Source organism: Triturus cristatus, chromosome 8 (assembly GCF_964204655.1).
Source record: "Triturus cristatus chromosome 8, aTriCri1.1, whole genome shotgun sequence".
In the NCBI taxonomy this organism is placed as follows: Eukaryota; Metazoa; Chordata; class Amphibia; order Caudata; family Salamandridae; genus Triturus; species Triturus cristatus.
Window position 1 is genome coordinate 517186826 of NC_140591.1, and position 72089 is coordinate 517258914.

Genomic DNA, 72089 nt, shown 5'->3' on the forward strand with positions numbered 1-72089 from the left:
TTTGGCAGCATTCTCCCATTTTTTAGGTGGAAAGCCCGTGCATAAAATTGTAAGTTTGGAAGTGTCAGACCTCCCGTTCTCTCCTTCTCCGAAGTTTCTCCCATGCCATTTATACTACCCTTGAGGCCCAGTTAAAACTAATAATACCACCCTGCAGTCTGTCTAAACATTCCTTCTTAAAACCCAAAAGGACTGTTTTAAATAGGAAAGTGAATCTGGGCAGGATACTCATCTTGGCCAAGTTAGTTCTTCCAATTATGGTGTGTGGTAAATTAGAACAACTATGAGTCTCATACAATTGAAGACCTTGACAACGGGGATAAAGGTGATGCTAGAAATTAGTGAAGCTGTGGATTCGAGTATGCATATGTGTATGTATGCATAGGAGTGAAAATTCCCATCATCAACCTCAAGAGGTTAGCTTCATCATCTGGGAATGGAGGACTTGAAAGAGTACCATCTTCTACTTGGCAATTTGTAGATCTTGGTCTCTTATATGTCCCAACCAGTGGCTGATGTATTAGTTGTTGTTGGATGATGGGAAAGTATGATGGTTGCAGTGCTCGTGAAATGTGATAGTGTGAGGGTGCTCGATAAAAATTGTCTAACAAGGCACTAAGCGCATTTTATTAGATCGCTACCTTGTTGGCAATGTATAAAAACAGTGCTATAACAGTTTTAATAATATAATAACTGTGATGGAAAAAAAGGGGGTCTACATGTTTCTGCTAACGGGTGGAATTCACCCAAGCATTCGTCAGGACCAATTTAGCTACTGCAAAGGTAAAACAGTGCTCAAGTGAGCAGTAAAGTGAATAATACAACCTGGACCCAATCGAAGGGCCTAGAGACTCTGTAGGAAGTAATTTTACTCCGTTAACCTACAGAGATAAAAACACAAAAAAAAGAGAAAACACAGCATGGCACAAACCTTTTAAAAAGTGATATTTTCAAGGTCAACGTTTTAGCATTCAGTACATTTATCTGGTATGCAAATACTCTTAAATGTATCAAGACTGTAATAAGTCTGTATAAAGGTGAAATGGGTAGAATTTATGGCACTTACCCAATATGTTGTGGGTGTGCACCTCACCTCACCTGGCTACTGCTCAGGTTACGGGAGGCCCCGCTCTGTAGAAAAATCAGAGGGTTCACAAGTGTTATTGCTCAGAATTTGGGCATGTTTAAACCGCTAACGCTCGCTCCACGAAATGCCAAGAAACATCTAAACTCACATGATGTCAATCGTGTGCTACATAATGATAAAAAATCCCTACGGACTAGGCTAAGTGGTCGCCATGGTAACAATTAAAGCGAGAAGCTCCGTCTGTAGCGGTATAGTAAAACAAAGCTTTGCCTCTGCCAAAGTGCCCAGAGAGCACGATCAGAGGCAGCGATATGCTCGCTTTGTAACAGTAAACAAAGTAAAAAGAGATTTCTACTCACCTAACCGTCGGTACCTCAAAACGGGACTGAGCTCGTAGGGGAGGCAACCAGCGGGGTGGAAGCACACAGCTAAAGTAAAGAAAGCCGGTGTTTGTTGTCAAGGCAACCGAGTGAGTGCGACTCTTGTGGATTGCGTCATCACGTCACGTCAAGAGAGCCTGGGAAATGTAGTTTTATAAGAAAGCGCTACAGGTAGAGGGCTGAGGAACAGAATCTCATCCGTATCGCTTGGTCAAATAGAAGGGCCATGAAGTCGATCTCTATTGTTGTCCATGAGATTCTGGAAGAGTATCAAATATATGGAGAAGGCAGCCGCTAGGGTGGGTGTAACCAAACACGAGCCTGAGTGATTTGATGGTGTGAAGGCACATGATATTCAGGTCATATCGACCCGAGCCAGCTGTTCAGTAGGATCCAAATATATATCACAGCCTAGAGTGACGCCCAAGGAATGTCATCATTGAGCCCATCCTGATCACTATGAAGTCTAAACACCCATTTCTGTTCTTTTTGAAAAAGGTAGTTCGTGACATCTGTGATGTGTGATGGAATGAATGGTTGTTCCAGGACGAGCCATTGCATGTCTTCTGGTTTGTGGTTCGATGACAGGAAGTGTGTAGTCATTTTAGTTGCCTGCTTCTTACGCCTGATTGTGCTCTTGTGCTCACTTATTCTTACTTTAATTTTTCGAGTGGTCATCCCTACATATTTCAGTGAGCAAGGGCAGGTAATCAGATAGATAACTTTCTCTGAGTTACAATTTGTATGTTTGTGAAGCACCCATGGTCTTGAGGTACCAATATCTACTGATTTAGTGTGTGTTGTCTGTGGGCACACTGAACAGTTACCACAAGGATAGTGACCTTGTACAGGTGGCAGGTCCCAGAGTGTTGGTGTAGAGGGGTTCCTCATAGTTTTGGGTCGTGTATGTACAAGACTGTCTTTTAAACTCGTCCCTCTCTTGAATGAGAAGAGGGGGGGAGGTATAGCTTCATTGTTCAGATTCAAGATGCGCCAATGTTTCCGCACTACTTTCTGCACATGGTTGGACAGTGTGCTGAAAGTGTTGACAAAGGTCAATCTCGTCAGTGGAGGTTTAGGTATTGAGGGAGCAATGAGGGCGTCTCTGTTGTTATTCGACGCTCTTTTTTTAGCTTGTCTTACCAAGAAAGGAGGGTAATCTTTAATTCTAAGTTGTTTGGACAAGTCAGCAGCGTGTTTATCAAAAGTCTCCTTGGTGGAACAGTTCCTGCGTATCCGCAGGAATTGTCCAACAGGCAGGTTCTGTTTAAGAGACTTGGGATGGTGACTTTGAAAATTCAGTAGGGAGTTTTTCGCTTGGGGTTTTCTGTACAATTCACTCCCCAGAGTACCTTCTGTTGGATAGATGACAATATCTAAAAAAGGCAGCCTTGTTTTATCATGTGTCACTGTAAAATTCAGAAAATTGTTTTGTGCATTGAGCCATGTATGGAAATCAAGCAAAGTGGTCACATTGCCACGCCATATAACCAAAATATCATCAATATATCTCTTCCAAACGACAATCCTGTCGTGGAAAGGATTGATGTTATTCAGCACTTTGTCTTGTTCAAAAAGATGAACGTAGAGGTTCGCCAGGCTGGGCGCAAAAATGCTGCCCATCGATGTTCCTGAGGTCTGGAGGTAGATGGTTTCCTCAAATTTAAAAAAGTTTTCTTTCATTGCTAGCCTGGCGCACTCCATGATGAAATTGATAGGCGTGCACGTGTCTAGATCTTTGGTATCAAGTAGACCCCTGATGGATTCCAGTGTTTCATCCTGGGGAATACAGGTGTAAAGGGATTCAACATCGAAACTCACCAAGAGGTCTGTTTCGGTGTCAAAGGTAGTCTCAGGTAACAGTCTCAGGACGTCTTTGGTGTCCTGTAAAAATGTGGGCATCTCTTTGACCAACGGTCGTAGGAAAAAGTCTACGAAGGTGGACAAAGGTTCTAGGAGTGATCCTATCCCCGATATAATGGGGCGTCCTGGTGGTGGTCTAGTGGCTTTGTGTATTTTGGGGAGGACGTAAAACTAGGGTATCACTGGGAATTTCGTGATCAAGAAATCAGACTCTTGTGGTGTAATCCAGCCTGACTCTTTGGCTTCATAGACCAAATCATGTATTTCTTTAGTCAATCTTGCTGTCGGGTCTTCGGACAGAACCCGGTAAGATTTGCCGTCATTCAGCTGTCTAAGACATTCATTTCGGTATGCTGTTGAGTCCATAATGACAATAGCGCCCCCCTTGTCAGCGGGCTTAATGGTGATGGTATTGTCATTGGAAAGTGTCGTTATGGCTTTTCTTTGTGAAAGAGAGAAGTTACAGTATCCTTTCTCACTGGTGGCACAAAGCGTAGTGACATCATTGGTAACAGCTTGTTCAAACACCTTTACATGATCAGGCACCAAATGTACTGGTGGGTTGAAATTGGAGGCTGGTTTGAGTCCCGTATTAGATACTAGAGGTAGATTATCTAGACTCATCATTTCAATTCCTTTGTCTTTATTCTTGAAAAAGAAATGAAGCCGAACCTTGCGAAAAAAATTTCCAAGTTCGCACCTCAGTTGAAAAGGATCACCCACACACGTGGGGACAAAACCTAAACCTTTGTTTAGAACCTCATATTCAATTGGGGTCAGGTTGCGTTGACTCAGATTTACCACTAGTTGGCTGTTGTCATCTATAGTCTTCGCGGTTGTTTGTTCATTGTGTTCTATGGGTTCTGTGGTGGCTGGTCTGTTTGCCAGTATACTTGTTGTGCTTGTCCTCCTCTTCTCCTGCCTCGGTTGCGTCCACGGCCTTGCCCTAAAAAAGGTTGCTGCCCAAAGAAGGTAGGTGCGGGGGGCGGCTGGCAGGGAAAGGGGGGCATGGGTGGATTGAAAGGTGAGGATTGATAACCCCAAGGTACTGGGGGCCACCAAGGACTTGGTTGACCATAGTAATTTTGTGTACCGCGTCTCCTACTGGCGCGAGAACGTTGATAATTTTGTCTTTGCGACGGAGCAGATGTGTTGGAACCCTCTGAGTCTGATGAGGGGGTGTCTGTCCCTGACGAAGAGTAGTTTGATCCGTACCTCTTACCCTTTTTGTTGTATTCTGGTGGGGTATAGGTGTCGCTTGTATATGGGTAGACCTTTTCAAAAGAGAAACGGGCCAGATCTTTTTTGAATTTTTCAATTTTCGTCAGCAAAATGGTGTCTTTATGCTCTTTGTTGTTTTTATTGGTGTCCTCAAGATTCCTTTTGAATAAAGCACTCGTGATTGTTGCTTTGATTTGACCCTCCAAAGTTTGTATTTCTACAAGGATCAAATCAGCTGCCTTCTTGGCCGTACTGATGATTAAAATGAGCCAATCACGGGTGCATCGCCACGCAATAAGCGACCAGTCCTTAAGAAAAGTTTTGTCTGTCAAAAAAAGGCGTGGTGTATTGGTTACTATCAAACCCATGGGAGCGCTGTTACTTCTGAGATACTCCGTCATTATCGCACCATGTATAAAGGTGCGCGAGTGTGATTTCTTCAGGGCAAGTAGGGTTTGCCATTCGTCTACGGTATTGTTAGAGACTGATGGCAAACTGTCTAATATGCTGGGATTAGTATCAAGAATTGATTGTAGTATACTGTCATCGAATGACAGGCCAGTGAGTTCGGCCATCTCAAAACAGGGAACACGGTGCGAGCGGCGGTGTGGATGTACTTATAATCAGCCTGTTGGCGTAAGTATCGAAAAAACAAAAATGACCCGCAGCCAAAGCTGCTCTAAAACTGTCTTATAATATCTCGAAAAAGAGTGGGGGTCAAAGGGAAAAAGTTTACAGACTCTAATAGTTGTGACATCCCCAAATCAACATTATAACATACTAGAACAACTATGAGTCTCATACAATTGAAGACCTTGACAACGGGGATAAAGGTGATGCTAGAAATTAGTGAAGCTGTGGATTCGAGTATGCATATGTGTATGTATGCATAGGAGTGAAAATTCCCATCATCAACCTCAAGAGGTTAGCTTCATCATCTGGGAATGGAGGACTTGAAAGAGTACCATCTTCTACTTGGCAATTTGTAGATCTTGGTCTCTTATATGTCCCAACCAGTGGCTGATGTATTAGTTGTTGTTGGATGATGGGAAAGTATGATGGTTGCAGTGCTCGTGAAATGTGATAGTGTGAGGGTGCTCGATAAAAATTGTCTAACAAGGCACTAAACGCATTTTATTAGATCGCTACCTTGTTGGCAATGTATAAAAACAGTGCTATAACAGTTTTAATAATATAATAACTGTGATGGAAAAAAAGGGGGTCTACATGTTTCTGCTAACGGGTGGAATTCACCCAAGCATTCGTCAGGACCAATTTAGCTACTGCAAAGGTGAAACAGTGCTCAAGTGAGCAGTAAAGTGAATAATACAACCTGGACCCAATCGAAGGGCCTAGAGACTCTGTAGGAAGTAATTTTACTCCGTTAACCTACAGAGATAAAAACACAAAAAAAAAGAGAAAACACAGCATGGCACAAACCTTTTAAAAAGTGATATTTTCAAGGTCAACGTTTTAGCATTCAGTACATTTATCTGGTATGCAAATACTCTTAAATGTATCAAGACTGTAATAAGTCTGTATAAAGGTGAAATGGGTAGAATTTATGGCACTTACCCAATATGTTGTGGGTGTGCACCTCACCTCACCTGGCTACTGCTCAGGTTACGGGAGGCCCCGCTCTGTAGAAAAATCAGAGGGTTCACAAGTGTTATTGCTCAGAATTTGGGCATGTTTAAACCGCTAACGCTCGCTCCGCGAAATGCCAAGAAACATCTAAACTCACATGATGTCAATCGTGTGCTACATAATGATAAAAAATCCCTACGGACTAGGCTAAGTGGTCGCCATGGTAACAATTAAAGCGAGAAGCTCCGTCTGTAGCGGTATAGTAAAACAAAGCTTTGCCTCTGCCAAAGTGCCCAGAGAGCACGATCAGAGGCAGCGATATGCTCGCTTTGTAACAGTAAACAAAGTAAAAAGAGATTTCTACTCACCTAACCGTCGGTACCTCAAAACGGGACTGAGCTCGTAGGGGAGGCAACCAGCGGGGTGGAAGCACACAGCTAAAGTAAAGAAAGCCGGTGTTTGTTGTCAAGGCAACCGAGTGAGTGCGACTCTTGTGGATTGCGTCATCACGTCACGTCAAGAGAGCCTGGGAAATGTAGTTTTATAAGAAAGCGCTACAGGTAGAGGGCTGAGGAACAGATTCTCATCCGTATCGCTTGGTCAAATAGAAGGGCCATGAAGTCGATCTCTATTGTTGTCCATGAGATTCTGGAAGAGTATCAAATATATGGAGAAGGCAGCCGCTAGGGTGGGTGTAACCAAACACGAGCCTGAGTGATTTGATGGTGTGAAGGCACATGATGAGTCCGTAGGGATTTTTTATCATTATGTAGCACACGATTGACATCATGTGAGTTTAGATGTTTCTTGGCATTTCGCGGAGCGAGCGTTAGCGGTTTAAACATGCCCAAATTCTGAGCAATAACACTTGTGAACCCTCTGATTTTTCTACAGAGCGGGGCCTCCCGTAACCTGAGCAGTAGCCAGGTGAGGTGAGGTGCACACCCACAACATATTGGGTAAGTGCCATAAATTCTACCCATTTCACCTTTATACAGACTTATTACAGTCTTGATACATTTAAGAGTATTTGCATACCAGATAAATGTACTGAATGCTAAAACGTTGACCTTGAAAATATCACTTTTTAAAAGGTTTGTGCCATGCTGTGTTTTCTCTTTTTTTTGTGTTTTTATCTCTGTAGGTTAACGGAGTAAAATTACTTCCTACAGAGTCTCTAGGCCCTTCGATTGGGTCCAGGTTGTATTATTCACTTTACTGCTCACTTGAGCACTGTTTCACCTTTGCAGTAGCTAAATTGGTCCTGACGAATGCTTGGGTGAATTCCACCCGTTAGCAGAAACATGTAGACCCCCTTTTTTTCCATCACAGTTATTATATTATTAAAACTGTTATAGCACTGTTTTTATACATTGCCAACAAGGTAGCGATCTAATAAAATGCGTTTAGTGCATTGTTAGACAATTTTTATCGAGCACCCTCACACTATCACATTTCACGAGCACTGCAACCATCATACTTTCCCATCATCCAACAACAACTAATACATCAGCCACTGGTTGGGACATATAAGAGACCAAGATCTACAAATTGCCAAGTAGAAGATGGTACTCTTTCAAGTCCTCCATTCCCAGATGATGAAGCTAACCTCTTGAGGTTGATGATGGGAATTTTCACTCCTATGCATACATACACATATGCATACTCGAATCCACAGCTTCACTAATTTCTAGCATCACCTTTATCCCCGTTGTCAAGGTCTTCAATTGTATGAGACTCATAGTTGTTCTAGTATGTTATAATGTTGATTTGGGGATGTCACAACTATTAGAGTCTGTAAACTTTTTCCCTTTGACCCCCACTCTTTTTCGAGATATTATAAGACAGTTTTAGAGCAGCTTTGGCTGCGGGTCATTTTTGTTTTTTCGGTACTTACGCCAACAGGCTGATTATAAGTACATCCACACCGCCGCTCGCACCGTGTTCCCTGTTTTGAGATGGCCGAACTCACTGGCCTGTCATTCGATGACAGTATGCTACAATCAATTCTTGATACTAATCCCAGCATATTAGACAGTTTGCCATCAGTCTCTAACAATACCGTAGACGAATGGCAAACCCTACTTGCCCTGAAGAAATCACACTCGCGCACCTTTATACATGGTGCGATAATGACGGAGTATCTCAGAAGTAACAGCGCTCCCATGGGTTTGATAGTAACCAATACACCACGCCTTTTTTTGACAGACAAAACTTTTCTTAAGGACTGGTCGCTTATTGCGTGGCGATGCACCCGTGATTGGCTCATTTTAATCATCAGTACGGCCAAGAAGGCAGCTGATTTGATCCTTGTAGAAATACAAACTTTGGAGGGTCAAATCAAAGCAACAATCACGAGTGCTTTATTCAAAAGGAATCTTGAGGACACCAATAAAAACAACAAAGAGCATAAAGACACCATTTTGCTGACGAAAATTGAAAAATTCAAAAAAGATCTGGCCCGTTTCTCTTTTGAAAAGGTCTACCCATATACAAGCGACACCTATACCCCACCAGAATACAACAAAAAGGGTAAGAGGTATGGATCAAACTACTCTTCGTCAGGGACAGACACCCCCTCATCAGACTCAGAGGGTTCCAACACATCTGCTCCGTCGCAAAGACAAAATTATCAACGTTCTCGCGCCAGTAGGAGACGCGGTACACAAAATTACTATGGTCAACCAAGTCCTTGGTGGCCCCCAGTACCTTGGGGTTATCAATCCTCACCTTTCAATCCACCCATGCCCCCCTTTCCCTGCCAGCCGCCCCCCGCACCTACCTTCTTTGGGCAGCAACCTTTTTTAGGGCAAGGCCGTGGACGCAACCGAGGCAGGAGAAGAGGAGGACAAGCACAACAAGTACACTGGCAAACAGACCAGCCACCACAGAACCCATAGAACACAATGAACAAACAACCGCGAAGACTATAGATGACAACAGCCAACTAGTGGTAAATCTGAGTCAACGCAACCTGACCCCAATTGAATATGAGGTTCTAAACAAAGGTTTAGGTTTTGTCCCCACGTGTGTGGGTGATCCTTTTCAACTGAGGTGCGAACTTGGAATTTTTTTTCGCAAGGTTCGGCTTCATTTCTTTTTCAAGAATAAAGACAAAGGAATTGAACTGATGAGTCTAAATAATCTACCTCTAGTATCTAATACGGGACTCAAACCAGCCTCCAATTTCAACCCACCAGTACATTTGGTGCCTGATCATGTAAAGGTGTTTGAACAAGCTGTTACCAATGATGTCACTACGCTTTGTGCCACCAGTGAGAAAGGATACTGTAACTTCTCTCTTTCACAAAGAAAAGCCATAACGACACTTTCCAATGACAATACCATCACCATTAAGCCCGCTGACAAGGGGGGCGCTATTGTCATTATGGACTCAACAGCATACCGAAATGAATGTCTTAGACAGCTGAATGACGGCAAATCTTACCGGGTTCTGTCCGAAGACCCGACAGCAAGATTGACTAAAGAAATACATGATTTGGTCTATGAAGCCAAAGAGTCAGGCTGGATTACACGACAAGAGTCTGATTTCTTGATCACGAAATTTCCAGTGATACCCTATTTTTACGTCCTCCCCAAAATACACAAAGCCACTAGACCACCACCAGGACGCCCCATTATATCGGGGATAGGATCACTCCTAGAACCTTTGTCCACCTTCGTAGACTTTTTCCTACGACCGTTGGTCAAAGAGATGCCCACATTTTTACAGGACACCAAAGACGTCCTGAGACTGTTACCTGAGACTACCTTTGACACCGAAACAGACCTCTTGGTGAGTTTCGATGTTGAATCCCTTTACACCTGTATTCCCCAGGATGAAACACTGGAATCCATAAGGGGTCTACTTGATACCAAAGATCTAGACACGTGCATGCCTATCAATTTCATCATGGAGTGCGCCAGGCTAGCAATGAAAGAAAACTTTTTTAAATTTGAGGAAACCATCTACCTCCAGACCTCAGGAACATCGATGGGCAGCATTTTTGCGCCCAGCCTGGCGAACCTCTACGTTCATCTTTTTGAACAAGACAAAGTGCTGAATAACATCAATCCTTTCCACGACAGGATTGTCGTTTGGAAGAGATATATTGATGATATTTTGGTTATATGGCGTGGCAATGTGACCACTTTGCTTGATTTCCATACATGGCTCAATGCACAAAACAATTTTCTGAATTTTACAGTGACACATGATAAAACAAGGCTGCCTTTTTTAGATATTGTCATCTATCCAACAGAAGGTACTCTGGGGAGTGAATTGTACAGAAAACCCCAAGCGAAAAACTCCCTACTGAATTTTCAAAGTCACCATCCCAAGTCTCTTAAACAGAACCTGCCTGTTGGACAATTCCTGCGGATACGCAGGAACTGTTCCACCAAGGAGACTTTTGATAAACACGCTGCTGACTTGTCCAAACAACTTAGAATTAAAGATTACCCTCCTTTCTTGGTAAGACAAGCTAAAAAAAGAGCGTCGAATAACAACAGAGACGCCCTCATTGCTCCCTCAATACCTAAACCTCCACTGACGAGATTGACCTTTGTCAACACTTTCAGCACACTGTCCAACCATGTGCAGAAAGTAGTGCGGAAACATTGGCGCATCTTGAATCTGAACAATGAAGCTATACCTCCCCCCCTCTTCTCATTCAAGAGAGGGACGAGTTTAAAAGACAGTCTTGTACATACACGACCCAAAACTATGAGGAACCCCTCTACACCAACACTCTGGGACCTGCCACCTGTACAAGGTCACTATCCTTGTGGTAACTGTTCAGTGTGCCCACAGACAACACACACTAAATCAGTAGATATTGGTACCTCAAGACCATGGGTGCTTCACAAACATACAAATTGTAACTCAGAGAAAGTTATCTATCTGATTACCTGCCCTTGCTCACTGAAATATGTAGGGATGACCACTCGAAAAATTAAAGTAAGAATAAGTGAGCACAAGAGCACAATCAGGCGTAAGAAGCAGGCAACTAAAATGACTACACACTTCCTGTCATCGAACCACAAACCAGAAGACATGCAATGGCTCGTCCTGGAACAACCATTCATTCCATCACACATCACAGATGTCACGAACTACCTTTTTCAAAAAGAACAGAAATGGGTGTTTAGACTTCATAGTGATCAGGATGGGCTCAATGATGACATTCCTTGGGCGTCACTCTAGGCTGTGATATATATTTGGATCCTACTGAACAGCTGGCTCGGGTCGATATGACCTGAATATCATGTGCCTTCACACCATCAAATCACTCAGGCTCGTGTTTGGTTACACCCACCCTAGCGGCTGCCTTCTCCATATATTTGATACTCTTCCAGAATCTCATGGACAACAATAGAGATCGACTTCATGGCCCTTCTATTTGACCAAGCGATACGGATGAGATTCTGTTCCTCAGCCCTCTACCTGTAGCGCTTTCTTATAAAACTACATTTCCCAGGCTCTCTTGACGTGACGTGATGACGCAATCCACAAGAGTCGCACTCACTCGGTTGCCTTGACAACAAACACCGGCTTTCTTTACTTTAGCTGTGTGCTTCCACCCCGCTGGTTGCCTCCCCTACGAGCTCAGTCCCGTTTTGAGGTACCGACGGTTAGGTGAGTAGAAATCTCTTTTTACTTTGTTTACTGTTACAAAGCGAGCATATCGCTGCCTCTGATCGTGCTCTCTGGGCACTTTGGCAGAGGCAAAGCTTTGTTTTACTATACCGCTACAGACGGAGCTTCTCGCCTTAATTGTTACCATGGCGACCACTTAGCCTAGTCCGTAGGGATTTTTTATCATTATGTAGCACACGATTGACATCATGTGAGTTTAGATGTTTCTTGGCATTTCGCGGAGCGAGCGTTAGCGGTTTAAACATGCCCAAATTCTGAGCAATAACACTTGTGAACCCTCTGATTTTTCTACAGAGCGGGGCCTCCCGTAACCTGAGCAGTAGCCAGGTGAGGTGAGGTGCACACCCACAACATATTGGGTAAGTGCCATAAATTCTACCCATTTCACCTTTATACAGACTTATTACAGTCTTGATACATTTAAGAGTATTTGCATACCAGATAAATGTACTGAATGCTAAAACGTTGACCTTGAAAATATCACTTTTTAAAAGGTTTGTGCCATGCTGTGTTTTCTCTTTTTTGTGTGTTTTTATCTCTCTAGGTTAACGGAGTAAAATTACTTCCTACAGAGTCTCTAGGCCCTTCGATTGGGTCCAGGTTGTATTATTCACTTTACTGCTCACTTGAGCACTGTTTCACCTTTGCAGTAGCTAAATTGGTCCTGACGAATGCTTGGGTGAATTCCACCCATTAGCAGAAACATGTAGACCCCCTTTTTTTCCATCACAGTTATTATATTATTAAAACTGTTATAGCACTGTTTTTATACATTGCCAACAAGGTAGCGATCTAATAAAATGCGTTTAGTGCCTTGTTAGACAATTTTTATCGAGCAACCTCACACTATCACATTTCACGAGCACTGCAACCATCATACTTTCCCATCATCCAACAACAACTAATACATCAGCCACTGGTTGGGACATATAAGAGACCAAGATCTACAAATTGCCAAGTAGAAGATGGTACTCTTTCAAGTCCTCCATTCCCAGATGATGAAGCTAACCTCTTGAGGTTGATGATGGGAATTTTCACTCCTATGCATACATACACATATGCATACTCGAATCCACAGCTTCACTAATTTCTAGCATCACCTTTATCCCCGTTGTCAAGGTCTTCAATTGTATGAGACTCATAGTTGTTCTAGTATGTTATAATGTTGATTTGGGGATGTCACAACTATTAGAGTCTGTAAACTTTTTCCCTTTGACCCCCACTCTTTTTCGAGATATTATAAGACACGTGTGGTAAATTAGCCCAACCCTTTATCAGTTTACACAACTCTGTAATGACTTTTATAAAGTTGGCTTCGTGAGTTTCCCAATATCATTCATAATTTTTAAGCCTAAATACTTTATTTCATCCTTGATTAGTACATTACTCCTCAGCATGCACCAAACCATAATTTCCGTCTGGGCGTTAGTAACAGAGTATCCCGCTGTTGGACTTGGCCCTTTTTGCAGGGTTATCCCTGAACTTTTTGCCTTCCTCCTAGCCTTTTTTTCTGACATGATGGTGGTGGTTTTAGGACTCTGGGCACTTTAGCACTGCTGTCCAGTGTAAAGTGTGTGTGCTCTCTGTGGTAAACATGGTAAGATTGGTCTACACCTGTTTGGCATATTTAATTTACCTATCAGTCCCTTTTAAAGTGGTATCTCCTATACCCGGGGCCAGTAAATTAAATGCTACTGGTGGGCTTGCAGCGCTGATTGCGCCACCCACCAAAGTAGCTTTTCAAACCTGTCTCAGGCCTCTGCCATTGCAGAGCCTGTGCGCACAGTGTTACTGCCGCTATTACGTGGCACCTAAAGTGTGTGCCATGTCTGTGACCCCCTTTTACTGCATGTCAGTCACCCCTAAGGTAGGCCCTAGCTAGCCCTATGGGCAGGGTGCATTGTAGGTAGAAGGAAAGACATGTACCTTAAGTGTGTGACATGTCCTGGTAGTGACAAACAGCCATTTTGGTTTCTCACTGCTGTGGGGCTGCCCTCCAATAGGAATGCATTCAGTGCTTAATTTGTAAAATATTAAGTGCAGGTGCTCACATATTTTAGGAGGCCACACCCACCTCCCCGGCTCCACCCGCTTCCTCCACTGGCCCCACCCACTTCCTTTAATTGCTCCACCCACATCCACAAGCATCAACACATCAGTTCTTCAAGAAGCTGAAGACCTGGCTCTTCATAAAAGCACCTCTGGGACCTCACACCTACACACCTGCCCAAGCACCTGGATACCCTCTCGGGTTATTAGTGCACTATATAAATCAATATAACATAACATAATATAAAATATGGACAACAACTCAAAAGTGAACTCAAGTTAGAGAATGTGTGTACGTCTCAAATTTTCCAACTAAAGAAAATGTGCTTGTACCGTGCTGTTTAAAAGAAAGGAAGTGTTGAAGGAAAGAAGGAATTCATTAAAGAAGGCAGACACAAATGAAGGCAGGAAAGGGAGTACTGGAGTGAGGAAATTGTTATGGATTAAAAAATGAGAAACTAAGACAAGAATGTGTAAGGAAGAAATGAAGGGATAGAGGGAGAAAGGAAGTGAACGATGTGTGATGGATGAATTGAAAGAAGAAAGGAGGAAGAAAATCAGAAGGAAGGGTTGAGGATATGAAATGAAGAAATTAAAGAAGGGATTAAGGAAGGAGCAGGAAAAAAGAAAGGAATGAACGAATGAAGGAAGACGGAAATAATGCACCAAGGGAGGAAGAATGGGGAAAGAAAGAGGATGTAAGAAAGCAATAATGGAAAGAAGAATGGAGGCATGGCTGGAAGTGCTGAGGAAGAGAAAAAGGAAAGGAAAAAGATGATATGAGGGAAAGAAAGGAGGTCAAGGGAATGGATACAGGTATGAAAGGTACAAGGTCAAAGAGGGACAGAGGGAATAATGACAGTTTAATATTGCAAAGACTTTGATAAACAAAATATTAAAATGCATTTCTTTGTCCTTACCACCCTATGTATGTTGTAAAGCACATATTAACCAGAGAGGGTCGTGACACCACATAAAAAATGTTGTTATCCAACTCAATGGCACTAATCTTAGCGACCTCAGAAAGATGAAAGACTGGGTGGCCACACCGAGATTTAGATTTATGACCCTGAGCTCAAAGTAGAGTTACAAAGGCCCATCATGAACACACATGGTATGCACCTGTCTTTTAAACGTATTGGTCTCCAACCCTCCTTCAGCCTGTGTTCCTCTTAGCCCCATATCCGACCTGTACTGGTCTCCCACCCCTTAGAACCCTTCAGTGGTCTCGCCCCTCCACTGTCTTAGGCCAGGCACTGTCCGCTATCTCCCTTTATACTCCATGCTGCTCTCCCACCCCTCTGGACAATGCAGTATTCTCTCCCCTTCACCACCCTAGACCAGGCAGTGTTTTCTATCCCCTTTAGACCCTGAGCTTATCTTTGCAGCATGCTAGTGTCTGCCCTCAGAGCTCTCTAGGCACCCTGCAGCTCTCTGCCTCTCTCTACTCCTCGCTGCCTTCTTTGCTTCTCTCTGCTGCTCTCTGATCCTGTTTACTTCTCTCTGCCCCTCTGCGCTGCTCTCTGCTCCTCTCTGTCACTCTCTGCTCCTCTCTGTCACTCTTTGCTCCTCTCTGCCGATCTCGGCCCCTCACTTCTCTCTGCCCTCTGTGCCACCATCTCTGCTCTTCTCTACCGCCAGCATTAGTTCCCAGTTTCGTAAATTTCAAAGCTGCGAATGGGCTAAAACAAACCAATCATAATACAAATATTCATAGGCGAGTCACACTGGCAATACTTTTTCTTTTACGTAGCAATCAGTACCACAGTTGAGTGGCAGTGTAAATTATAGTTTTTTAAAATTATTATCCAACTGCAAAAAGCACATTTATCGATCCTAGAAGCATGAAAGGCTGTGCTACCATAACGAGATTCAAACGTGCAACCTTTCGGCTGTCCTCTTCAAGCAGTATAATGTGGTACATAAATAAATCTGTAGATGACTAGCTCAAAGGGTTAAAGTGCCCATTGCAGCAACTGGTTTGTATAAAGCAGGTCTTTGGTCTTCTGGTAAGATAGCTAGGGTGGCTAATGCCCTTCCTAATGCCCTTGCTGCAGAAGAGCAGTGAGTAAGAAAATGCCACGCCCCATCTTCCAAGTATCATAGTTTAGCAAGTTCATGTGCTTGCTGCTGTGATTCATGCATAGCTTTCATAACACAAGACATACAGTTTAATCTTTAAGGTGCTACGTCAAGCTTTCATTGATTTCAATGTGAGTACTAGTGAGCTGGAAACCAAATACCACCAAAAGTGGAAACAATAGTGTGGCCTGAACATCTACTTCTCCAGATGCAGAAATGTGTTCTACTGACCCCGACTAGTAATTAACGTAAACAAAGACAGAAAGCCCATGTTAGAATTAGTAGAGACCTTTTTATATGAACTTTTTCGTAAGTATCCTGTCCAAGCCCTTGCAGAATGTTAAAACATGAAGAGATGATTAGTATTTTTCTCTGTTAAGGTTGGCAACGCAGAGTCAAGAAACATGAAATTAAAAAAATGAGGCCAGCAGGACGGAGTTGTCGCTACTTTGATTTACCTGATTTAAAAGCAGGAAGGCGGAACACAGGCTCTTGCAGCACCTCTGAGTGCAGCGCCGATGAAAAGAGCACCTGAAGGTCAGGCCATATGCTTTACAAGCACAGCACAGCTCGACAGTTTGGAGTGCAGACTGGTACACAGAGCTGTATGTGAAACTAAGTTGTAGCTTCAGTTCATCCACACATTAGGGAGGCCAGGCCACATCCACTCCTGGAAAGAAAAGCCCGGGCCTCCTGCCTCACGATATAGATACATTTCAGTTCCTGAAAAAACAGGATCCAGCCTGGCAGCAGCGGATGCAAATTGTATCATTTTGCCATGCACAATACAGGCTGAAAGGGCCTAGGTGACCTGCCCCCCCGCACTTTGGGGCCTAATGTTGCAATGCTCTCTTCTCTCCCTCGTCAGTGAGCTCGGCCCAATTATGCACAGTGCTGTGACCCGGGCAGCAGAACTTCTCTTTCCCTCTCAATCTCACTGAAGGTAACCACCCATGTTCCGATTCCCTTCCGAGGCAGAGATAATACTGAGGAATGCAAGAGACTGAAAATGGACTATGAAACATACAGTGTACCTAAGCAGCCATCAAGCATTGGCAGTTACAACGTGTCCATAGATTCAATAGACCCGGCCCTGTGAAATAAGTGCCGGTGCTGAGCACCGGAAAGCACCGGCACAAATTAAGCACTGAATGCATTGGGGATTCCCTGATAAGTGTTTCAGTGGCAATTCCTGATATGAGAGGAGCAGCGTGGTCAAGTTTGTATGGTTGGAATAGTAATAATAAATGCTGCGCAATGATGTGCGCAGATTTATTATCACTATTTTTGAAATGCCACTTCTAGAAGTTGGCATTTCTGGGTGCTATGTGTCTGCCTGCCTGATGTGTATTGCATATCTGGTTTTGGAGTGAGAGGAGCTGGCTAGGTGTGTGTGGCTCTAGAGAGGGCAGGGTGAGTCAGCGCTAGGCTGAATGGGAGATCTGCATTTGGAGTAGTGGGAGGAGTAGTCCCCTGACCCTGAATAGGTCTGTGCCTGCCTACGTGAATGCTGTCTCCGCCCCCTGTGGTGTGTCTGATGACAGAGCCCCAGCCTGACAAAGGAGGGTGGGAGCCCTGTAAACAAAGTGCTCCACACCCCCCAGAACCAGTTGAGACATGATTCCCCCAAGCCCTGTGCCAGGGCAGACAAAGAAAATGCTGTATACATATATGTGGGCTGTGACCCCATGTATGGTTGTGCTTTTTGTGCTTCCTGGTGATTTGTTGCTGCTGGCCCCAGGAGGAACCACCAGGAGGGACTGCCTCCCTGCTGGAGGGCCCTGTGAGCTGGCCTGACTGGGCCCAGCCTTTTCCCCTTGACCTTTGGTGGTCCCAGCACCTTGCGAGTGCTGCACCTTTATTTTTAGGCTCCAGGACAAGGGGAGTGTTTTGTTTCAATTTGCAGCGCTGGGCTGTGACATATTTGGAGGGAAACCCGATGTCAGGATTCCCCTGCATTGAGGGCTAGAGGCGGGAGCCCACCCCGCATTTCTGCATTCTGGAGTGACGATTTTGGAGGGAAGCAGGAGCCTACCCCACATTTGTGCCCTTTTAGCAGGAGCCTACCCCGCTGTTTCATGCTTTTAGCGGGAGCCTACCCTGCTGTTTTCTGTCTCTTTGTAGCGGGGGCCCACCCCGCAGTTGTCTGGTGGAGGAGCCGCCGAAACCGGTGGAGAACTCGCTCCGCGATTCACCATGCCTCTGCAGCCGCAGGAAGTCAGGCAAGCTGCCTGGGGGTAGGTGGGGCTGACACAGGAGCCAATTGCTGCCAGGCACCACTGGAAGACAGGCACACCTGTGTCTGATGTGAGGCGGGACTCCCGGTGGGCCGCACTGCCATCATGGAGAAGAGGAGCCAGGCGGGAGCCTACCCTGCACTGGGGAACGCACAACGACAACGGAGACTTTGCTCCGTGAGTGGGGGGGGCACCATGAGGTGAGCTGTGACCCCCGTGTGGGGTCCCGAGCATCTGACTAGAGTCCCCCGGTGGCCAGAGAAGGAGGTCCCAGAAAAAGGGACCGACCGAGGCACATTGCCGGTGCCTTCCCCCATACCCAGAGGAGCTCAGGGGAGGGGGGCTCTGCAAAGTATTGTTGGTGTCGTGAGTGGCACCCGAAGAAGCAGCCCCGGTGAGTGGGGCTGTACGTGAGCCTTTTGTTTCTAGTGCTTGTGCTACACCAGAGGTGCCCCGGTGAAGGGGGTAGTGATTGCTAGAGTCCCGACGTAAGGGACTCGCGGGGCACTAAAGTGTCAAGGTTGAATTCCTTTTTGAGGGCAATTTGGTTATAGGAGTCCCAGAGTGGGGCTCCAGAGGCACCATAGGTGCCAGTGCCCCCTTTTTTTCACCACAGCTGCACCGCGAGAGAGGGGGCAGCTGCAACACGGGGGCATTTTCTTGTTGGTAATAAGAAAGGAGTGAGATACACTCCCCCGCCCCCTAACGCATTGCGCACCTTGGCTTTGCTGCTCTGGCAGCCAGAGGGCTACTTGAGAGACCCACAGATTACGTTCCGACATTTCGGGACAGAGGGCATTTGAGCCCCAAAGGAAGGCCAGTTGGCCAGGGGGGGTCAGTTGTAGGTTGGTAGGGTACAAGGCCCTAATGTGATTTATGCTTGTGATGCCTATGACATAATGTGTTTATGCTTAGGATGTTTATGCATAATGTGTTTATGCCTCCTGAGATTGCATAATGTGGTTATGCTGATGATTATGCCTAATGCTAACGTGATAATGCTGAGAACAGTATTTTGCCAGTAGTTACTGGTTGTGATATGCTTACTACTTGTGCTTGTGATGGTTCTGACAGTGGCTAGATTGGCCCTGTCATGTATATAATCCCCTGTGAATATTGCCTAGTGCCAGTTGGCACAGTGTATATGTGTGATTATGATTCTAATGTGTTTTGGATAATACAAAGGCTATTTTTATATAACCTTGTGTGGAGTTTCTTTTGTGGTGTGCCTAGTGTGTTGTTGCTGTGTGTGTGTTGCACAAACGCTTTACACATTGCCTCTGGGATAAGCCTGACTGCTCGTGCCAAGCTACCACGGGGGTGAGCAGGGGTTATCTTCAGCGTGTAACTCCCTTGCCCTGACTAGAGTGGTGGTTTCTGCCTGGCTTAGGCGCAAGCAGCAGCAGTCTGCAGATCTTACATATAGACCATAATGTTGTCTGCATACAAGGAGACCTTTTTCCCACCTATTATACTTGAATGAAGTTATAGAGATTTCCGTTCAGTTTGCATGCCAATGGTTTGATATCCAGATTAAATAATAAGGATGATAATTGACATTCTTGCCTCATTCCCCCAAATATTTTGAAAGCCGAGGTGAGATTTCCATTTACCAGACTTCTGGCGGAAGGGTTTTGATAGATCAGATGCAATGTCCTGCAATAGTTCCACCGCAAATTATAATAATTTAGCATGGTTTATAAATAGGTTGAGTTTACTTTATCAAATGCATTTGTAGCATCCAAGGTCACTACTGCCAGCAGGACCTTTTGCACAGTTTCCAAATATATAGAACCTATGAGGCCACAGGTCAACTCATTTAACGCTCTCCCTCTAAGAAAGTCCTTTTGATCTTCATGTAGGAGGGTCTCAATAATTCCATTCAACCTCTCAAACAAGACTTTGGCAAAGATTTTCTAATCACAGTTGAAGAGCTAAATGGGTCTATGCTACTCACAACCATCTGGAATTTTATCGGACTTAAGGGTTAGAGTAACAATAGCTTCATTCCATGAGGGGGATAAAGGTGACCATTTCTCAAAGTTCTCCCTAAAAAGCCTGTTCATTATAGGGAGTATTATGTCACTTAGGGCCTTTTATAGTTCAAGAGGCAAAATCATCAGGACCTGCTGCCTTTCCTGTTTATCCAGATCTAATTGCCTGCTTGACTTCACAGAACTCAATATTACTGTTGAGTTGAGTCTTATCACCCACAATGAGTTTACCCAACACCTCTTCAGCAACTTAGTCCTTCATGCTCTCTTCTGTAGTCAGTAAATTTTCTGTGTATGTCTTCGAAAAAAGTTTGAATAACTTTTTCAATATCCCTGCTAGTCTCCCAAAAATTGCTACACTTTATTTCGTTGATTACGTTTCTTGCTAGGTCTGATTTGATTTTCCAAGCAAACAACTTCCCATAACTCTCCCCATATTCAAAGTGAACCAATCCACTAGCTTCCTACCTCTTCCTACCTCTATCCTCCAAAACAGCATCCAACTTTAGATTTGTTGCTTGTAGTGTCTCCTGCAGTGCTTCTAGTTCACTGGGTCCTTTCATCTGGCGAGTCAAGTTTCCTTCCACATTCCTTAAACTCACTCTACGGATTGTTAACCTCCTTATTTTAGGCTTTCGTCTTAAAGGATAATATGCTAGTAATTTTCCCACTCAAGATCGATTTGAAGGCATCCCACATTATACCCAATGACGCTGAAACTTAATTGATTCGAAAAAAACTCCTCTGTCTCTGAAAGAAGCACATTTACAGGTTCCTTATCTAACAATATCGCCTGATTTAGTGTCCATCTCCTTGATTCCGTCTTAGGGATTGGTTGGAACTTGAGTGCAACTGCCAAATGGACAGACATATGAGCCCCTACATGCTTAATCTGCTGAACCTGCTCCCTTATATTCTGATCTATTAGAACACAATTGATACTAGATTGGTGGCCATATTTTTGTATTATTGAAGGCATAGCTTTGTCTTAGCCCAGCCCTCTCTCCCCATATGTCACATAACCCCATCTGCCTCATCATATTTTAATTAACGGCAACATTTTTAGGGATGCCATCGATCTATTTTGTGACGACTTATCCAAAACATTATTCAGGGCTATGTTGAAATCTCCAGCCAATATAATGGAGGCAGAGAAATCCAACATATTTGAGAAAATTTCCCTAAGGGGCCCGGTATCATCTACATTGGACCAATGGTATCCCGCTAAAGTATAATTTTGATAATATACTAACATCTTAGAGATAACCATCTACCAGCTTTATCCATAACTCTTTGTTTGATAGACACGTTTGGATGTTTCTTTTTCAAAATTGCCATCCCCTTAGTGCTAACATTCTGATTAGTACACACCACTTGTTTTACCAACTTTGTTTATTGAAACAGGTATATACACTCAACCCTAGTCAGGTGAGTTTCGTGTAAGATAGTGATATGTGCAGGAGAATCCTCCAAATACTGTAGCAATCTTCCTCACCGCAATTTAATTCATTGACCATTTATGTTCTGTGACAATATTTGTATATGTGGTACTATTCATCTGACTTCCATACACCTGTTAGATAGGATTGTATAAGCAACTATGGGGAAAGTCAAATACTGGGGCCTCTGAGGGGCCTGAGGACATTGTTTTCATTGCTTTCCCCAGATGCTCACCACTCTGTGGCTTTTCCCTATCTTTCTTAAAGGCTCTAACCTCTTTCCCAGCTCCCATTGCCCATTTAGGGTAGCCTGCAAAATGTTTGATCTGATTTCAAAGGGGACCCCATCCACTTTCAACTATTTAATTTTTAGGCCATTTGAGAGAACTCGCTCCTCTACAGCATATGTGTGAAAAGTTGCTAAGATATTCTTGGCTTTACCTCTGTGTGGGTTCTTTCTGAATAGATCACTGTGTACCCTTTTGATAACTTTGAAAATAGCTTATTTTAAGTCCTCTATTTGAACCCCTGCTTTAATTAGTTTCACCATGTATGCTTTCAAGTCAACACCCTCTGTCCCTTTTGGATATTCAAAATCCTCGGATTGTTTCTTCGTAGGTTATTTTTCAGGGCCTCCAGTTTCTCCTGACACTCCCCTTCACTCATCTTCAAGAGGCGGATTTTATCCTCATTTTCTTGACAGCGGATTTCAATTCTTTCATGGTATCCTCAAGAATCCTGGTCCTGTAAGCCAGCAAGTCTAATTTCTTCTCCAGGTTCTCACATGCCCCTCGTATGTCTTTCTGATTAATTTCAGAAACCTCAAACCTATTTCAAATTTTTGATGTAAGGGCACTGTGAGAAACGGAGGTCTCAAGTTGGCAAGGGTTGGCACCGTTGTCCAAGAAGAGACCCTTCTTCCTAGTCAGGGTAAGGGGGATACACTTCTAGAACAACCCCTGCTCAACCCCTTGGTAGCTTGGCATGAGCAGACAGGCTTATCTCAGAGGCAGTGTGTAAAGCATTTGTGTACAGATACAGTAATACAGTGAAAACACTACAAATGGACTGTACACAGGTTTAGAAAAATAAGTAATATTTATCTAAACCACACAAGACCAAAACAACAAAATTCCACAATACAGTTATCAATATATGACTTTTAAAAGGTAGAAACAGTTCTGTCCATAGCAAACTATAGATGCAACACTTTTAACATAAAGTACCATGGGTGTGACAAAATCATAAACAAAAACAGGCTTATGGAAGGTGATGCAGCAGTTCCTTACTCCAGGGGAGGTGATACGTCTGTTCCTTACTACCACGCAGGGGAGGTGATGCATCGGTTCCTTACTGAAGGGGAGGTGGTGTGTCGGTTTCTTATTCTGCGGGAAGGTGATGTGTCGGTTTCTTACTGCGGCACCAGCATTGATGTAGACTTGGCACCCCGGTGTGATTCGTGAGTATCGGGGATACGTCAGTTCTCGATGCAGCAGCGGCAACGGTGATGTGTTGGACTCTAAAGCCACGGTCCAACGATGCGTTGGTTCTTTCAGCCGCACAGCAGGGCCTGGGTCAGAAGCGGTGCGATGATCTTGGACTTCATAGATTGGTGCACTCAATGCGGCATGCGGCCATTTCTTCCACCGTGGGCAGGCGCTTTGTTGGTTTCTTCGGTGATGCATCTCAAACAGGTGCTTATGCATCGCACTTCTCATCGTTGCATTACTGTTCCAGCTTCCAATGGCAGGAACATCCTCCAGTGGCCCAGAACAGCAACATGCACCTCTTGGCAGGTCAGAACTCCCAGCAAGGAAGTTCAGGGGAGCTGAGGGTGAATTCTTTGTGTTCCTGAGACTTCAGAACAGTAGGCAAGCCCTACTTCAAGCCCTTGGAGATCTTCCTCAAGCAGGGGACACAGCACACAGCAAAGTTCTTGTCCTTTCCTTGGCAGAAAGAGTCACTGATGGCCAACCACAGACAGCACACAGCAAAGGGGCAGTACTTCTCCTTCAGTTTCTCCAGCTCTTCTCCTTGGCAAAGGTGCCTCTTTAATTTCACAAATAATGTAAACGTCTGGGGTTTAGGCCGCACTTTTCATAGCACAAATTCCTTTGTTCTCAAGTGGCAGAGAATTTCTTTTACCAGCCAAAACCAGTTTGCTCTCTCTGGTGCAGCTTCCTGGCAGGAGGTGGAGACAGCATTGTCCAAGGCAGACCAGGCCCATTCAGGTTTGAAAGAAATCTCCTCCCCTATTCTGAAGGCAGCCCAGGTCTCTTCAGCCCAGCCCTGACTCACCCTGGAAAGACAGGACACACCTCACCCCCCCAAGTGGCTGTCTGAACTGAATGCACATCCTCAGCCCCTGCCACTCAAAAGCGAGAAAGTCAATACACAAACCTAGCAGAGGCACACAGGATGGCTATGCAACAAAATACCTACTTTCTAAAAGTGGTACTTTCAAACACAGAATGTAAAAATCATCCTCACTAAAAGATGCATCTTTATATTTTGAGTTCAAGCATACTAAATGTTACCTTCCCATCTTGTCCCAATGGGAAGTTATTTTTATAAGATGTTATAACTGAACTCCTATTCTATCCTATGGGACAGTTGGCCTTTCAATAGTCAAAAACGAAATTGGTAGTATTTCACTAGCAGGTCATGCAACACACATCAGGACATATCCTACCTTTCACATACACTGCACCCTACCCATAGGGGTACCTTGGCCCTACCTGAGGGGTGACTCATATGTAAGAAAAGGGAAGGTTAGGGGCTGGCAAGTAGTAGCACTTGCCAGGTCGACATAGCAGTATCAGACTGCACACAGACAATGCAATGGCAGGCCTGAGACCCTTTTGCAAGGCTGCCTGTGTGGGTGGCACAATCAGTGCTGCAAGCCCACTAGCAGCATTTGGTTTAGAGGCACACGGCACATACAGTGCACTTTACTGGGGGCTTAACAGTAAACCAAATAAGCCAATTATGGAAACACTGATCCTTGACAATAATTTTCAGAGAGAGCACTTGCGCTTTGGCACTAAACAGCAGTGGCAAAGTGCCCAAAGCATTTAGATTAGCAAAAACGAAGTCCAACACACAGTAGAAACACAGGAGGCAAAGGCAAAAATATTGGGAAAACCCATGCCATGGATGCCAGGCCTAACAGGCACGTATTGTGGTTTCCACTGAGCTACTCGCAGACCCCTCTATTGCGGGGATATTGTCTGCCCCCCTGAAAGCCTGAGTACAGTTTGGGTATTTCTCATTAGATGACTCAACACTTGATGGCAACAATTTCCCTGTCACAGTTGAGACCTGCAGTTTGATACGATTTTTCTCCCATCCCTCTTCCTTTAGAACCTGGTACCTGATTGGACTGGTCAGGTTCATGATTCCACTGGTTGCCATACTATCTAGACTGAGGTTCTGTACTACACTCCCAAGGCTTGATTATTGATCTGATGCCTGCTCTGACTATCTTACCATGAGTTGCATTCTCTCCCCCTCTTATAGACTCGCTAAGAGGAAAGAGTTTTAGGCAGTTGTTTAAAGTAATTCATGTACAAGGACATGCTAAAAGACGTCAGGTGGGGTGGCCCACTTCTTAAACAAATTTGGGGAGCCTAGCTATTACAAATAGGTGAGACTTAGGTTACTATAATCAGTGGCCGAACTATGGTATCATATTCAGGAAGGTTACCAGACTTGCCTACTACAGCAAATGTGCTCCTATGTGGGACTCTGCGGGCTCCCCAGATGTTATTTGGATGTGATGTTATTTGGATCTTGATATAGCGCACAAATCATCCACAGAGGGACATCTTGGCATGAGATCGGCAGGTAGATGAAGTAGAAGCAGCCTTAGAACAACCAGGTTTTCAGGTGTTTTTTAAAGCCCGATAGGCTTGTGCATGCACAGATGAACAGGGGAAGTTTGTTTCAGTGGTATGGGCCAAGGTAAGAAAAGGATCGGCCCCCATGTTTAGCAGTGCAAAAACACCAGGGACATAAATATTAATTGATTGCTAGACCGCAAAGTCCTCTTCGGAAGGTACAGAGTGAGTCTGTTCTGAAGGTATTCTGGGCCAGAACCTGACAAGGATTTATAAGTCAGACAGTGCAATTTAAACGGTTCTCTCTTACCGATGGGGAGCCAATGTAGGGCTCTGAGCGTGGGGACTGATGTGGTCCTTGGAGTCAGGCTGTTTAACATATGGGCAGCGATGTTTTGGACAACCTACAATTTCGATAGAAGGGATTCATTAGAAGTGAGGATTAGGGCATTGTCATAATCCAGATGGCTGATGATTAAAGTTTGGGTAAGTGTCTACTGGGAGCTCAGTGGAAGCCACCAAAAGATTTTCTCAAGGAGGCGCATAGTACCAAAACAGGTTCCACAGATGGAGGTAATCTGGTCCCTCATAGATATTTGATTGTCTAAAAGTATGCTCAGGTTCCTAGCAGTTCTACTGAACGATGGGGCGGGACCAAGTTCTAACAACCACCAATCCTCCGTCCTATAGACGTGAACTTTGCCAAACAGAAGAATCTCTGTCTTGCCCCCATTAAGTTGAAGACAGCTGAGGGACATCCAGATGCCAATCTCTCTCATGCAGGTGATAAATCTCTGTTTGACATTCTTGTCTTGCCCAAACAAGATGACCGACTGAGTGTTGTCTGCATAAGAAACAGTCTCAAACCCAAAAGACTTAACTAATTGAGCTAAGATGTTAAAAAGTGTAGGGCTCAAGGAAGAGTCCTGCAGAACCCCCTTGTCCAAAGAGGTAGTGTTGGAATGGAACGTGCCCATAGAAACTGTTTGGACCCTGTCCTTTAGGAAATCCATCAAAAAGTCGAGGGCTGATCCCTGGATACCTATCTGATAGAGACTCCTCACTAAGAGGAAATGTGAGACGGTATCGAGCGCTGGCGATAGATCATGCAGGACCAACATGGCAGGGTATCCGGTGTCCAAGGGTAGCCGAATAGTGTCTACTACTGCAAGTAGAGCAGAGTTGGTGCTGTGGAAGGGTTGGGAGCCCGATTGAGAGATGTCTAACAAACTATTGCTCTCCAGGTAGGCAAAGACATGTTTTTTGACATGGGCTTCCAAAACCTTAACTAACAGAGTAAGTAGAGAGCTATATGACAGTAATTAGCTTGGTCCTGGTGGTCTGGGTTTGATTTGTTCAGGATAGGTGTAATATGAGAGTCAAGGGCAAATTGTCACTTTCCATAAAAGGGGTGGGTAATCAGAGATGGGGCCAACTGATTCAGGACAGCAAGCTTTATGTAATGGCGGATGGGAATATATCAAAGTTTAAGAATTTACAACTTAAAAGTTGGTCTCAGAGCTTGGCCGTTGAGATAGGGGTTACCCACGAACTGGAAGAAACTCTAATAGATGGAATGTTAAAGAAGAAGGACATTTTGAGATGGTACTGGTTATTGATTGACAGGGTGGATGAAGATTTCACTCTGCCTGAGGAACAGTGGGGAGGATACTTGCAATGGATGCAGTTAAAATAACTATGGCAAGTATAAGTGAATTTACTTTACAGTACTACCAAACCAGCTAGATTGAAGAGGAACCATCTATTTTCCTAAAACAGATCATACTGGACGCCTTTTGGAATATTGAAGATGGGAAAGGAGGTACAGTAAGGTGCATGAAATGTGGATTAGAAAAGGCAAATGATGTTCATGTATTTGTGGAATGCCCCAGGATCCCCAGCTTCCCGGACAGTGTGGGTAAGACTTTGAGTAGCATTCTCAGCAAAAATATTAAGGTAAGCCTCTCTATGATTTTGGGACCTTGGAAGTCCAAGCGAAGTTGAATAAAGATGGAATGAAGTTGCTATTCTATCTGATCCTGCTGGCTAGAAGGGACATTTTTGGGAAGTGGATGAGCACTTTCCCACCAACATATGTTGAATGGCTCAGTTTAATTACATATAACTTAGAAATGGATACTATAGGCTTGCCTGGTAGAAGGTGATGGAGCGGGTAGTACAACATTTTGTATACCTCCCCCATTCTGCATGAAAATACTGATTGAATAATCTATTAATTATAATATTATTAAATGAGTTCGCATGAATATTAAACCAACATTACTAATAACCAAATTACACGTGGGATTGCATATTGCATGGCTACATAACCTTTATGACTAAAATCCGTACGCATACTAACAGTAGTATATGTAATAAATAGAATACTGCATGATATATGTTGCTTCTGTTATGTCTCTGTAATATTGCTCAAGAGGAGGACCAAAAGGGTGAATATAAATGCTTTAAATGTTGCTATACGCTAGATAAATACAAGCACATAGTGGGATTAGTAAGGGGCTAACATTAGATTTATTATTTCTATGCATTAATTACTCTTTTGTGTTTGTTTCGCTTAAGTTGGCGTTTGGGCCTAAATTCCAAAATGGCCGCTGACTCGACACGACGAAGTGGCCACTGTCCCACGAGGCATGGAGTGAAGTGCGCAGAAGCGACAAAGTCTTCCAGACCTCGTCGTGAACCCTGATCTCCGTGTACACAAGCAAGGACACTGTGGGACGATGGCCAAAACTGAAGACAATTGATTTTCAGTAAAACCGGAACTAACTAACTTTTCATTACTTGATGACCTCACCCCTCGAACTGTACCAAATTCCATAGTCTAGCATCGGACAATCGCAACCAGCCAATCATAACCGAGCTGAAATTACAAAAATGTATCTTCTTGATTTTATTTTATTATAAAAGTACATGGTAGAATAGTGAGGGTTAATCGCGCTCTCGACCTTTCCCTACATCGACTTCATCGACGATGCTACTCGTGACGCTACGTAGGCGACTGACTGCGTTTTCCGGAATCCTAGATGGTCCGGACGCTGCCCAATTATCTGATGACTGCAAACTTTTCCTAATTCTATGGGCACTGACAGATGCTTGCACGTCTCTGGTTTTTACCGATCCTTTGAGACTGTAGTGTGCTGAGCAAAGAACTTTGAACTTCTTTTAGACGAATGACGACAGATTTGAGTATGCAGACCTAATGATTTAGAGGACTTCAGATAGCCAGATTAGGTAAATTTGATGTTCTGCGATTTACTTGAAATTTGATATAAAGTTCCCAAATGCAAACCTAACTCTTCAAGAAATCTTAGATAAACAGATATTAATTAACAAGAAATGAGTTTGTGATTTATTAAGAAGAGTAAGATCTAAATCTTGAAATGTGTTTTAGCTGGTTCTAAATCACCATCAACCAATCCAACTATTTGGTCCATTGACCACGTGGGAGGAGTGCCTTGATGTTTAGGATTGAGATCTGTAGGTGGGATCTCTGACAAAATTTCGAAAGTCAGAAATTCGACCTACAAAAATATCGCAACAAAAATATCGTTGTCAAGAATATCAACATCCTATCTACAACATGGTAAGTACAAAAATATCGAAAATAAAATATCGATGACAAAAATATCGTTTTTAAAAATATCGGGTTTTTTTGGTTACAAAAAATATGTAAAATAAACATAATAATACTTATAAATAAAATAAACATAATTAAATATATTTCCTAATGTTAAAAATTAATAATTAATCAATATAATTTAATAAACAAATAATTAAACATATACATATAATATATAATATATATACTTACTTAATAATGTTTTTATAATTATTTTAATAAATTATAAATTATTTAAAAATATTAAAAATTGCAAAAACATTACACACATAAAACAATAACAAAATTAAAAATTAAATAATTATATATAACAAATTAAAAAAATTACATTTAATTTAAATGTTATTAAAATTAATTATATACTACATTAGCTAAAATAATAAAAAAAATATTAAATAGCAGAGACAATAAAACTACTACTCCAGCTCCAAAAAAAAACAGAAAGGAAAATTTTGGATAGCGGAGGGCTAAAAATTACTATATCCACTCCAGATAGTTTAACAGTAGGGAAAGTGTTGGATAACGTAGAGGTATAAATTATTATTCCGACTCCAGGGAGTGCAACAGTAAGGAAAGTGTTGGATAGCGTAGGGGTAAAAATAACTATTCCAACTCCAAAGAGTGCAACAGTAGGGAAAGTGTTGGATGGCGTAGGGGTAAAAATTAGTATTCCCACTCCAGACAGTGCAACCGTAGGGAAAATGTTGGATGGCGTAGGGGTAAAAATTACAATTCCCACTCCATACAGTGCAACAGTAGGGAAAGTGTTGGATAACGTAAGGGTAAAAATTACTATTTCAACTCCAAGGAGTGCAACAGTAGAGAAAGTGTTGGATTGCGTAGGGATAAAAATTACTATTCCCACTCCAGACACTGCAACAGTAGGGAAAGTGTTGGATAGCGTAGGGCTAAAAAAAATATTATTCCAACTCCAGAGAGTGCAACAGTAGGGAAAGTGTTGGATAGCGTAGGGGTAAAAATTACTATTCCAACTCCAGAGAGTGCAACAGTAGGGAAAGTGTTGGATAGCGTAGGGGTAAAAATTACTATTCCAACTCCAGAGAGTGCAACAGTAGGGAAAGTGTTGGATAGCGTAGGGGTAAAAATTGCTATTCCAACTCCAGAGAGTGCAAGAGTAGGGAAAGTGTTGGATAGCGTAGGGGTAAAAATTACTATTCCAACTCCAGAGAGTGCAACAGTAGGGAAAGTGTTGGATAGCGTAGGGGTAAAAATTACTATTCCAACTCCAGAGAGTGCAACAGTAGGGAAAGTGTTGGATAGCTTAGGGGTAAAAATTGCTATTCCAACTCTAGAGAGTGCAACAGTAGGGAAAGTGTTGGATTGCGAAGGGGTAAAAACTTACTATTCTAACTCCAGAGAGTGCAACAGTAGGGAAAGTGTTGGATAGCTTAGAAGTTAAAAATAACATACTTATAAATACAATAATTCTTTAAATAATTAATAATGTCATTATTAAATAACTCAAAATTACTTACAAATACCAATAGATATTTATTAAAAACATAACTACCAATAAATAATTAATTAGCAATAAATTATTAATAAATACCAATAAATAATAATTAATGAATATTAATTACCAATTAAAAAATATTGAACAATTACATTTTTTATACCAAAAAATAATTATAAAACTTTAATTACCAATTAAAAAATATTAAACAATTGAATATTTTTATACCAATAATAATAATTATTAAACATTAATTACCAATTAATAATTACTTATTAATATATTAATTAGAAATATCAATAAATAATATTTAAACATATCTAATTACCAATTGATTATTAATCAACAATAACCCAATTTTCATAACCAAAATATTATAATTTAAAATATTTACCAATTAATAATTAATCTCCAATTAATTAATTATCAATACCCAGCAACAAATTTAATAATTACTTAATTAAATTTCAATTACTTCCAACACTATTCCCCTATAAACGCACGAAACACTCAAATAATAAAATAATACAGTTAACATAATTATCAATTAATCAATTAATAAAAACGAATTACCAATTAATAAAAATTAATTACCAATTAATACTTAATTAACAAAAATATAATTATCAATACCAATAAATAAATAAATATTACTTAATTACAATTAAATTACTTCCCACCTTATTCCTCTATAAACCCACAACCCGCTACAGAATTTAAACGCAAAAATTATTTAAAATTAATTTATAATTCCTAAAACTTTATAATTAATTTCACATAATTAAATTACTTCCCACCCTAATTCCCTATAAACCCACAACCCGCTACAGAATTTAAACGCAAAAATTATTTAAAATTAATTTATAATTCCCAAAAATGTATAATTAAATTCATATAATTAAATTACTTCCCACCCTATTCCCCTATAAACCCACAACTCGCTACAGTACTAAAACACAAAATTAACTTTAAAAAAACATTATTAACATATAAAAATTGTATACATATATTTTAAAACCAGTTGAACACTTAACAAAAAATAATTAACACATACATATTAAATACATAATAAAATACATAGCAATATTATACATATTGATATTAGTGACATCGATATTAGTAACATCGATATATTTCATATCGATATTACTAACATCGATATGAAAAAAATCGATATTACTTACCTTAGGGTCGATATTCTGTCCATCGATATTCTTGACATTGATATTCTGTCCTTTCGATATTCTAGACTCGATATTATTGTAGGTCGAAATTAAATTTTCGATATTTAGACTGCTCACCCTGCAGGTGGAAGGGGTATTGATGTATATTTTTAAATTAACTTTTCTTTCCCTATAGGTTATAAGGTGTTCCCCTCACATGTCGAGCGCTTGAACCGCTCATCCCTCCAACTGCGTGCAAACCGGTGAATGGTTAGTGTGAGTGTTGGTGTTATGGGCCCCACCAATGACTGCATGGGTGAATGAGTTAGTGTGACGTCGGGTCTGTGATGCAGGGAGGATACCGGTGCGGGTTTGCTTTCCCCGTTGTATAGATGTGTAAATAATTTTCTCTCTATAGGTTATAAGGTATTCCTTTCATGTCAGCGCTTGGAATATTCATCTCTTCTGTAAGTGCAGAACAGTGAGAAGTGAAGTGTGAATGTTGGTGTTATGGGCCCCACCAATGATAGAATGAGTGAATGTGTTAACGTGATGTTTGGTCTGTGATGAAGGGATGATATCTGGTACGGGTTTTGTCTTGATTCCCGTTACCCAGGTTTCCGCGCTGCATCAGTTTTTCTGGTAGCAAGATGATGGTTATATTGTTTTGGTTTGGTGATTATTGCTTGTAAATTGCTTATTGATTATTGATTAGTATTGGTTTATGTATTAACACACAGGTGCCAATTCGGATCCTGGAAAAATTTTCCCCGTACGACTCTTATCCGGTCTTTTTACCGTACGAATCGTACAAGTAGCGTACAAACTGCCAAGTACGATTCGCATGGGAAAAACTCCATACGAATCATATCCGGAACATTTCCCCACACGTCCTCGGGTCGGAAATTGTGTCCGACACATCCCCGGACGATTCACCGTACGAATCGGAAAAATGAAGTCCGACCGCGCTAGTACGATCACCCCCGTCCTTTCGATTTCACAACTGTATGCAAAAAACACCGTACGGACCGAACTCCCACAGCAAGCATGGAGACACGTGCCCGCATACGCGCCGAACACCCCACCACAGACCCCGCATGTACGCGCAAAATGCCCCCCGGCCGCGGATGTAAGCGCCGAACCCCCATCCGTGTATGTACGGACCGTACACCCACCCCACCCGTGTATGTACGGAGCGAACCACCACCCCACCCGCGTATGTACGGACTGAACCCCCACCCCACCCGTGTATGTACGGACCGTACCCCCACCCATGTATGAATGGAGCGTACCAACACCCCACCAGTGTATGTACGGACCGTACCCCCACCCCACCAGTGTATGTACGGACCGTACTCCCACCCGTGTATGTACGGACCAAACCCCCACCCTACCCGTGTATGTACGGACCGTACCCCCACCCATGTTTGAATGGAGCGTACCAACACCCGACCAGTGTATGTACGGACCGTACCCCCACCCCACCAGTGTATGTACGGACCGTACCCCCACCCCACCCATGTATGAATGGAGCGTACCAACACCCCACCAGTGTATGTACGGAGCGTACCCCCACCCCACCAGTGTATGTACGGACCGTACCCCCACCCCACCCGTGTATGTACGGACCGAACCCCCACCCCACCAGTGTATGTACGGACCGTACCCCCACCCCACCAGTGTATGTACGGACTGTACCCCCACCCCACCCGTGTAAGTACGGACCGTACCCCCACCCGTGTATGAATGGAGCATACCAACACCCCACCAGTGTATGTACGGACCGTACCCCCACCCCACCAGTGTATGTACGGACCGTACCCCCACCCCACCCGTGTATGAATGGAGCATACCAACACCCCACCAGTGTATGTACGAAGCGTACCCCCACCCCACCAGTGTATGTACGGACCGTACCCCCACCCCACCCGTGTATGTACGGACCGAACCCCCACACCACCAGTGTATGTACGGACCGTACCCCCACCCCACCAGTGTATGTACGGACCGTACCCCCACCCCACCCGTGTATGTACGGACCGAACCCCCACCCCACCCGTGTATGTACGGACCGTACCCCCACCCATGTATGAATGGAGTGTACCAACACCCCACCAGTGTATGTACGGACCGTACCCCCACCCCACCAGTGTATGTACGGACCGTACCCCCACCCGTGTATGAATGGAGCATACCAACACCCCACCTGTGTATGTACGGACCAAACCCCCACCCCACCAGTGTATGTACGGACCGTACCCCCACCCGTGTATGAATGGAGCGTACCAACACCCCACCAGTGTATGTACGGACCATACCCCCACCCCACCAGTGTATGTACGGACCGTACCCCCACCCCACCCGTGTATGAATGGAGCGTACCAACACCCCACCAGTGTATGTACGGAGCGTACCCCCACCCCACCAGTGTATGTACGGACTGTACCCCCACCCCACCCGTGTATGTACGGACCGAACCCCCACACCACCAGTGTATGTACGGACCGTACCACCACCCCACCAGTGTATGTACGGACCGTACCCCCACTCCACCCGTGTCTGTACGGACCGTACCCCCACCCGTGTATGAATGGAGCGTACCAACACCCCACCAGTGCATGTACGGACCGTACCCCCACCCCACCAGTGTATGTACGGACCGTTCCCCCACCCCACCTGTGTATGAATGGAGCATACCAACACCCCACCAGTGTACGTACGGACCGAACCCCCACCCCACCAGTGTATGTACGGAACGTACCCCCACCCCACCCGTGTATGTACGGACCGAACCCCCACCCCACCAGTGTATGTACGGACCGTACCCCCACCCCAACAGTGTATGTATGGATCGTACCCCCACCCCACCCGTGTATGTACGGACTGAACCCCCACCCCACCCGTGTATGTACGGACCGTACCCCCACCCGTGTATGAATGGAGCATACCAACACCCCACCAGTGTATGTACGGACCGTACCCCCACCCCACCAGTGTATGTACGGACCGTACCCCCACCCCACCTGTGTATGTACGGACCGAACCCCCACCCCACCCGTGTATGTACGGACCGTACCCCCACCCCAACAGTGTATGTATGGATCGTACCCCCACCCCACCCGTGTATGTACGGACTGAACCCCCACCCCACCCGTGTATGTACGGACCGTACCCCCACCCGTGTATGAATGGAGCATACCAACACCCCACCAGTGTATGTACGGACCGTACCCCCACCCCACCAGTGTATGTACGGACCGTACCCCCACCCCACCTGTGTATGTACGGACCGAACCCCCACCCCACCAGTGTATGTACGGACCGAACCCCCACCCCACCAGTGTATGTACGGACCGTACCCCCACCCCACCCGTGTATGTACGGACCGAACCCCCACCCCACCAGTGTATGTACGGACCGTACCCCCACCCGTGTATGAATGGAGCGTACCAACACCCCACCAGTGTATGTACAGACCGTACCCCCACCCCACCAGTGTATGTACGGACCGTACCCCCACCCCACCCATGTATGAATGGAGTGTACCAACACCCCACCAGTGTATGTACGGAGCGTACCCCCACCCCACCAGTGTATGTACGGACCGTACCCCCACCCCACCCGTGTATGTACGGACCGAACCCCCACACCACCAGTGTATGTACGGACCGTACCCCTACCCTACCAGTGTATGTACGGACCGTACCCCCACCCCACCCGTGTATGTACGGACCGAACCCCCACCTCACCCATGTATGTACAGACCGTACCCCCACCCGTGTATGAATGGAGCGTACCAACACCCCACCAGTGTATGTACGGACCATACCCCCACCCCACCAGTGTATGTACGGACCGTACCCCCACCCCACCCGTGTATGAATGGAGCGTACCAACACCCCACCAGTGTATGTACGGACCGAACCCCCACCCCATCAGTGTATGTACGGACCATACCCCCACCCCACCCGTGTATGTACGGACCGAACCCCCACCCCACCAGTGTATGTACGGACCGTACCCCCACCCCACCAGTGTATGTATGGATCGTACCCCCACCCCACCCGTGTATGTACAGACCGAACCCCCACCCCACCCGTGTATGTACGGACCGTACCCCCACCCGTGTATGAATGGAGCATACCAACACCCCACCAGTGTATGTACGGACCATACCCCCACCCCACCAGTGTATGTACGGACCGTACCCCCACCCCACCCGTGTATGAATGGAGCGTACCAACACCCCACCAGTGTATGTACGGACCGAACCCCCACCCCACCAGTGTATGTATGGAGCATACCCCCACCCCACCAGTGTATGTACGGACCGTACCCCCACCCGTGTATGTACGGACCCTACACCCAGCCCCCCTTGTATGTACCATGCGAAACACCACCACCGATGGACGGTGCGGACCAACACCCTGCCCGTGTTCGTACGCACCCTACCCCAGGCCCACACACCAGCACACTCACCCAACATCGGGCATGTACGAGTCGTACAAAGCCATAGCAAAGGACAGCACTGTACAACAACATGGCCCATGTACGCACCGTACAGAGGCTAAAAACACTCCTACTGAACCAGAACTAACCAAAAAAACACAAGGACAATCAATCCGAGGCACACAACACCACAAAACATATCCAACAAGGCCAAAGACATCCTATACACTGACCTGCAACTGACAAACAGATAAACAGAGGCCCAAACCACTACCACTCCTTATAACACACCCACCCAAAGTTCAAACACAGCCACACCCACAAATGGACCAATAAAAAGGCCCAACACACACAAACCATGATCCTTTGCAACAGATCCACTGCTGCCAGACCCCAGAGACAATGCACTGCACCATACTTCAACCATCAATACACCTTACACTTGCACTCCTTCACACAACCACCATCACAAACACACCCTCATCACATTCACACAAACACACACCTGCACACCCACAACCATCCACACCCACACCCATCCACACCCACACCCCCACAACCATCCACACCCACACCCCACACCATGCCCACCAACAAGAATCCAAAGTTCACAAAGGACGAGCTGGAGTCCCTTGTCGACGAAATCATCAGAGTCGAGCCACAGCTCTTTGGAACATTGGTCAGACGGACCAGCATATCAGAAAAACTGCCATGTGGGAGAGGAAAGTCAATTCCGTGAATGCTGTTGGGTCCACCAGAAGGACCAGGCATGAGTGCCAAGCCAGGTGGTACGATCTGCGGAGGACGGTCCGCCGCAAAATGACGGACGAGCACAACCAGGCCAACATCACTGGAGGAGGGCCATCCCGCAGACCGGTACACTACCATCCCTGGGAGGAGAAGGTGATGACCACGCTGGAGCCGTTGGCATGTGACGGACTAGAAGGAGTCCGAGAGCCTGGTGAGTACACAAACAACTCACCTCACATGGGGGGAACGCCATATACAACCCAAATACCCATCATGCACGCAACCCCCCCAAAGCCAGCACCAGACACAACCACACTCCAAAAACACACACATGCCACTAGCGCCTCCATGCCCCATGCCCCAAGCAAGGCCATGCCAAGTCACAGGCCACACAAAACACCAACACAAGACAGGATGTCCCCGATGCCGGGAGGGTGGGCCTGAAAACTAACATAGAGTAACTCTGAAGCACACAACAATGCCCTCAGCCCATATGGCTTAGGGCACAGCCATACCAACAGTGTCCCCCCACACAGTACGGTTTTGCCTGCTAATGGTGGCCGCGTTGCAGGACGACATGGGTATGAAGGCACAATTTGCACATAACAGCAGCCAATGAAGACGCAGCACACTGAAAGAGTGTCAGCACACACCGCCACAGCAGCAGCGCAGACTCAGACACTCCGCACAATGGGTGCCCGCAGAGAAGAAACAAACCCACATGAACAAGCCAATGGCCTTTGCAAGACCTGCAAACTGTGTGTGCCCAGGAAGCTGGGCTGAGGTGACAGAGGGTGACACACAGAGGGAGGGAGAGGGGCAGAGAGAGGGACAGAGACAGAGGTGGACACAGGGAGACAGACAGAGGGAGGGAGGAGGCTGACAGAGGGAGGGAGAAGGGGAGACAGAGGGAGACGGACAGAGGGAGGAGGCTGACAGAGGGAGGGAGAAAGGGAGATGGACAGAGGGAGGAGGCTGACAGAGGGAGAGAGAAAGGGAGACGGACAGAGGGAGTAGGCTGACAGAGGGAGGGAGAAAGGGAGATGGACAGAGGGAGGAGGCTGACAGAGGGAGGGAGAAAGGGAGACGGACAGAGGGAGGAGGCTGACAGAGGGAGGGAGAAAGGGAGACGAACAGAGGGAGGAGGCTAATAGAGGGAGGGAGAAAGGGAGACGGACAGAGGGAGGAGGCTGACAGAGGGAGGGAGAAAGGGAGATAGAGGGAGACCAAATCACCCTTGGGTGGTGTGGCCATGTCCGCTCGTCAGCAGGTGGACTGTGTGCATGTAGACAAGGTTTGGCAGTGCCTTAACCCCCCCTTCTACCTATGATAAACACTAGGCCATGTGTCAATCTGTGCACAAGTACATCCGTGCTGCAGGCACAAACAGAACCTTACACCCAGTATACCTACCCACTGTGTTCGTCAGAACCCTGTCACAAATTGTAAAGTTACCTACCTGCATTCTCAAATAGCATGGAAAATACACCATTTGGCCACGTACAGTGCAACACGTAAGGCGGCTCTGCATGGCTTGCTACGCCCGCTCACTACACTGCTGACTGCGTTCACTAAATATGCATCAACTAAGATTGTGTCACACATAGGTAAAGTGTCGAAAGCTGTGGCCAAGGGACATACCCATGCACAAGTGCACTGTGTGAGGAATGCTAGCCAAATCCAACCACCCTGAGGAACTGTGCCAAATCAAAAATGAATGAAACATGGATGTCGCATGTAACACAATTAACACTTTCTCTCTCACACACAGGTCAACGTCGTCGATCTCCCCCCAACACTGGGGGGGAAGACTCACAGGACCAGGCTCTACGTGAAGAGGACCCCACCGCCAGCGACGACTCTCACCACTCCGTGGATGACCCAGACCAACCTGGCCCCTCTGGTGTCCAACAACCTGCAGCACCTGCGTCAGGTACAACTGTGCCAACCACCACCCCATTCCTGCCACATCTCAGGAGACACCCAGGAGCCCTGCCCGCACACAACAACGCAGCCAGTCTGTCCAGGAGGGACAAGGTTCTTCGGGCACCCAGGAGGAGGCAGGCGACACCGCAAATGCCATCCCTCAGGGGTCCCGGAGACTCGATGTGCCCACAACGGCAGGCCAGGCGCAAGTGGGCAGGGGTGGTGGGAGTGAAGGACAGCGGAGGCCCGAACCTGCCCAGTTGGCTCAGGACCCGGCTATGGCACACGTCAGAACCATCCTGGACGCATACCAGCGTGACTCCAGAGGCATCGCCCAGGTAGTGGAGACCCTCAATGAGATGAAGGCCCTGCAGGTTGAGCATCATGCCAGGATGGAGGCAAGACATGCAGAGCACTTGGCGATGCACAGGGACATGAGCCAATCCCTCCGTCAGATCGCCCAAAGCCTGGCAAACCCTCCCTGTGCCAGCAGGCGTAGAGCAGCACCAGCCCCAGGGAGGGAGGAGGAGGAGGAATCATCTGACGGAGCGTCCCTTGCACCGTCAAGCCAGGCGTCTGATGGTCCCCGCAGGAAGGTGGGTCATCCACGCAAAAGACAGTGAGAGTCAGCGGAACATCACCATCTCCCAGGTCACCTGGCCTGGCACCTGGCCCCATGGCCCAACAGCAGCACAGCAGCAAAGGACATTCTCTGCCACATGGCCTTGCTGGTCACTGTCAGACCAATGTTGACAAAGACTGTGGCACAGACTCTGATGACTGTCAATGGCAAGGACACCAACTCCCCCTGTGAACTTTGGATTCTACACTCCCGCCAAGCACCTCTTGTCACCCCCCCAAACACGTACCCCAGCACTAATAAAATTCATCACAATCACAAGATGATGCCGTCATTTTGCATTATTCCACTACATGTGTGTGTTGTAAAGTTAAACCATGCCTGATTTCTGAATTAACTCCGAACCACCATACCCTTGGGTCTGAGTCTGGCACAGGACACACATGGGTCACAACGTACCATCCAAGACAGACATGGAGCACCATACTCACCCGTGATGGGCCCAACCAGCTGAGGGGGTGCCCGCACAACTGTGCCCACAGACCTATTTAGGAGAGCAACAGTCATGCGCAGAGGTCAGGGATCATGTGGAGTGTCCTGGGGTTGGAGTCCCAGGTATGTGTAGACACGTGGCAGAACCATGTGCTGCATGCTTGAGTCAGGTGGATGTGGAGAATGGTGGGCCAGCCAAGGTTGGATGCATGGAGATGGCACAATTGGGTGTTGGATCACAGTGCCACAAGGTAGTGTTGTGGGTGTGGGCTGCATCCTGAGGCTGTGCATGGATTGAGAAGGTCATCCTGCAGCTGGCAGTGATCCACTCCCCCATCTCTGTTGGACGTTGATGTGGCCTGGTCGCCGGATGTAGTAGCAGAGCTGTGCAGATGCACCCTGGATGTGGACAAGTATCATGGGATTTCTAAGGCACATGTCCGTAGAGTACAGGGTAGGAGTAGACACGGATGCCATAGTTGACCTGGGGGATGGTCTCCCTCTTGCCTTGAGGTGGATGGAACTGGGGATCTTGTGCATAATGCAGAGTGTGCTGCTGCATGAGGCACAGATGCTGCTGATCAGCATAGCACATGTCAGCAAGCAATCCATGATGGACACCAGCTCGTTTGCGTGGACACTGGGTGCCCTTGCAGCAGGGCCAGCAGCAGCATGCGCCATGTCAAGGAAACAATGCCACAAGTGGCACACAAAGACAAGGATCTCAGGAAGGAACCATGCAAAAGGTGTATGTCAAGGAAGGAATGTCTGGTTCAACATGGCACACACACACACAATGGATTCACATGCGGCACAGTGGCCGTCGTGGAGACTGACATGCCACAAAACCTACACAGCCATGGACATCATGCACAATACAGAATCTAATCCCTGACAAACAGCTTGCATCTTGCTACTTTACACATAGACTCATATGCACAATCTCTGAGAACAATGCCACACATGCCGCATGCACAGTGGCAACAGACCACCATTGACAGAGATGAGGCACCTTGGAGGCAGAGGGACACCTTTATTACTCATGTGTGTCGGAATGCTAATGCAACTCTGTCAACACATACACAGGTCATGTGGATGAACACGTGGGACCAACACTGGCACCCCCCTTAGCACCACAGATGCTGGAAATCCATGGCACTGGCACACAAGTGACGGGTTACAGCTAAACACCCCCTGCTGCTCACGGAGAGCCTGCTATACACCATTGAGCCCCTAATGGGGAATTCACACACCATGTCAACCCGGTGCAACCCGTATGTTTCCGAGGCCAGTGTTACACACATTGATGGCTCCATCACAATCCCATTACAGATGACTGTCACCAAGTCTGACCATCAATTCAGGTGAATTCTGCTCCAGGTCATGTGCCCCATGGTGATTCTACATGTATGCTAAGTAACCAAACATGAACAGGAGCAGTGCACACACATTCAAAACAAATACCACTCCCAAAAAGCCGTGCTGCATCCCTTACCCAAAGGAGATTTTCAAACGTGTCCGTGCATGTAACGCTCATTCTGCACATGTTGCTGTGTTCATGAGGAATAGCAGGAGCACAACGATGCCACCAGCAGACAGCATGCGCAAGTACCTGTGGATGGGAGACACACCAGAAGTCAGACAAAAGAAGTACATTCGCATGCATGTGCATGTACTCGACACGTATTAGGTTGTCAACATGCTAGGTGACAATGATGCCTCAGGAAAAACATTCTTCTATTGCACCATCACTCGAGTGACACATCCAAACACACCTCAGACTCACTTGGAAGACATGCAGATGGACACACACATTGCAACACATGCCACACACAGCCCAATGCGTGCACACTCAGACACTGGAACTCACCACTAAGCAAAGAAGTCGCGTATGAGCCGACTCCGCATGTCCTCAGCCGCATCCTCCTCCTCCACATCACTTGCCTTGTGCCCAAGCCCTTCATCCTCCAAGGGTGGATGGTCCTGCTCATCTGGATCCAGGATGAGTGGCACAGCTTTCTCCACTGCCATGTTGTGCAGCATGCAGCACACGAGCAATATCTTGCAGACCTTCACCGGTGCATATGGGAGTGCGCCACCGGTCTTGTGGAGGCAACGGAATCGGCTCTTCAGGAGGCCAAACGTCCTCTCTATCACTCGTCTGGTCCGCCCATGGGCGTTGTTGTAGTGGTGATCGGCAGCCGTGCGGGGGTTGCGGAGAGGCGTGATCAGCCATGGCATGTTGGGATAGCCAGCGTCCCCTACATGGAAACATCATGGACAAGAGTGGGTCAGGAGAAGCGGTAAGACAGGAAGATGATGTTAAATACAGGACTGCCAGAGTATACCCACCAACAATACATGCTCGTTCGTTGCGCAGCTGCAGCATCATTTCAGGCACCCTGCTATGCCTCATGATGTACGCATCGTGTGCTGATCTTGGAAAACGAGCACAGACATGTGAAATCACCATGTTGGCAAGACACACCGCAAGGGCATTAATGGAGTGGTAATGCTTGAAGTTACGGAAGGCTACCTCCTGTGCCTGTGGTGGTACCAAAGCCACATGTGTTCCATCTATGGACCCAATGACATGGGGCATCCCTCCCAGGGCATAGAACTCACGCTTGACAGCTGTCAACTGCTCAGGAGTTGGGAATTTTATGAACTCATCAAGGTGCTCCAACATGGCCTCTAAAAAATCATGCAGAACACGGCTTAACATGGTTTGGGACATCCCACCCACATGGGCAATGGTATGTTGAAAGGTACCCGTGGCCAAGAAATGTAGGGCTGCCATCACCTTCACCTTGGGTGTCAGTGCACCAGGATACCTGTGTAGCGGTTGGAGGTGTGCTGCCAGCCGTATCGTCAAGTCCTCAATCAAACGTTGGGGGAAGCGGTAGCGGCGTATACAGTCATTTTCCCGAATGTCAGCCAAGTCCGGAATTGCTCGAGGGAGAGGCGGAGCCCTGCAGTGAATTAGAAGGGACAACGAAGAGTGAGTACAGTACTCCACCAATATCAATGTACTGAGCACATGGTCAACAGGCAATACACATATGCTACATACAGAGTCAGGTCTGTGCTGTATGCCCTGGACACGTATGCCAGCCATATGACACTCCTACCAAGAGACAGCTCCAAACGTTTATTCACAACCTCATTATGCCATGCCATGAAGCTAGCTGTGGGCCAGTGTAAGTGAGCAGGCAGACGCATTGCAGGAGTTACAGACAACCAAATATGTGCAGAAGAAGGATGTTTATTGTACAGACAGGTTGCAGAACACTAGAGGCACAGGTCACATGTAATAGAAAAAGGACAGACCACACACCTTGCCATGAAGGATTACATTTCAAGAATGATCTCACATACATTGAGAGGATGCAGATGTGTCCTTGTTTTGAAACTCCGTGTCGATGCATACACACACACCTTACGTCGGATTCCACATGTGGCCTGGTATGCGTAACACTGTGCCATGGCCATCTACACACAGACACATGTTGGTTGCAGCAACTGCTGATGCATTAGACCAAACACCTACAGCAAGCTAATGGGAACACACGACACATACATGACATAGTCATATCGTGCAACGCGGGTAGTCACATGTCAGGTGTGAAAACCCCTGTAGCTGGCATCAGGGGACAGTTGCGTGTGTTGTTGACTGTGCCATGGCAGTGACGCTTTTCACAAGTGTTCTGTACTACATGCACACATGTCAAAGGAGTGAAGGGGATGTCTGGCACATAGTACACCATCACACATGACATCTGTACACATCTCATCATACATCTATTGCCTTCACAACTCAGGAGTAATGCGCCACATTACAGCCTGACACACCTGTGCCCCACACATGTAGTACTGCACAGACAATGCCTTGATGTTCAGCCTTGGACAAGTATGTCAGTTCTATTCCTTTCTGTGTGCTGCCTGTCACCACTGTCAGGTGTGAAATGCACCGTACAAGCGCTCTGAGGACGTGTGTACGTTCCCCATCACTATGGGAGTGCTGCCGTAGGCCTACCCATAGTGAAACGGCCCGTACACGTGCGTGTACGGGGCGTATCACTATGGGTACGCATACACGAGCAAAGCCATAGTGAAACAGCCCGTACACGCGCGTGTACGGGGTGTATCACTATGGGTACGCATACGTGAGCAAAACCATAGTGAAACGGCCCGTACACGCGCGTGTACGGAGCGTATCACTATGGGTACGCATACGCGAGCAAAGCCATAGTGAAACGGCCCGTACACGCGCGTGTACGGGGCGTATCACTATGGGTACGCATACGCGAGCAAAGCCATAGTGGAACGGCCCGTACACGCGCGTGTATGGGGCGTATCACTATGGGTACGCATACGCGAGCAAAGCCATAGTGAAACGGCCCGTACACGCGCGTGTACGGGGCGTATCACTATGGGTACGCATACGCGAGCAAAGCCATAGTGAAACGGCTCGTACACGCACGTGTACAGGCCGTTTCACTATGGCTTTGCTCACGTATGCGTACCCATAGTGATACGCCCCGTACACACACGTGTACGGGCCGTTTCTATGCATTTGGGGTGCCCTAGGGCCCTGGAACTCACCGTACCTGTGTGTGAATGTCCAAATTACATAGGGGACACATGAGGGACAAGTATAAAGCCCTACATGCATGCTGGTTGTCATGGAGACCGAGTATAAAGTTTGAATTTTTTTCATCAGGTGCCCAGCTAAAGTCGGTTTGAAAGAATTTACATTGTTGCAAAGTGGTTGTTGAGTTGACATCATGCACAATAAAAAAAAAAAGCAAAGGCACTGACTGTGGTAGGTTTAAAGGGATTGGAGGAAACATAGGATGCAAATGTGAGTGACCAATCACTCTGTACTCCTGTGAATGAAACAGGGCAGCAAGGCAGATATAAGGCAGCCAGGTCCCATGAGAGAGCACTTGCCTGCACAACCTTTGATTCCACACCACTGCTGCTGCTCGTGAATCCTCTGGCACCATGTCCAGGTCTGTGGAGAGGGCCCAGCCTTTCACCCACGAGGAGAACCAAGCCCTGCTGGATGTGATCCTCCCACAGTACCCCATGCTGTATGGCCGACCAGGGGTTCAGGTGAGTGCTGAGTCCACTAGCAAAGACTGTGCCCCTTTTTTGTGACTGTGACTTCTGCCATTGTGTCCAGGTGTAACACACATGCAATGTACTGTAGGGTGTGTCCCGGGTGGGGGAATGCCTAATGTCTCCCAGCCAGAGCATGCTGTGGTGCATGTCTGCTCTCCTCACTTGCATTTTGTGTACTGTGACAATCACTGCATGTGGCATTACACATTCTGCCTGTCTAATCCTCCTGGGAATGTTGTTACTACAGTCCTTATGTGAATCTGTGGTCCCCCCAGTGTGACAGGTGGTAGTACCCACAGATGTGTGTTTGTTTAGTGTACCTGTGCTGAGAGTGTACAAATGATGTGTTTGTCCCCTGGACATTGGTGGGTGTGTGTAAGTCCCCTGTCATGTGGGTGAGTGCATATGCGGAGTGTAGCACCCCAGCTGCATGAGGGATGGATATACCCTGCCCATCTGATGTGAGCAGTGCTGTGTGTCTGCGGTGATGGGCCAGCCCCACACCTGTGACACCCCCCAGTCTAGTGGCACATGTGCAGAGTGAGGTGTGTAGCTGCAGTCGGCAATGGCAGGTGATTGGCCTGTGGCTATGTGTGTCTGTGTACTCTGCTGAGGGCGCCTCAGTGGCCTGTGGCATGTGACTGCTTTGAGGTGCTGCACATAATCCTGGTGTCGCTTGTGATGCACAGTGTGAGCCTGGATGATTGATTGTGTCGGACCCCTCATGCCACCTGTGTACTCTACAATGCCACCTAGTGCATTTTGCCTTCCACAGAGGAAAATGTCCCTATGACACAGGTGTAATGAGTTTGATGCCTTCTATGCCCCGTTAAAACCAGCCAAATTGTCCTAATGTGTGTCTCTGTGACATGTTGCAGGTGTATTGATGTTGTCTCACTTTTGCATCCTCACAGGTAAGCGCCTGTGCCAAGGAGCAGATCTGGAAGGACGCCGTCAGTGCCGTGAGGCAGACGGATGGACGGAAGCGGCGCCTAGCCCAGGTGAGGAAACGCTGGCAGGATGTCCGGTGCTGGACGCGGACGATCGCACGAGTCCTGCTGGGGGACTCACCTGTGAGCCAAAAGAACCATGGGCGCCGCCGTCTGACCCACATCCACAAGCGTGTGCTGGCGGTCGTCTTCCCTGACATGGACAGGCGCTTATGGGAAAAGCAGCAGCAGGAAGGGGGTAGGTACATGTGTGTTTGTTGTGTGTAACCAGCATTTGTAAGTGCACAGTTGCATGGATACACTGCCAGGGTTTACATGTGCAGTGCAGTTCCTGGTCCCCAAAGTGTAGCGGTGCTGTCCTTCCTCCCTTCCCCTCCTTGCCATGTGTACCCTGGTCTGTATGTAGTCACACTTGCACAAGGTTATCTAGGCTGCCAGTTTATCGATGTGCCCAATGCTTGCAGCTTCATGTGTGGGGGTGGTGTGTAACAGGTTTTGGGACCTTGCCTGTGCCCTGTCCAGTTCAGTACTTGTGGGGTCCATGTCAGTTGTCACTGATGCTGAGTCCAGACATAGGAGTGTGTCTCAAAAGTGTATTGCTTTACAGCATGCATGTCCTATTTTGTGGCCTGTGACATGATGTGCATGAGTGTGAGATATGCAGAGTGCAGGGATGGTGGCTTGTGTTGCAGTCAGTACCATTCAGGACCATGGAGTAGTGTGGCCACTACTGTCCCCTGGGGCATCTTTTCCTAGGTATCATGTGTGTAATCCAAAAATGTTGACAATCTCCGTGTCTACAGCATAGGTTGTGCTCTGTGCCATTGTACCCTGGCATCATTTGTATTTACGTAAACTCAGCTACATGTGTCCACTGTACAGGCTGACCAAATGTCCGTTGTTCATACTCACGGTGCCTGTGTGTCTTGGTAAAATGATCTGATGATGGCCATTTGTGGATGATGTATTTGTACCGGCGCACCAGGTTTTTTTTGTGTCCAATCAGGATTTCTTGCAGGCCATGTGTTTTTATTCCAGACTAAGAGATGTAAGTGCTTCCTGTGTCTCAAAGAATTGTCTCATGTAGGGGGTGGTTGGTGCGGGCAAGGCCTACATGTCTAAACCTGGAGTCTCCTTGCTAGGTCTGGGCAGTGTGTGACGTTTGTCTGGACATACACTCAAGGTGCAGTGACCCATTGATGTTGGGCATGTTTTTAAGTATTACCTTTGCAGCATGTGCCTACAGTTAATAGACATGGTTCCTGCTCATCCCTTTTTACGCCAACGCTGTGTGCTGCAGATGCTGTGCTGGATTGTCCCCAGTGCCTGGCTCCTCTGTCCTAATCCATATCATGTTATTTGCTTTTGTGTCATGCTCTCCATAGTTGGTCAGTGGCATGGTGGGTCAACCAACTGTGTGTTGCAGGGCCTACATATGTACCTTGTAATGTAGATGTTACTCATGTTGCTTTTCAGGCAATGCACTGTGACCTATGTGGATTTGACTCATGTGACATATGTATACAGGTGTCTGATTATTTCCTGTCTCTTCACCTTGCCCACAGCATCGTCGGGAGACACCGAGGGAGACACTGGCACGGACCGTGTGGAGGGAGCGAGCACCAGTGCCAGCAGTGCAGAGTTGTCTGGCACATCGAGTGGCACGGAGGCCGACGGGAGTGCAGCGGAGGACCTGTCCAGTCACACCACCAGCGACTATGACGCAGACGGGTCCGAGGCTGAGCACTCCGAGGGGGCGGTGGCTGGTCCCACAGCTGACACAAGCACTCCATCACTACCCGCCCCCTCCATTCCGATCACCGGCCTCCCACTTGCTCGTGTCCCTTCCCGCCGTGCTCGGTCACCACGTGTCTCCTTCTTGCCAGGCACCGCACCCCCTGCCCCTGTCTCCACTGCTGCCACCAATGCCGAGTCTGTGGACATCCTGCGGCAGTTGCGGGTTGGTCAGACTGCGACGCTTAATGTCCTCCATGGCCACAGCCGAGTGCTGAACCAGATGGAGGCATACTTGGAGGGCATTTCAGCCGCGCAGTCTGACCAACGCAACTTGCTGAGGTCCATAGACTCGACACTGACTGCAGCAGTGGGTCTCCTGCAGCGCTACGTCCCACCCCCTACCCCTGCCCCATCCACACTTCCCACTCCCATGCCTGTCCCACGGACACCCAGACGTCAGCTTGCACGCACCCCACCAGACACAGGCACCACACCAGCAGGTCAGGGCAAGCGCACACCTCCTGGCACGCACACACAGGGTGAGGTAGGCACACCCACTGGGTCGGGGGGCAAACGTAAGTCACGCAGCCAGAGTGGGAGTCCGCATTCCACAAAATCCACTCCCTCCAAATCCACTCCCCTCAGCTCTCCTGGCCACGAATCCAGCAAGGATTCCTTCATGGCCGCTCTGTCCCTGAGCCCAACAGTGACACCACCCCGCAAGCGGGCAAAGGAGTCCCCGGTCAGGGTAGTTGAGTGCCCCCCCCTGTCCACACCCTCCCCCAGTGGTGCTGCGACCCATTCCTCCACCCCGCCCTCCTCCTTGGGGCCTGTGGTTCCTTCGGGTGCAGGGGAGACGCTGGGGGACCTTGCTGACGTGTGCAGCGCCATCCTCACCACCTCCTTTGGCGCTGCCCCACCCCCTGTGGTGAAGTCCTCCGTCCCTGCACCCACAACGCCTGTCCCTGCGGTGCCTGGTCCTTCCCCCCACATGATGCCCCCCCCTGTGGAAGACAGGGTGGTCTGAACTGTGCAGGCAAGCTAGGGGACACGCGTCCCACTGTGACTCATGGACTGCCCTATGGGCTTTGTAAATATAGAACTTTCTACCAACAAACATTTTTTGATCATGCTGATTAAAGCCATTTTTTGTTTCCTTGGAACACTTCTGCTTTTCTGATTTTGCTGTTGGTGGGGCTGCTACATGATTTTGGGTGGTGATCATGTGTTGGGTGTGTGGGAAATGTAGTAGTGTGCTGGTCATAGGGGGGACCCTGGTATCTGTGTGCCATCACAAGGTGTTAGCTAAGTTTCTTTGTTCATGTAAGCAGTTACTGCATGGTGAAATTGTCCCAAGGTGTGTTCCTTCCTCTGTGTACCCTGACATCTTCCCTGCAGGGTGTTTCCAATATGTTGTGCTGAGCTGTGTGTACATTAGCTGGGTGTGTGACGGACCCCTTCAACTTTGGCCATGCATGCAGAGCGATGTCTCCACCTGCATCATTCGTGGCATCCTTGGTGATCACTCTACTTGTGTATGTGGACTGTTGACATGACTTCATGTGGACATGTTCCCTTTTAGGCAGTATGCATGTGTGTACTCCCAGCCTCGCACACATGTGTTACATGTACTGCAGGGTCTTTGTGCACCTGACTGACAATTATGGCCATTGGATCTGTGGGTACTCCACCCTTTTTATTTCCATGGGCACTGCTGGGGACCTCTGCACCCACCCCTCCTGTGTCTGGGCACTGCTGGGAGGACTCTGCACACACCCCTCATGTGTCTGGGCACTGCTGGGAGGACTCTGCACACACCCCTCCTGTGTCTGGGCACTGCTGGGAGGACTGTGCACACACCCCTCCTGTGTCTGGGCACTGCTGGGAGTGATAGGCACACACCCCTCCTGTGTCTGGGCACTGCTGGGAGGACTCTGCACACACCCCTCATGTGTCTGGGCACTGCTGGGAGTGATAGGCACCCACCCCTCCTGCGTCTGGGCACTGCTGGGAGGACTCTGCACACACCCCTCCTGTGTCTGGGCACTGCTGGGAGGACTCTGCACACACCCCTCCTGCGTCTGGGCACTGCTGGGAGGACTCTGCACACACCCCTCCTGTGTCTGGGCACTGCTGGGAGGACTCTTCTGCACACACCCCTCCTGTGTCTGGGCACTGCTGGGAGGACTCTGCACACACCCCTCCTGCATCTGGGAACTGCTGGGAGGACTCTGCACACACCCCTCCTGTGTCTGGGTACTGCTGGGAGGACTCTGCACACACCCCTCCTGTGTCTGGGCACCGCTGGGAGTGATAGGCATACACCCCTCCTGTGTCTGGGCACTGCTGGGAGGACTCTGCACACACCCCTCCTGTGTCTGGGCACTGCTGGGAGTGATAGGCACACACCCCTCCTGTGTCTGGGCACTGCTGGGAGGACTCTGCACACACCCCTCCTGTGTCTGGGCACTGCTGGGAGGACTCTGCACACACCCCTCCTGTGTCTGGGCACTGCTGGGAGTGATAGGCACACACCCCTCCTGTGTCTGGGCACTGCTGGGAGGACTCTGCACACACCCCTCATGTGTCTGGGCACTGCTGGGAGTGATAGGCACCCACCCCTCCTGCGTCTGGGCACTGCTGGGAGGACTCTGCACACACCCCTCCTGTGTCTGGGCACTGCTGGGAGGACTCTGCACACACCCCTCCTGCGTCTGGGCACTGCTGGGAGGACTCTGCACACACCCCTCCTGTGTCTGGGCACTGCTGGGAGGACTCTTCTGCACACACCCCTCCTGTGTCTGGGCACTGCTGGGAGGACTCTGCACACACCCCTCCTGCATCTGGGAACTGCTGGGAGGACTCTGCACACACCCCTCCTGTGTCTGGGTACTGCTGGGAGGACTCTGCACACACCCCTCCTGTGTCTGGGCACCGCTGGGAGTGATAGGCATACACCCCTCCTGTGTCTGGGCACTGCTGGGAGGACTCTGCACACACCCCTCCTGTGTCTGGGCACTGCTGGGAGTGATAGGCACACACCCCTCCTGTGTCTGGGCACTGCTGGGAGGACTCTGCACACACCCCTCCTGTGTCTGGGCACTGCTGGGAGGACTCTGCACACACCCCTCCTGTGTCTGGGCACTGCTGGGAGTGATAGGCACACACCCCTCCTGTGTCTGGGCACTGCTGGGAGGACTCTGCACACACCCCTCCTGCGTCTGGGCACTGCTGGGAGGACTCTGCACACACCCCTCCTATGTCTGGGCACTGCTGGGAGGACTCTGCACACACCCCTCCTGTGTCTGGGCACTGCTGGGAGTGATAGGCACACACCCCTCCTGTGTCTGGGCACTGCTGGGAGGACTCTGCACACAACCCTCATGTGTCTGGGCACTGCTGGGAGGACTCTGCACACACCCCTCCTGCGTCTGGGCACTGCTGGGAGGACTCTGCACACACCCCTCCTGTGTCTGGGCACTGCTGGGAGTGATAGGCACCCCCCCCTCCTGCTTCTGGGCACTGCTGGGAGGACTCTGCACACACCCCTCCTGTGTCTGGGCACTGCTGGGAGGACACTGCACACACCCCTCATGTGTCTGGGCACTGCTGGGAGTGATAGGCACCCACCCCTCCTGTGTCTGGGCACTGCTGGGAGGACTCTGCACACACCCCTCCTGTGTCTGGGCACTGCTGGGAGTGATAGGCACACACCCCTCCTGTGTCTGGGCACTGCTGGGAGGACTCTGCACACACCCCTCCTGTGTCTGGGCACTGCTGGGAGGACTCTGCACACACCCCTCATGTGTCTGGGCACTGCTGGGAGGACTCTGCACACACCCCTCCTGCGTCTGGGCACTGCTGAGAGGACTCTGCACACACCCCACCTGTGTCTGGGCACTGCTGGGAGGACTCTGCACACACCCCTCCTGTGTCTGGGCACTGCTGGGAGGACTCTGCACACACCCCTCCTGCGTCTGGGCACTGCTGGGAGGACTCTGCACACACCCCTCCTGTGTCTGGGCACTGCTGGGAGGACTCTGCACACACCCCTCATGTGTCTGGGCACTGCTGGGAGTGATAGGCACCCACCCCTCCTGCGTCTGGGCACTGCTGGGAGGACTCTGCACACACCCCTCCTGTGTCTGGGCACTGCTGGGAGGACTCTGCACACACCCCTCCTGTGTCTGGGCACTGCTGGGAGGACTCTGCACACACCCCTCATGTGTCTGGGCACTGCTGGGAGGACTCTGCACACACCCCTCCTGTGTCTGGGCACTGCTGGGAGGACTCTGCACACACCCCTCCTGTGTCTGGGCACTGCTGGGAGTGATAGGCACACACCCCTCCTGTGTCTGGGCACTGCTGGGAGGACTCTGCACACACCCCTCATGTGTCTGGGCACTGCTGGGAGTGATAGGCACCCACCCCTCCTGCGTCTGGGCACTGCTGGGAGGACTCTGCACACACCCCTCCTGTGTCTGGGCACTGCTGGGAGGACTCTGCACACACCCCTCCTGCATCTGGGCACTGCTGGGAGGACTCTGCACACACCCCTCCTGTGTCTGGGCACTGCTGGGAGGACTCTTCTGCACACACCCCTCCTGTGTCTGGGCACTGCTGGGAGGACTCTGCACACACCCCTCCTGCATCTGGGAACTGCTGGGAGGACTCTGCACACACCCCTCCTGTGTCTGGGTACTGCTGGGAGGACTCTGCACACACCCCTCCTGTGTCTGGGCACCGCTGGGAGTGATAGGCATACACCCCTCCTGTGTCTGGGCACTGCTGGGAGGACTCTGCACACACCCCTCCTGTGTCTGGGCACTGCTGGGAGTGATAGGCACACACCCCTCCTGTGTCTGGGCACTGCTGCGAGGACTCTGCACACACCCCTCCTGTGTCTGGGCACTGCTGGGAGGACTCTGCACACACCCCTCCTGTGTCTGGGCACTGCTGGGAGTGATAGGCACACACCCCTCCTGTGTCTGGGCACTGCTGGGAGGACTCTGCACACACCTCCTGCGTCTGGGCACTGCTGGGAGGACTCTGCACACACCCCTCCTATGTCTGGGCACTGCTGGGAGGACTCTGCACACACCCCTCCTGTGTCTGGGCACTGCTGGGAGTGATAGGCACACACCCCTCCTGTGTCTGGGCACTGCTGGGAGGACTCTGCACACACCCCTCCTGTGTCTGGGCACTGCTGGGAGGACTCTGCACACAACCCTCATGTGTCTGGGCACTGCTGGGAGGACTCTGCACACACCCCTCCTGCGTCTGGGCACTGCTGGGAGGACTCTGCACACACCCCTCCTGTGTCTGGGCACTGCTGGGAGTGATAGGCACCCACCCCTCCTGCTTCTGGGCACTGCTGGGAGGACTCTGCACACACCCCTCCTGTGTCTGGGCACTGCTGGGAGGACACTGCACACACCCCTCATGTGTCTGGGCACTGCTGGGAGTGATAGGCACCCACCCCTCCTGTGTCTGGGCACTGCTGGGAGGACTCTGCACACACCCCTCCTGTGTCTGGGCACTGCTGGGAGTGATAGGCACACACCCCTCCTGTGTCTGGGCACTGCTGGGAGGACTCTGCACACACCCCTCCTGTGTCTGGGCACTGCTGGGAGGACTCTGCACACACCCCTCATGTGTCTGGGCACTGCTGGGAGGACTCTGCACACACCCCTCCTGCGTCTGGGCACTGCTGAGAGGACTCTGCACACACCCCACCTGTGTCTGGGCACTGCTGGGAGGACTCTGCACACACCCCTCCTGTGTCTGGGCACTGCTGGGAGGACTCTGCACACACCCCTCCTGCGTCTGGGCACTGCTGGGAGGACTCTGCACACACCCCTCCTGTGTCTGGGCACTGCTGGGAGGACTCTGCACACACCCCTCATGTGTCTGGGCACTGCTGGGAGTGATAGGCACCCACCCCTCCTGCGTCTGGGCACTGCTGGGAGGACTCTGCACACACCCCTCCTGTGTCTGGGCACTGCTGGGAGGACTCTGCACACACCCCTCCTGTGTCTGGGCACTGCTGGGAGGACTCTGCACACACCCCTCATGTGTCTGGGCACTGCTGGGAGGACTCTGCACACACCCCTCCTGCGTCTGGGCATTGCTGGGAGGACTCTGCACACACCCCTCCTGTGTCTGGGCACTGCTGGGAGGACTCTGCACACACCCCTCCTGTGTCTGGGCACTGCTGGGAGGACTCTGCACACACCCCTCCTGTGTCTGGGCACTGCTGGGAGTGATAGGCACCCACCCCTCCTGCGTCTGGGCACTGCTGGGAGGACTCTGCACACACCCCTCCTGTGTCTGGCCATGTACGCTCCATACATACACGGGTGTTGGTACGGTCCGTACATACACTGGTCGGGTGGGGGTACAGTCCGTACATACACTGTTGGGGTGGGGGTCCGCACCATACATACACTGTTGGGGTGGGGGTACGCTCCATACGTACGCGGGTGTGGGTACGGTCCGTACATACACTGTTGGGGTGGGGGTCCGCACCATACATACACTGTTGAGGTGGGGGTACGCTCCATACATACGCGGGTGTGGGTACGGTCCGTACATACACTGGTGGGGTGGGGGTATGCTCCGTACATACACTGTTGGGGTGGGGGTACGCTCCATACATGCACTGTTGGGGTGGGGGTACGCTCCATACGTACGCGGGTGTGGGTACGGTCCATACATACACTGGTGGGGTGGGGGTACGGTCCGTACATACACTGTTGGGGTGGGGGTATGCTCCATACATACACTGTTGGGGTGGGGGTACACTCCATACGTACGCGGGTGTGGGTACGATCCGTACATACACTGGTGGGGTGGGGGTACAGTCCGTACATACACTGTTGGGGTGGGGGTACGCTCCATACATGCACTGTTGGGGTGGGGGTACGCTCCATATGTACGCGGGTATGGGTACATCCACGGGTGGGGTGTTGGTACACGCCGTACATACACGGGTGGGGGTACGGCCCGTACCCAGGCCTTTAGAACGTGGGTACGGGCCGTACCGCCAATATTGGGGTGACGTAGGGGTGGGCGTGGTACGACTCGTACCCACGCTCTTAAGGCGTGGGTACGGTACGTACCGGACTTGTTGTGTTGCCGGTTCACGTGTACATCCACTTCCGTTGCTGGAGACGCCCCCACCCCCTCGAAGTGACCAGGCCCTGAAGGTCAGGTATGTCCAGGGCATGTATGATTTGTGACTTGGGTGGGGGTTTTGTGTCCTGTCCCTGCCCCCCCTTTGCCCCTGGGTGTTGTTCTGACCTTCTGCGGCGTCTGCGTCGGTGCCTGTAGAGCAGGTGGACTGCTATGAGGGCTGGGATGACACGTAGGTTCGGGTCCATGGCTGTCCGTCGCGTACAGGTACTCCTTGTGCGCGTCGTCCTGATTTCCCGGCAGTTTTTGGCAGGCGGAGAATTTTATCTGTGCGGGGTGACGTCGGTGCGGATCGTACTTCCTGGTTCGTGAACCGCAGCCTGCACACGTCCCGACGTCACGTCGGCGCTTTCCCGGATCACATTTGTATGTATATTTTCGTCGGTCGGTGATTTTTACGATTCGTACGGAAATGGTGTTTCCGTGCGAATCGTACTTGCATGTTTCTAATGTTTTTTAACCGGGTACGAGTCGGACGGATAAAACGCTCCGACCGACGGTTCGTACCCGGTTTTTCCAGGATCGGAATCGACACCTCTACGTTGAGTCACGTTGAGTTCTATGTTGTTTGATGGCTTCTGGGATGTAGAAAGTCAGAAGCTGTAACGGTTCCGTAGTAGAGCAGAGGTAAGCGCTGCTCTAGGGAAAGACGGAATTGTTGTTGCCCTGTAGGTACACAGGGAAAACGTGTGACGATTGGAGTTGCACGACGCATTGTCTGGGTTCGATTCGGTAACATCGTCGTGTGTTGCCATTAGAGACATTTTCTGTATGAGAGAAGTGTATGGTAGCGAAGGTCACCTGTGAAATTTTGGTCGTAGGTACCAGGAGTCCAAAAGGAGCTCTGAGTACGCTTATCACTGGAAAGGTAATAGGTGTTCCCTAAGCTTGTTAGAAGGATAAAGTAGAGGGAAGTGCTACTTTATTAACATGTGTCATAATTCTTTAGTAGGACAGACTGTTCGCTGTTCTCGGGAAAGACAGAATTCTGTGTGAATGAACTACATTTTCCGTATGAAAGTGTGTGAATGAAATAGCATTCAGGTTAATTGTGAAACTCTGGTTTTATTTCTCAGGAGCATTACGTCTCCAACTAGGTGTCTTAATTCTGTAGAAACAGTTAGCTGATGCTTGCCAGAAGGGTGAAGTTGAGGGATGTGCTACTTTATCAACGGAAGTAACGATTCCGTAGTAGGGCAGAGGTAAGCGCTGCTCTCGGGAAAGACGGAATTCTTGTGAAAAAGGTCCTTAACTATACTTTGGTTAGCGAAACAGACAATGGTGGTGTTTTTATGTCGTTACTAACAGATGTGTAAGTCAGAAGAACGAAAGAAAAGGTTTACCGATAAAATTTGTAAAGGAGGGGTCAACAGGAGCAGGAGCAGGAGCTGCGACAGCAAGAAAAGCTAACGTCAGAAAGACCGCGCTGAGATTGGCTAGTCAGTAAGAAACGTAGACACCCCTGATTGGTGTGGTAGTGTATGCCGCGCTAGGAGTGGAGAATTACAGGGTGACGTAGACGCTGCTGATTGGTGCGTTAGTGTGAGTCGCGCTGAGATTGGAGAATTGCAGAAGTGACGTAGACGCTCCGGACTGGTGCGTTAGTGTTAGTCATGCTACGATTGGTTAAAACAACAGAATAGTCATGGGGAAAACTAGCGATACACGGAAGACAAAATTATGTATTACGATCCACCAGAGAAAGAGAAAAAGTCCTGGTTTGTAAAAATCAAGAGATTATTTTAAAAAGGACAAACCGATTGTGACTAGAGAGGGACAGTTGCTTCCCCCACTGAAATCGCCCGCATCCTTTATGGTTGTCAAATATGGATATCATACATGTATTTGGTTAGACAATTGGGCAAAGTATACGAAAGATGATGGAGTTTTGGCATTTCCAGAGCATGGTTCATTTAATTTAGCGGTTTTGAGAAATGTTAGAAAGAGAATGATGAATCTAGAACCAAGATCTAGACCAACACAGTTTGAAGCATTAACGGAATGGGAAGATGAGATGCATGACAGAGAAAGACAGAGGAGTGGCGGAAGATATAGGTACATGTTTGGTAGATCACATGGACAAGAGAATCATGATGACAGAATGAGGAGATGGCGAAATGCAAATATGACTGATGGTTTGTTTCCTGTGAGACATGTTGAAGAAGTCAGTGGTAGAAAATGTACGGAAAAGAGACATAATATAGAATCAGGAGGGTATGGAGTGAATGAATCGGAGGATGATGTTCTTGACGACATGTTATATAAAAATCCACCCCCGTATGAACCAGATTCTAACATGTTGACACCAAGTGCCCCAATGAGAGAGACTTTGCGAATCATTAAGACTGAACCAGTACCCCAAGAGTTAGGGAGAAATAATTCTTTCAGAGAAACAGAGAGAAAACAGGATAGTAAGGTAAGTAGTGAAAATTCAGCAGAATTAGCAAAAACCACTTTAGAGTTAACCGAAAAGATTAGGGAGTTGACTAAAAACTTAGAAGCTGTAACTGTTCCCGTAACCGTAGGTCCAGTAATGCTTATTTTTGATAAACAAAAAGATAATGAACATTGTTTAACGGTCCCTTATAACAGTAATAAACAGACAGAGAGGCCAAGGATAAATTCAGAAGAAAACACATGGAGACAAACAGTAAGTACATCAGATCAGAGTACACCTAAAAATTTGATAGCAAATCCAGATTTTGTTGAAAGACTGATAATGACTACAGATTCCATATCAGAGACCCCAAGAGACTTAGAACGAGGTAATGAGGAAAAACCAGTAGGTCCTACTTCAGAAGGATTAAGTGAGTGGTTAAGGAGCTTACAGAGAAAAGATAGAGAATCTCAATCTATAGATGTGGCCAAACTAAGGATGGTTTTGGAAGAATTAATAGTAGGAACTATCCCCACAGAAAAATTAAAATCCTTTCAGGGTGAAGAATTGCTCTTTTTGTGCAAAAGTATAACTTGGAGAGCAAAGAATCTACATGAGAGACTAGAGGAAGTAGCAAATGAAATGGGTATAGACATCGAAAAGGTAATGGCTTTGCAAAAACCATATCGAGTAGATTTTACTGAAAAAGATATTGAAAATTTGAATACCACAGGATGGATAATCCAGATTAAAGACATAATCATTTTATTGAGAAAATGGGGAGACGTGGATAAATGGAGAAGTAGGTGGTTTAGAAAACGAGATGATGCCCCAGAGAAAACGTTTGCAGCTTTCCCCGTAAGAGAAAAAGAAAAGATAGTGACAGAATGCCCTATGAGAGAAATTCCAGGAGGAGGATATGTACAAGTTCCTTGGACTAGGCAAGATATTTTGTCATTTACAAATGATTTCCCTCGACTACGCGAAAAGCCAGTCGAGTGGTATAGACAAGTGGACAGATTTGTAAAATTATCAAAAGTTTTGTGGATTGATTTGAATAGCCTATTTGACATAATAGTACCAGCAGATTTATGGACAGAGTGCAAAATTGTAATAGACTGGCCTACAAAAGAATACCCTAGAGATCCAAAGACAGGTGCCCCTGATCCAGAGGTGATGAAAAAATATGAACAAGTAATTACCTTTTTGAAAAACAAAGTACCTCCCAAAGAGAATGATTGGGTAAAAATTGACCGAACTCATCAAGAAACTAAGGAGTCCATGCATGCATACTACGAAAGGTGAAGCCTTGCCTTTAAGCAGTTTAGTGGTGACGAAAATTTGAGTGAAAAGGATTTAAGTCATTTTGCAGACAGATGTATATGGTCTACATCTTGAAATTAGTGAAATGATTAAGCAACATACAGTGGATTGGCAAAACAAGAAAATAGATGAAGTACTGAGACATGCAAAGTATTTTAGTGACGAAATTGAAGCCAAACAGCGTAAATTAAAAGAAAAAGCTATGTGGGCACAAGTAAAAGTAGCAGAAAGACAGGAAGCTCAGTTGATTGAACAAGCAAATAGTGCAGGACCAAAACCTAGATTTAATGCTGGAAAAGGAAAGGGACAGTTCAATATTGAAGAAGCCAAAAAGAAATGGCCATGTCATAATTGCGGAAGAATAGGGCACTGGAAATCAGAGTGTAAATTTCCCCCGAATACTAATGGAGATAATGTATCATTGAATCCGCAGGTTCAGAAAGAGGTGAGTGGTCAACCGCAGCGACAGCAGCAGGTTGTTACCCAACAGAATCAGGTGCCAAAACCGCCTATTCCACAGAGCGTAAATTCACAGAAATACAGTAATGAGACAGGATTCTACAACTAAGAACAGGGCCCCAACATTTCATTCCAATAATCATACCTCCCACCTGGACTATACCTTCACATCCTTAAACATGTTTCCAATGATAACAACATTCAGGATAGGGGTCAACGACCTCAGTGACCACCTCCCTCAAGAAGTCTGTATAAAAGCAAGAGCACTACTAAACGTAGAGCCATATATCGGCCCTAAGATAAACACAACATCAAACCTAAGGCGACTCCGATGTAATTCCAACAACATCACTACAATAAGTTTTGATGTAAAATCTTTATACACTCAAACAGTAAAATGCCTGAATATTCCATCACAAGAATGGCAAAACTTCACCCAAAAAGTCGCGGTCAAACTATCTAAGGGTCCAGCAAAGAAGCTTCCAAACGGAAAGGGGCACCTAAATAAAACATCACTTTCTCCAGGAATGAAGATCCAAAAACGAATAATAAATCACACACTGAGAAAGATTCGGCAAGATCCAGAAAACAAAGACCTGCAGACAACCTTGAGGGAAGCTAAAAAATCACTAAAACAGAAGAAATGGGAGAAACGGAAAAATAAAAACGATCAACTATGGGCAAAATTATTCCACGAAGCGAAACAAAAAAACAGTTCTAAATTCTGGAGAATGATTAAGGAAATAAAAAATCCTGACCATGGTGGCATAGACTCAAACATCACAGAAGAAGCTTGGACAAACTATCTAGCCAGTCACTTTAATAGTGAGGACACAACCAAAGAGGAAGCGCCAAAGAGCTTGAAAACGGATGACGTGGAGGTAGGACTTGGCTATCACCAGAGAGAAGCAAACAACAAATGCAGCACCTTCATCTTGAAAACGAACTATCCAAAGAATGACGCTGATATTTCCACAGTCTCAGACCCACAGCTATCGACTATTGGGACTGAAGACATCAGAAGACAAATAGCGAAAGGAAGACCAACAGGAGCCCCTGGACCCAACGGCTTACCATCAATGCTTTACAAAAACGACGTAGAGTTCTGGAGCGTCGCTTTAACACCTTTATTTAATTATGCAAAAATTACTCAGATATTATCAGAGTCATGGCACGGTTCAATAATCAGTCCAATCTATAAACACTCGAGCAAAAAAGACCCAAAAAACTATCGTCTGATTGCGTTAATTGACGTAGAAGCTAAATACTTTGCAGGGAACATACTAGAGGAATTAACCTCTTGGGCCGCAGCTAACTCAGTAATCCCGAACACCCAAACCGGATTCCGTCAGGGCCAAGGAACAACTACAAACATCATGGCCCTGACTCTACTGATGGAATCAGCAAGAGACAACAATAAATCTTTATATCTCTCCTTCATCGACTATACTGCAGCGTTCGATCATGTAGACCGCAACAAGTTATGGCAAAAATTGGCCAAATGGGGCATACCTGCTCATCTTTTAAATGTCCTGATAGCACTACATTCTAACACCTGGATTAAAGTGAAACTTGGTGCAGGCACACATCTTTCAAAACCAATAAAAACAACAAAGGGCCTCAAACAAGGCTGTGTCCTAGCTCCAACGCTATTCAATCTCTTCCTAGCCGACCTGCCCGGCGAACTAGACAAAAAATTCTGCCACGCACCAAAGCTAGGGATGATCACACTATCCAATCTGCTGTACGCAGACGATCTGGTGCTCATCAGCCAGACACCCATTGGTCTTCAGCACCTACTAAACACCACCTACGATTTTTCAAATAAAAATGCTCTGCAAATAAACTTTAATAAATCTAAGGTAATGGCAGTAAACTACAAAAAGAAAAGGGAACATAACTGGCACATAAATGGAGAACGGAAAACGTAACAACCTACAAATACTTGGGCATAATACTGGACTCGAAGATCACCTTTAAACCTCAGCTGGACTCCCTGCGAGGCAAGGGAACGGCAACCTCCCTTGCCCTAAAAACTTTAAAGACTAAACTCCCAGATTTGACCTTCTATCCACTTCTCCAAGTACTTCGTGCAAAACTGCTACCAACACTCACCTACGGGAGCGAACCCCTTCAAGGGAAAGACGCCACCCTTCTGGACATAATCATATCAAACTCTTATAGGCTCATCTTTAACCTGCCAAAACAATTCCCCTCCGCACAAATACGACTGGAATTTGGCATCGCGAAACAAACCTTAGAAAGACGGTGTGCATATGTCACTGCCTGGCACAAGATACGCAATGCCAACAAAGATTCCCTAAATTATAACATCTGGGAAGAGACTCTTCAGCATCAAAAATCATCAGCGAGGAAGTATTTAATTGACTCTCTCGAAGTGCTGGGCCTATCTAATTTATGGGACATTCCAACAGACCACGTGACGTTTAAAAAAACAGCCAAAAAGGTAGTTAGACAAGGAGGCCCTGACAAAAAAAGCACACGGCTGGATAATCCTTAATGACTATGGTCCGACGCAACCACAGGCTTACCTCAACGTGGGCATGAACTTAAGAATGAAAGAGAAATTTCTAAAAAATGCGTCTGGGCGTAATCCCTGTATATCCTCACTTACCGCCCTGGACAAGGAAAAATCTTCAACCACAATGTCGTCTGTGTAAAGCAGGAAAGGAAGACCTTGTCCATGCAGTGTGCATCTGCCCCAAATTGAAAGACCTGAGATGCAAACTCCTGTGAGAATCCTTCAAATCTCACGGAATACGGACATGCAGACAGGCAGTCAAACTTTGCTTCAATCCCAGCAAAACAAAACTAAACTGTCAGGTCGTAAACATTTTTGAACTGGCTGGGGTCAGATACATGAGAGCTTGAGGACTGTTGATTTTAAATAATGCCACACTATAATCTGAATCAACTTGGCAAACTCATAGGACAGAGAGAACTTTTAAACATCTTTTGGTTAATTGTCCTTGCAATTTTTAATTGTCCTTTTAATGTTTTTATTCGCTTTGTAAAGATTTTAATTAATCATGTACAAAATAAATACTTACTTACTTACTTTACAGTCAGTTATACAATCAATTTTTCAAAAACAAATCATCCATTTAGACACTTATATACCCATTTATTCTTCCATCGACCTTGAGATATACATATATAAAACAAATGCAATTTTCAGAAAAAACACACATTCACTGGATGATGTCATTAGTGATGTCATCAGTGATGTAATTTGAGATGTCATGAGTGATGTCATGAGTGATGTCACTGACCATGTCATGAGTGATGTAATATGTGGCGTCATCAGCAGTGCATTGCGGGCGCTCGAGTTATAGTTAGCTGAACTAACTATAATGGGGGAATTTCAATGGTTTTGTACGAGTGAAAAGTGAATTTCTAAGGTTTCTTAAATGCTAATTCCTAACTATAACGTACCTGAAACCTATAGTTTTTTCAGTGAATATATATATATATATATATATATTCACTCTAAAAAACAAAGGGTACAGAGATGGTATAGTTAGGCTAAGGTTTCACTTATACAAAGCCAGAGAAATTCAGTAGTTATAGTTAGCTGAGCTAACTACAACTTTTGCCCCCGCCATGCACTGCCTATGACCTCACATACTACATAATTCATTACATATTCTTTGACATAATTTATGATATCACTAAGTGACATCATTGATGACATTAATATGGCCAACAATCATAAAGTTAGCCAACCCCACACTGCGATGGACCTTCGGTTGTGCATGGTGGGGGTTGGCCACAGGTTCTGGCCTGCGGACAGGCTCTTCAGCCAACCCCACATAGCCATCGACCGTGTGTGGCAGGCGGTTGGCCTTATGGCCTAACCCTGGGGACCCATCTCCTTGTCTTTTTTTCCCTATTACAGGGGAGAGAGGCCATGGGGCCCACTCCCAGAGCCTCTTTAGGCCCTGGAACCCTATCCCCTAGGACAGTACGTATAAGTTGATAGGGGAGTTTGCCACATGGTCCCTCTCACAAGCCGCTTTAGGCCCTAGGCACCCCATCCCCAGGCCCCAGCTGCATTTCACCAATTTCTCCTGCTGTTCTGACCCACGCTCTGTGGGGCATATTTACATGCCCCTATCGCCAACAGAGCGTCCCTTTTTTGATGTTCTGGTGGCTTAACGCCATTTTCAATATTTACAAGCTGGCACTAAGCCACTTAGCGTGGCTTAAATCCACCTTGTAAATATGCCCCTTTCTGCCACAGTGTTCTGCGGCAAAGGGGCGTGCAATGGGTGTTTCTATGGGCATTCCACCTCAATACCCATTGCTTTTTTACGTTGCCCCAGATTTACAAGGAGGTGTAAATCAGGGCCAGTGCCAAAAATGAACGCCATGCAAGAGCAGGCGTTAGAATGGCACACAAGGAGAAATGCTCTTATTTCTCCTCGTTTTTGCTTTCCCTTTGTGTGCTGCACTCTGCAGCACACATAGATAGAGTAAAAAGCATTAATGATTGTTTATGTGCAGTAAGGTGTCCCTTCCTGCACATAAACAATCATTAAATAATTATGATTTGCTATTTCTATGTGTGCTGCACAGTGCAGCACACATAGAAGTAACAAATAGCCATTGTGGATTGTTTATGTACAGGAAGGGACACCTTTCTGCACATAAACAATCATGCCTTGCAACTCAGGCACCTTTGCACTATAGTACACGGGTGCCTGTGTTGGCGCTAGGCAGCTAATTTTAGTGCCAGCGCAAGGGGAAACGAAGAGGTGCACTGTATTGTAGTAAATACGGCACATAACTGCGTTTTGAAAATGCTCTGTGCTCCAACATTTTCTAGTAAATATGCCCCCTTCTTCTTTGTACAGTTCCAGGGAGCATCATCGTTTCACCAGATCAATAGGGGAATATACAAATGAAAAGGAAATATAGTTAAGACCCTTTCACTGGTCTTAGGCAGAATGCTAAATAAAGAAATCCACCAGCTGAACATCAAATGAAGCCTGTCTAGGTTAAAGTGACCTTTTCCTCAGCCCAGGCTCTTAGGTTCGGAGGAATAACTTCAAACAGAAGGAGGTTGACTGCCATGCATGAATCAGAAAAAGGGAAAACATATTTATATATATTTCTGTTTACACAGTTTACCTTACCGCATGGTAATTTCATATTAATGAATCTACCCTGCCATGATTAGTATTGTATAGCAAAATAGCCAAAATAGCATCTTTTTGTTTTGCGCACCTTTGACTTTTTTATGTTTCACTGCACAGTTTGTCTAGAAAAATTGTCATAAGTAAAAATGACCATTGATTTTATATCACAAAAACTCTCAGAAGCAACACTAGTGTTGGGAAAAAAAACGATCGATTGTGACTATTATTCAGTGTTTAGGATTCTGTCAAGACCAGCAGCAGAAGAGCTGGCAGCTTCGAATGTCAGCATAGAAAATCCTCTTACACCAAATAATTGATAGATATCATTTAGTGCTGTGCCTTTGTGACAAGATCATTCTGCCTGCAATGTGGCGTGTCGCATAAACCCACACAGTTGGTGACAGCGAGGCAGGCCTGGCTTCCACCTTGCAATTTCGCTTCCTTTCAGATCAAAGTAGCAAGTCCAAGGGACAGTAAAACATGTTGACACCAAGTGCCCCAATGAGAGAGACTTTGCGAATCATTAAGACTGAACCAGTACCCCAAGAGTTAGGGAGAAATAATTCTTTCAGAGAAACAGAGAGAAAACAGGATAGTAAGGTAAGTAGTGAAAATTCAGCAGAATTAGCAAAAACCACTTTAGAGTTAACCGAAAAGATTAGGGAGTTGACTAAAAACTTAGAAGCTGTAACTGTTCCCGTAACCGTAGGTCCAGTAATGCTTATTTTTGATAAACAAAAAGATAATGAACATTGTTTAACGGTCCCTTATAACAGTAATAAACAGACAGAGAGGCCAAGGATAAATTCAGAAGAAAACCCATGGAGACAAACAGTAAGTACATCAGATCAGAGTACACCTAAAAATTTGATAGCAAATCCAGATTTTGTTGAAAGACTGATAATGACTACAGATTCCATATCAGAGACCCCAAGAGACTTAGAACGAGGTAATGAGGAAAAACCAGTAGGTCCTACTTCAGAAGGATTAAGTGAGTGGTTAAGGAGCTTACAGAGAAAAGATAGAGAATCTCAATCTATAGATGTGGCCAAACTAAGGATGGTTTTGGAAGAATTAATAGTAGGGACTATCCCCACAGAAAAATTAAAATCCTTTCAGGGTGAAGAATTGCTCTTTTTGTGCAAAAGTATAACTTGGAGAGCAAAGAATCTACATGAGAGACTAGAGGAAGTAGCAAATGAAATGGGTATAGACATCGAAAAGGTAATGGCTTTGCAAAAACCATATCGAGTAGATTTTACTGAAAAAGATATTGAAAATTTGAATACCACAGGATGGATAATCCAGATTAAAGACATAATCATTTTATTGAGAAAATGGGGAGACGTGGATAAATGGAGAAGTAGGTGGTTTAGAAAACGAGATGATGCCCCAGAGAAAACGTTTGCAGCTTTCCCCGTAAGAGAAAAAGAAAAGATAGTGACAGAATGCCCTATGAGAGAAATTCCAGGAGGAGGATATGTACAAGTTCCTTGGACTAGGCAAGATATTTTGTCATTTACAAATGATTTCCCTCGACTACGCGAAAAGCCAGTCGAGTGGTATAGACAAGTGGACAGATTTGTAAAATTATCAAAAGTTTTGTGGATTGATTTGAATAGCCTATTTGACATAATAGTACCAGCAGATTTATGGACAGAGTGCAAAATTGTAATAGACTGGCCTACAAAAGAATACCCTAGAGATCCAAAGACAGGTGCCCCTGATCCAGAGGTGATGAAAAAATATGAACAAGTAATTACCTTTTTGAAAAACAAAGTACCTCCCAAAGAGAATGATTGGGTAAAAATTGACCGAACTCATCAAGAAACTAAGGAGTCCATGCATGCATACTACGAAAGGTGAAGCCTTGCCTTTAAGCAGTTTAGTGGTGACGAAAATTTGAGTGAAAAGGATTTAAGTCATTTTGCAGACAGATGTATATGGTCTACATCCTGAAATTAGTGAAATGATTAAGCAACATACAGTGGATTGGCAAAACAAGAAAATAGATGAAGTACTGAGACATGCAAAGTATTTTAGTGACGAAATTGAAGCCAAACAGCGTAAATTAAAAGAAAAAGCTATGTGGGCACAAGTAAAAGTAGCAGAAAGACAGGAAGCTCAGTTGATTGAACAAGCAAATAGTGCAGGACCAAAACCTAGATTTAATGCTGGAAAAGGAAAGGGACAGTTCAATATTGAAGAAGCCAAAAAGAAATGGCCATGTCATAATTGCGGAAGAATAGGGCACTGGAAATCAGAGTGTAAATTTCCCCCGAATACTAATGGAGATAATGTATCATTGAATCCGCAGGTTCAGAAAGAGGTGAGTGGTCAACCGCAGCGACAGCAGCAGGTTGTTACCCAACAGAATCAGGTGCCAAAACCGCCTATTCCACAGAGCGTAAATTCACAGAAATACAGTAATGAGACAGGATTCTACAACTAAGAACAGGGCCCCAACATTTCATTCCAATAATCATACCTCCCACCTGGACTATACCTTCACATCCTTAAACATGTTTCCAATGATAACAACATTCAGGATAGGGGTCAACGACCTCAGTGACCACCTCCCTCAAGAAGTCTGTATAAAAGCAAGAGCACTACTAAACGTAGAGCCATATATCGGCCCTAAGATAAACACAACATCAAACCTAAGGCGACTCCGATGTAATTCCAACAACATCACTACAATAAGTTTTGATGTAAAATCTTTATACACTCAAACAGTAAAATGCCTGAATATTCCATCACAAGAATGGCAAAACTTCACCCAAAAAGTCGCGGTCAAACTATCTAAGGGTCCAGCAAAGAAGCTTCCAAACGGAAAGGGGCACCTAAATAAAACATCACTTTCTCCAGGAATGAAGATCCAAAAACGAATAATAAATCACACACTGAGAAAGATTCGGCAAGATCCAGAAAACAAAGACCTGCAGACAACCTTGAGGGAAGCTAAAAAATCACTAAAACAGAAGAAATGGGAGAAACGGAAAAATAAAAACGATCAACTATGGGCAAAATTATTCCACGAAGCGAAACAAAAAAACAGTTCTAAATTCTGGAGAATGATTAAGGAAATAAAAAATCCTGACCATGGTGGCATAGACTCAAACATCACAGAAGAAGCTTGGACAAACTATCTAGCCAGTCACTTTAATAGTGAGGACACAACCAAAGAGGAAGCGCCAAAGAGCTTGAAAACGGATGACGTGGAGGTAGGACTTGGCTATCACCAGAGAGAAGCAAACAACAAATGCAGCACCTTCATCTTGAAAACGAACTATCCAAAGAATGACGCTGATATTTCCACAGTCTCAGACCCACAGCTATCGACTATTGGGACTGAAGACATCAGAAGACAAATAGCGAAAGGAAGACCAACAGGAGCCCCTGGACCCAACGGCTTACCATCAATGCTTTACAAAAACGACGTAGAGTTCTGGAGCGTCGCTTTAACACCTTTATTTAATTATGCAAAAATTACTCAGATATTATCAGAGTCATGGCACGGTTCAATAATCAGTCCAATCTATAAACACTCGAGCAAAAAAGACCCAAAAAACTATCGTCTGATTGCGTTAATTGACGTAGAAGCTAAATACTTTGCAGGGAACATACTAGAGGAATTAACCTCTTGGGCCGCAGCTAACTCAGTAATCCCGAACACCCAAACCGGATTCCGTCAGGGCCAAGGAACAACTACAAACATCATGGCCCTGACTCTACTGATGGAATCAGCAAGAGACAACAATAAATCTTTATATCTCTCCTTCATCGACTATACTGCAGCGTTCGATCATGTAGACCGCAACAAGTTATGGCAAAAATTGGCCAAATGGGGCATACCTGCTCATCTTTTAAATGTCCTGATAGCACTACATTCTAACACCTGGATTAAAGTGAAACTTGGTGCAGGCACACATCTTTCAAAACCAATAAAAACAACAAAGGGCCTCAAACAAGGCTGTGTCCTAGCTCCAACGCTATTCAATCTCTTCCTAGCCGACCTGCCCGGCGAACTAGACAAAAAATTCTGCCACGCACCAAAGCTAGGGATGATCACACTATCCAATCTGCTGTACGCAGACGATCTGGTGCTCATCAGCCAGACACCCATTGGTCTTCAGCACCTACTAAACACCACCTACGATTTTTCAAATAAAAATGCTCTGCAAATAAACTTTAATAAATCTAAGGTAATGGCAGTAAACTACAAAAAGAAAAGGGAACATAACTGGCACATAAATGGAGAACGGAAAACGTAACAACCTACAAATACTTGGGCATAATACTGGACTCGAAGATCACCTTTAAACCTCAGCTGGACTCCCTGCGAGGCAAGGGAACGGCAACCTCCCTTGCCCTAAAAACTTTAAAGACTAAACTCCCAGATTTGACCTTCTATCCACTTCTCCAAGTACTTCGTGCAAAACTGCTACCAACACTCACCTACGGGAGCGAACCCCTTCAAGGGAAAGACGCCACCCTTCTGGACATAATCATATCAAACTCTTATAGGCTCATCTTTAACCTGCCAAAACAATTCCCCTCCGCACAAATACGACTGGAATTTGGCATCGCGAAACAAACCTTAGAAAGACGGTGTGCATATGTCACTGCCTGGCACAAGATACGCAATGCCAACAAAGATTCCCTAAATTATAACATCTGGGAAGAGACTCTTCAGCATCAAAAATCATCAGCGAGGAAGTATTTAATTGACTCTCTCGAAGTGCTGGGCCTATCTAATTTATGGGACATTCCAACAGACCACGTGACGTTTAAAAAAACAGCCAAAAAGGTAGTTAGACAAGGAGGCCCTGACAAAAAAAGCACACGGCTGGATAATCCTTAATGACTATGGTCCGACGCAACCACAGGCTTACCTCAACGTGGGCATGAACTTAAGAATGAAAGAGAAATTTCTAAAAAATGCGTCTGGGCGTAATCCCTGTATATCCTCACTTACCGCCCTGGACAAGGAAAAATCTTCAACCACAATGTCGTCTGTGTAAAGCAGGAAAGGAAGACCTTGTCCATGCAGTGTGCATCTGCCCCAAATTGAAAGACCTGAGATGCAAACTCCTGTGAGAATCCTTCAAATCTCACGGAATACGGACATGCAGACAGGCAGTCAAACTTTGCTTCAATCCCAGCAAAACAAAACTAAACTGTCAGGTCGTAAACATTTTTGAACTGGCTGGGGTCAGATACATGAGAGCTTGAGGACTGTTGATTTTAAATAATGCCACACTATAATCTGAATCAACTTGGCAAACTCATAGGACAGAGAGAACTTTTAAACATCTTTTGGTTAATTGTCCTTGCAATTTTTAATTGTCCTTTTAATGTTTTTATTCGCTTTGTAAAGATTTTAATTAATCATGTACAAAATAAATACTTACTTACTTACTTTACAGTCAGTTATACAATCAATTTTTCAAAAACAAATCATCCATTTAGACACTTATATACCCATTTATTCTTCCATCGACCTTGAGATATACATATATAAAACAAATGCAATTTTCAGAAAAAACACACATTCACTGGATGATGTCATTAGTGATGTCATCAGTGATGTAATTTGAGATGTCATGAGTGATGTCATGAGTGATGTCACTGACCATGTCATGAGTGATGTAATATGTGGCGTCATCAGCAGTGCATTGCGGGCGCTCGAGTTATAGTTAGCTGAACTAACTATAATGGGGGAATTTCAATGGTTTTGTACGAGTGAAAAGTGAATTTCTAAGGTTTCTTAAATGCTAATTCCTAACTATAACGTACCTGAAACCTATAGTTTTTTCAGTGAATATATATATATATATATATATATTCACTCTAAAAAACAAAGGGTACAGAGATGGTATAGTTAGGCTAAGGTTTCACTTATACAAAGCCAGAGAAATTCAGTAGTTATAGTTAGCTGAGCTAACTACAACTTTTGCCCCCGCCATGCACTGCCTATGACCTCACATACTACATAATTCATTACATATTCTTTGACATAATTTATGATATCACTAAGTGACATCATTGATGACATTAATATGGCCAACAATCATAAAGTTAGCCAACCCCACACTGCGATGGACCTTCGGTTGTGCATGGTGGGGGTTGGCCACAGGTTCTGGCCTGCGGACAGGCTCTTCAGCCAACCCCACATAGCCATCGACCGTGTGTGGCAGGCGGTTGGCCTTATGGCCTAACCCTGGGGACCCATCTCCTTGTCTTTTTTTCCCTATTACAGGGGAGAGAGGCCATGGGGCCCACTCCCAGAGCCTCTTTAGGCCCTGGAACCCTATCCCCTAGGACAGTACGTATAAGTTGATAGGGGAGTTTGCCACATGGTCCCTCTCACAAGCCGCTTTAGGCCCTAGGCACCCCATCCCCAGGCCCCAGCTGCATTTCACCAATTTCTCCTGCTGTTCTGACCCACGCTCTGTGGGGCATATTTACATGCCCCTATCGCCAACAGAGCGTCCCTTTTTTGATGTTCTGGTGGCTTAACGCCATTTTCAATATTTACAAGCTGGCACTAAGCCACTTAGCGTGGCTTAAATCCACCTTGTAAATATGCCCCTTTCTGCCACAGTGTTCTGCGGCAAAGGGGCGTGCAATGGGTGTTTCTATGGGCATTCCACCTCAATACCCATTGCTTTTTTACGTTGCCCCAGATTTACAAGGAGGTGTAAATCAGGGCCAGTGCCAAAAATGAACGCCATGCAAGAGCAGGCGTTAGAATGGCACACAAGGAGAAATGCTCTTATTTCTCCTCGTTTTTGCTTTCCCTTTGTGTGCTGCACTCTGCAGCACACATAGATAGAGTAAAAAGCATTAATGATTGTTTATGTGCAGTAAGGTGTCCCTTCCTGCACATAAACAATCATTAAATAATTATGATTTGCTATTTCTATGTGTGCTGCACAGTGCAGCACACATAGAAGTAACAAATAGCCATTGTGGATTGTTTATGTACAGGAAGGGACACCTTTCTGCACATAAACAATCATGCCTTGCAACTCAGGCACCTTTGCACTATAGTACACGGGTGCCTGTGTTGGCGCTAGGCAGCTAATTTTAGTGCCAGCGCAAGGGGAAACGAAGAGGTGCACTGTATTGTAGTAAATACGGCACATAACTGCGTTTTGAAAATGCTCTGTGCTCCAACATTTTCTAGTAAATATGCCCCCTTCTTCTTTGTACAGTTCCAGGGAGCATCATCGTTTCACCAGATCAATAGGGGAATATACAAATGAAAAGGAAATATAGTTAAGACCCTTTCACTGGTCTTAGGCAGAATGCTAAATAAAGAAATCCACCAGCTGAACATCAAATGAAGCCTGTCTAGGTTAAAGTGACCTTTTCCTCAGCCCAGGCTCTTAGGTTCGGAGGAATAACTTCAAACAGAAGGAGGTTGACTGCCATGCATGAATCAGAAAAAGGGAAAACATATTTATATATATTTCTGTTTACACAGTTTACCTTACCGCATGGTAATTTCATATTAATGAATCTACCCTGCCATGATTAGTATTGTATAGCAAAATAGCCAAAATAGCATCTTTTTGTTTTGCGCACCTTTGACTTTTTTATGTTTCACTGCACAGTTTGTCTAGAAAAATTGTCATAAGTAAAAATGACCATTGATTTTATATCACAAAAACTCTCAGAAGCAACACTAGTGTTGGGAAAAAAAACGATCGATTGTGACTATTATTCAGTGTTTAGGATTCTGTCAAGACCAGCAGCAGAAGAGCTGGCAGCTTCGAATGTCAGCATAGAAAATCCTCTTACACCAAATAATTGATAGATATCATTTAGTGCTGGGCCTTTG